The sequence below is a fragment of the Protopterus annectens genome, chromosome 12.part0, assembly GCF_019279795.1.
Source record: "Protopterus annectens isolate FY-2018-M chromosome 12.part0, PAN1.0, whole genome shotgun sequence".
Classification (NCBI taxonomy): domain Eukaryota; kingdom Metazoa; phylum Chordata; order Ceratodontiformes; family Protopteridae; genus Protopterus; species Protopterus annectens.
The window spans coordinates 539,487,033-539,559,121 of NC_056746.1; positions in this window are offsets into that span (position 1 = coordinate 539,487,033).

The following is a 72,089-nucleotide window of genomic DNA, read 5'->3' on the forward strand; positions in this document are numbered from 1 at the left end:
GGATCCCTCACTTATAAGATGCTTGTTGAACAAGTTCCATTGCACCAAGCATTCTTCAGACAGGCCCAGATTCTGTTACTATTAGGAGCATTAGAGGATGTCACTCCCAGAAGGTTTAGAATATTCTTCCATCCTTTACATGCTCAAAGCAGAAAAATGGCTTTCCACGTTTTGGGTCTTCTCATCTCCTTTGTCCAGAGACTGACTCTTCTGGGTCTCATACTACTGTTCTCTTAGGGTGCCTATGTCTTGTTGTTTGTTTTATGGAAACTGCATGCACTAATAGTGTTAAGATTGCTACAGAAGCTTCTTCCTGCTTTCTCTTGGTAGGCTTTATTCCTGGCTTCTAGTGTTGTTTTCTGGGGGCTTTCCTTAGCAACCAGAGTCTTCCAAATTATTGACCACTGTAGATGAAATCACATAGGAGCAGATTCTCTGGCATCCCCTTATTTGGAGACTGGGTACTTGTAGCCCTAATCATGGACTCCTACGGGGGGGGAGGGAGCATCCTTGTTTGAGCATATTGAATATTGTAGCTCCAGAAGTTGATAAATTGACAGAAGTCTACCTTGACTCATGTTTAGAGGTTAGCTGTCATAGGTATGGAGCTGGACACTTGTCAGTATCAGTCATTCCTGCCTTTGGAGAGTCCCCAGAATATCATGGTTTGGCAGCCTAGGTGAAGGCACAGTACAGGATCCAAGCTCAGACTATGCAATGTCTTTTTGGGTAGATAGCAGTCACAGTTCCTGCCATCGGTATGACTGAGGATGTAGGTGTGGGCTATGGAGTACCTGTAGCAGGAAAATAATCTCATACATATTATTACCTCTGACTTCAGTCCCTTGTTTCTGGCTTCAGTGGTGTGAGCTCCCACCTAACAGTTTGACAGACATAGGGGCTTTCAAGTTCTGCAACTAAACCTGTTGAAGATCTTGATGAGAGATTTTTTTTCCAGTCAAGTAGGCATCCTGCCATACCTGTTACTCACTTCATGAGCTGTAGCCTCATTGAGGATGGAATTGCACTTCGGATAGATGGCTCTAACAGAAGTCAGACCTTTAAGACAAAGCTGTTTCTAGGGCCTCTTCTAATTCAGTCAAGCAAACAGTCCACTGTGTGGTACCAGTCAAGTATGAGGTGCAAGGTCTTTAGCCCCTGTACAGGTAGGTGGCAATGCCCATGTAGCAGTAGTTTCAAACCAGACTATCACCTTTACAGTAGTTTACATTCCCTGGAAAGTCAAAATGTTGCAATCTTTCACAGGTTCTCCCCAAATCTTCTGTGGGAAATGCAGTTTCAGAAGCCATGTTAGATCTGAATTTCCCAGAGTTTGGGTATTCATGAGGGGGACCTTGTCATCACTTGGGAAAAGAGGGCCTTTTCCCACTTCAATTTTATAGCAATGATGGAGGTTGTCATAAATTTGTTCTTCCTTCTGTGGTACTATAGCCTCCTAAAAACCTTCCAAGGAAACCCAGTCCTCCTTCTACTGACTCTGTATCTTTTTTGAGTTCAGGGAGGGAATAATAATATTTATTCTCTGTGTCAATTTATAGCCAAAGAGGGTGTAGTCTTACTGACTGAGATGACTGTCATTACAGAGGATAATCCAGTCCTTGCCAGAAATGTCCTCCAAGAAATGAATAACCACCAACTCAACCTTGTGATGTGGAACCTGACACTGATTTGATGATTAAGTTATGTTTTTTTGTGGTCTCAGAGTTTTTTGATGTTGTAGTAAAGCCTTCCACTCAGTCCTCTAAGACACACCAGTCTGTAATTTGGAGAGAGTAGTACTCGTTGCCCCTCTAGATGGTCCGCTGAAGGTCAGCTGGATATTTTCAGATACCTGCATGATTTAGATCTCAGTTATTTCATGGTTAAGGTACGTGTGGAAAATTCTTCTGCCCATTCAGACCTTGTGGATGGTTTGTAGGTGCAGGACTAGCTAATCAAGTCAGTCATTTCAGGAGTGCTGCTTAGCTTCATTGCTTTGAAGAACTGCTCACTCCTTTAGACTTGAATTCCATTACTGACAGCTTGTTGATATGCTGTTGAGCCTGTGTGCTCATTAGTTATACTCCTTTTTATAAATGTTCATATATTTTGCATGTAAGATGGTAGGGCTTCAGCCCAAGAGCACCCATTTTGGTCCTTCACTGGGACTGGTTGTTCTTCAGATCAAACCCAGCTTTCACTCTGGAAGTATTTTCATTGTGGTTTCTAAAACAGTCCATACATCTCCTCATTTTTGAATGAAGCAGAAAGGTCTTGCACACTCTGGAGATACTTCATCTTTCAAAGTTTTCTTGTGATGGGGTACACTACTTCTACATATACTTTTCTCCAGGGAAAGAAGGGCACACAGTTATCAAGCAAGTGATTTCCAAGTAGATTACCAGTTGCAGTTTCTTTTATTTTATTTATTGGGCAGCAATCTAGCCACTGAAAATCTTGTGGTTGAAACCCGCTGCATTATTGGACTATCTGCATCTATGGCATGATTTAAGAATAGTTCCACAGCAGATATTTGCACAAATGTCACTTTGTCTTCAGTATATACCTTTCTCAGGCATGTTTGTCTTCACCCTCACTGAAGGTGGGGAATATCGTTTAGCATTTCAGTACTTCATGTCTTACTTCTTGAAGCTTTCCTTATACAATTTTATGACTCCTTAAACCCCAGTGGTTACTGCTTAGGATTAAACCCATCCAAGCCTCATCAAGGAAGGTCCTCTAAAACATTAAAACTATACATTGCAGATATTCTGATGTTCTTGGCATTTTAATTTCTGTTGGTTTTGCAACAAGTCATATTCTTACTGGCCACTTACATTTTCTTCTTTGTTATATATTGCTCTGCTTTGCTCACCATCTCTTTTATTTTGGCTGGAATGCCTTGAGTTGTACAACCAAGCCTTTACTGAAAACTGATTTGACTGATTTTACCAGATCTGATTCATTTTTTCAGTTCCTACAACACAAGACAGGTACAAGTGCTTATTATCTGCATTGAATTAATATTTAGTATATAAGACAACTAAGATTTTGATGATTTTACTGTATACTGCTAATTTGAAAATGTCTTCTTTTGCCAATATTTGAGGGCCATTGTAGAACATTGCTTTGTGATTATTATGTTAGAAAATGCAATTCTGTCTTAATTATTTTAATTATTACTGGCTTTGCTAGAAGTTGCATTTTGATTGGCTGCATTTGTTTTCTCATTTACTATATATTGCTCTGCTTTGCATGCCATTGCTGTCTTTTTCTTGGGAATGCCCTGAGCTGCACAACCACACTTTTACTGGAATCTGATTTGACCTCCTTACCAGACATAACTCCATTCTTCAGATGTACTTATTATTTACATCCAACTGTCATTTATCATCTATAATAATTTTTTCTGATTTTATTGCACACTACTAATCTGGACATAGTTTAGTTTGCCAGTGTTTGGGGCCATTGAGAACATTAGAACATTGCTTAGTGATTATCATGTATGAGAGAATAATTTGCTGCTTTTAATAGTGTTTCAGTTACTGCTGGCCTTGTAACAGATTTTCTGATTGGCTGCCTGTGTTTTCCTGTTTACTATATATTGCTCTGCATGCACTGCACTACTCATTGGAGATTCTTTAGATACTTGGTGAGTATGATAAGCATCAGTGTGAAATTTTGAGGGCTAAATTTAATAGAATTCAAGAAACTGGCTAAGAGTGCTGTAATAGTAATTAACAAGTGACTAAAAACAAAATATCATCATTATTGGATGAACAACTGTTAAGGCGGCCATGGTGGTGCAGCGGTTAGCATTGCCACCTCACAGCAAGAGGTTCTCCAGTTCGATTCTTGGCTGGGGTGCCTTCTGTACGGAGTCTGCATGTCCTCCCTGTTGTCGCGTGGGTTTCCTCCGGGTGCTCCAGTTTCCTCCCACATCCCAAAGACATGCAGTAGATGGATTGGACACTCTAAATTGGCCCTAGGTGTGAGTGTGTGGGTGTGTGTGCCTTCTGTGGAAGGTTGGGCGCTGGGCTGGCAACTCGGCACTGTAAAACTCCACTGCCAATCATGAGCAGACAGATGATCTATTGTGGTGACCCCTAACCGGGAAAAAGCCGAAAGAAGAAGAAGAAGGTTGGATGAAGAACCGCAGTATGAATTTAAACACAAAAATGTCAAAAATTACTCAGAGACCTACAGACATTAAAGATGGGCTTCTGATTCCCATGTGAACAATGAGGAGTAGCAGAGTGCACCAGCTTTAGTGATCCAGTGCTATACATGGTGAGAAGGTAAAAGATCAGCCTCCACTGAATTCTACTTCATCAGCAATGGGACTTTAACAACTGTAATTTTACAAGAAAATCAAACAAAACACTTTTATAATTTGAGTGTCATAAGAAATCAAAATTAATAACCAAGCACTGCTTTGAGGAGCCTGTGTTCAATTAGCAGTTCAGGTAATGGAATGATTGCATGGGACGGTTGGGAGTTAGTGGCCAATGTTGGCTCTCTTATTCTGAGTGGGATAGAGACAGCCAAAAAGGCTCACTGCAATAAGCAGTATATGAGCCTAGCTGGCTCAGTGCTGTATGAGTGGTGAGCAGAAGTGTGCACGCACCTCCTCAGGGCAGCAATCACAAAGTTGCTAAGGTTGCCATGAGGTTATTGGATTTAGGGTACACTCTCTGACAAGCAGTATGATGCTGTAGCAGTGTCCTTGATTTCCTCTCCTGCCCAGGACTACTGTCATATTGAGCCTGTGGGGACTAAGGTGAGTCTGGTAGACCTGGTGAATGTAGACAGGTCCCAACAAGGCAGATGATTGAAACACAAATCTCAGTCAACAAGTGCAATAAAAGTACTTATGTACCCAAGATTCACCCTACTGTTGAAGCATTCTGTAATCTCTGTGAAACTGAGATTAGGGACTCTTTGAATGGAGAACAGAAATGTGAATATTTTAATATTAGTAGAGATGAAAAGGAGGCTTTGCTTGAATTGAAAAGAATGCATACTGTTGAGTTCTGCCCAGCAGACAAGGGAGGAGGAATTGTTTTACTAGATAAGGACAAATATGTGCAGGCGATGCTAGTTTTACTTGGTGATTGTACTACCTTCTCTGTTGTCAATGCTAGTATAGTTAAAGCGTTGGTTGACAAAGTGGCTTTTTTGGTTTTTGATTTCCTGATAACTGGCATGATTACTGAAGAAATCTTTAAGTAATTTTATGTTGAGAGTCCAGTGGTACCAGTGATTTATGGTTTACCAAAGATACATAAAAAATGGTTAACCCACCCATGCATCCTATTGTATCTGGCAGAGGGTGGGTTACAGAACCATTGTCCATCTATATTGAGAAGTCATTGAGACCTATTGTGGATAGTATACTTACTATTCTGAAGGACACCAATAATTTTTTACAAGATTTGTTCCAGAGAACTCATGGTATTGATATGAGTAAAGAGCTGTTACTTGTTACCCTTGATGTAGGGTCTCTTTTCACAGTGATACCCAATGATTGTGGTGTTGAGAACATTAGGGGGTTAGTAACTGAAGGCAACCATTTTACTGATGTGAAAGTAAGATTGATTTGTGAACTCATTGAGATTGTTTTAGAAAATAATGCGTTTATCTTTGGTAAAGAATACTATCTGCAGAGGGTTGGCGTGGCTATGGGCACGGCTTGTGCCAATAGCTGCACTAACCTTGTACTGGATAAATGGGAGTCTGATATGGTTTTCAATAGGACTCCATCACTTCTATGGTATAGACGTTTTGCTGATGATGTTTTCTTGTTGTGGTAAGGCAGTACACAGTCTTCTAGCCTTCGTAGACTATTTACATACCACCACAAATGTTTTGAAATCTTCAGTAGCATATTCCCATTCTAATATTTTATTTTTAGATGTGACAGTTAACAAGAGTGAACTGGGCAGTTTCCGCACAGGTATGTTTAGGAAGGATGTGAGGAAGAGACAGTATGCATCCTAGACATGTTTCACGAAATGTCCTGAAAGGGCAATTGTTGAGGTTGATGAGGCTACACAATGATGATGGTGAGTTAGATGTAGCATTTGCTAAACTGAAGCAAGATTTTTTAGAGGGAGGGTACAGTGAGAGAGAGGTGAATGACTGTAGTAAGCTGGTATCTCTTGACAGAGACACTAGAGGCCAACCTTTCTTCTCTGAAACATCTACACCACCTACGTCACAGGGAGAGATTGACGGTAGGAAGGTTAGGTTTTCTTTGACTTTCTCTAGTGATGTTAATACATGTTGTAACATCATAAAGAGGAATTGGAATATTCTATATGCCAATCATGATTTGAGAGGCTTTGTTGGGAATAAACCCAACTTTTCATTTAAGAATAACAGAACAGTCAAACAGCAACTTTGTTGTAGGAAGGATAGTGGTCTGTCACTAGAGTCACAGAGGTTTTGCAATTTTCCATGTAGACATTGTGTGGCATGTAAGCACATATATAGTGTATCTAGTTATTTACACCCTACAGTTCAATGTTCTGTTGAGTTTCCATTTTATGCAGATTGTAGTACTAGAAATTTTTATTATTCTGAGTGTGTTGCATGCAATGTCTCCTACATTGGCAAGACAAACTGCCTTTTCAGGGACAGGATTTTAGAACATGTACGTGATATTAGGAATTCCAAGAGTACCAGTGCCTTGGCTAAACATGTTATTGAAGCAGGTGCATCCCACTATTTTAAGTTTTTTGTCTTGGAAATAGTATTGGAACGAGGTAGAGGTGGTGATTTGAAATGCAAAACAGAAGCCTGTGAACAAAAGTGGAAATTTGTTCTTTAAGGCAGACACCTACCCTGGTATTAATGACATGGTTTCATTGAAACCATTTTTAAAGTAGAGACCTTTAAAACAATAATTGCACTTTAACACTTTAAATGTTGTAATTGCTTTTAGTAATTAAGTAGCTTTTTTCATTGGTTAATAGTACTTTTTAAACACTACTGTGGCATTATGGTGTTGTCTGATGAAGCAGTTATCAACTGTGAAAGCGCTTACTTTTTGTCATTAAATTTCTTTATTTTATTGCACTTGTTGACTGAGATTTGTGTTTCAATCATCTGCCTTGTTGGGACTGAACTTATGTTCTATTTTATTGTTTTGTTTTATTACTAGTCCCTTTTCTTGGTTGTTGTTTTTTTATTTATGACTCTAGACAGGACCTGGAGGTAAGTGATGGGGAGAAAAAAATATTTCTTCAGAATCTGAAGAGGTCTTAACAATAAAATGTGAAAGTGCTAAACGAGTTCTGTCTGCAGTGGTTCTTTGATGGAGTGTTTGGTTGTTAATGCTGACCAACAAAATTTGCCAATCAAGAGCAACTGCTTCAAGAGTACTGTAGGCACTGTGAACCCTAATATCAACAACACAAAAATAAATCATTTATTTTATTATGGAAAGTGGTACTAATGACCTCACATTAGTCACCCTGTTAGTTTATATGGTTCTTTCAATAATGGCAATTTCACTAGTCTGGTAATGCAGCTAAAGGATGTAGGTTTGTCCAAAGAAGATGCGTCTTTACTTCAAAAAGGTCTGAAATTTATTCCTACTTCAAAATTATCACTGCTGTACTATTATTGGACTCATGACTTCTACTGGGAAATTACAACTCAACCATTTTTTGTTAACAAATTAAACTGCTGATATATTACTTCATTCTGATAAAGTGAGTGAAGATATTAGAGTTAAGAATTAATGATTGATTATTCCTACTTTTTCACATAAAGATATTACAGTATTTAACAATGTTGTTAAATGGGAATTTGTTCAACAGTTTCAGAAATGTTTTTATTCACTTTAATTTTAAAAGATGCAAAGGATGAATGGTAGTCTTTGAACTTCTTGTCCTCTAATAATGGTACGGTAACGAAGCCTGCTGATAAGGGATATTGTACGACGAAAGATTTATTTACAGATGCGTTACAACTAATTAGAGAATACTAGTGAATACATTCAGATTTTGACATCTTCTTTCACAAAGGTGCAACGGGAACTTAAGGATATATTTGAAAATACAGCAGGTGAATGAATTAGATCTGAAAAAAACTGTTGAGAAATTATTGACATCTAATGAAGGTCCACTTTAATATTAATCCCATCATGAAAGTTATGAATATTTCAACAGCACCAGGAAGATTGTCTGACAGGTGAATGGCCCACTTAAACACGTGGCTAATGTTTTGGGTATATTATTAAATCTTTATGTAGTCACTCTTCCATCTTACATTAGAGATAGCGGACATTTTCTGACTGAGTTACAGAAGCTATATAGGCAGGAATATATAGTGCTTAGCACAGTATATGCAACTTCATTTGTATACATCTAGTCAACATCATTTTGGTTTAAAAGCATTAATGGATATGTTATATGATACTATTTTAGCATCTTTTGTTGCAGACGTTTACTACAACTCATGGGCATGTTTGTGAAAGCTAAATTCAGTCCCAATTATGCTAACATTTTCATGGGTTAGTTTTGTAAAGATTTATTTTTTAGAATTATAAATATTTCATTACTAGTGCAATATTTTATTTTTGCAGGCATTGTATTGATGACTTAGTTTTCATTTTGAAAAGACCAGCTAGATTTTTTAAAGCATTTTAAATGAAACCAATATAATTTCTTTGCCATTTCATTTACTTGTGACCTACTTAACCATTCTATAATTTTTGAATGTGCTAGCTTATATTTCTTGTAGTAGGAACCATTCTACAGACTTTTTGGATGTGATAATTTATACTTCCCATAGCAGTACACATACCATTCTGTTTTGCAAATCCACATATTCCAACAGTTTCCTTCTAGATGAAATTGTCCATCCTTGAAATCTGTTAGCCTCTCTTCCATTTACGCAACAGAGGATTATGTTTAGAATAAGGCAAATTTCAAAGAGAGTCGCTGAAGATATTACTTTTGTATTCAGTGAAAGGGTCTACTGTACTAATGTTTTGCAGTCTTCACTATGGAGAGCCACTGCTGGAAATCTTTTTTCATATATAATCTATTTTGTAAAAGAAAAAAATCTACATTTGATTCTGTGATAAAAGATGGACAGGATTTAATAAACCCTACATGGCTCACTAAAACCATGTGTGTATCGTGCCACAGCACCATACCTCTCAACCTCTTACAGCAAGAAATCTGGACAAAGCTATAAGCAATGGGGGGCAAAGGTCCAAAAATTAGGGACACATTTTAAATATTGCTCTTACGAACATAGAAAGTAAATCGAATCACAGATTTTGCATTGGCATGGATTTTCTTAATGGTTTGAAGTCTAAAACTCAAATGTCTGTCATTATTCTCTGAAGTCAACTCCCAGCGATCCGTCAATGATTTGCCAGAAAATCACAATCTTATGAAAAACAGATAAAAAATATGAGGCAAAAATCTGGACATTTTGCAAAAAACTGTACAGCTGAGAGGTATGCAGAGCACGCATATGATAGCGCACTGATTTGTATTCAGTAAGCGGCTCTACATGATGTATCACCACTGGTCACCTTTTTACTTTCTGAAGTGGCTCACTGCATTAGTTATGTTTGTTCTTTCTAAGAGCTAGTTTGTTATCCATCTCTCAATATAAGGATTTATGCTTATGTTTTTAAGTTTTTAATGATATCACCATGGGAAATCATATTAAAGGATTTAGCTAGATTGAGGTATGCTGTGTCCTAAGGTTTTTAGTAACCATATTTATAAAGTTTGATGTGATGCATTCCATGGCTTTGCAAATTAGACTAGTTAGGTTCAGAGATGTATCAAGAGTATGGCTAAAAGGTAGTGGCCCAGGGTGCAGGTAGATAGATTTGCTTGCTTTGCTTTGGTGCTTATTGCTCCCTAGCTGGATGTGCAAATCTTAGTAAGTATTTGAGCAGCAGCAGCAGAAATTATTTTTGGAGCTGCTTGAATGCTTAGGTGATAGTCAGCATGTGAAGACAGCAAAGAGCTATTATAGGATTATAGGATCATTGGAGAATACAAGGCTAATTATCCTAAAGAGCATTGTTAAGCCTAGCCTTCCTTATTAGAAAGGTATGAGTCACGTTGTTTTTGTGTGTGTGTGTGTGTGTGTGTGTGTGTGTGTGTGTGTGTGTGTGTGTGTGTGTGTGTGTGTGTGTGTGTGTCTGTGTGTGTGTCTGTGCATGAGCGTGTGTTTGTATGTATGTATGCATGTGTGCCTGAGTGAGATATATAAACTTAGGTGTGAGTGGTCAAGCAAATATAAGCTTCCTCTCCCTAACAGAGGCATAGGTATTTTATTTTTATTCCCCATCCATTGTTCCAAGTTTCCCTTGAATACGTTTCATAGTAGTGGTAGCCTCTGAGAAACATACCTAAGTACTAAGGAAGGGGAAACCTGAAAGCTTTGCTGTTGGAACTAATTGTTTTATTAAAACTTTAGAACATTTCCGTGGTTCGTTTTCTTTTGCTTTTTGGACTTGTTATTGAACAGAGTTTACTGCAGTGGACTCTTTTTGTGTTGTAAATTTATGATTCCCCATCCATTGTTCCAAGTTTCACTTGAATAAGTTCAGAGAAGTGGTAGTCTCTGAGACACATACCTATCCTTCCAGCATGTGATATTTATGTTGCAGGTGAGCTTTAGGTCACTGGATCAGGTATTTCTGATGGGATTTTTTTACAATTGTGCAACAGGTCCATTAAGGCTTGATCAGAGGGTTCTTTGTAAGCCAGGCATAAATCATCTCTCAGCAACCTGGAAGATAGCAAGTATAAGAAGAAGGCTTTGAGGTGGTTTGCATAGGAATTATTTTCTAAATCTTGTGTTCTTTTTGTGAGGAACCTCTATGGATGCTCCAGTTGTTGCATGTGCAGGACAGGTACATGCTGAAAGGGGCATTGCATTTACTGATTAGTTTTATGAGGACAGTGTAGAATGGAATGATGGCATCCTTGGACCTGAATGTCATACTCTTGCTTATAACTTATGCAGCATAGAATGATTTCCTTATTACTGTAGACACACACATCCATTCCCAAATCCTTGACTACTGGGTTTACTGTTATGGGAGAATTGTCAATGTACAAATTTGCAGAGGTGTTGGGCTTACTGAAAGATACTGTTATGTAGTTCTTGCCATTGAGTCTAAGACTGTGCATTTGGCATCAATTATTAGTCTGTGTCAGGCCTTTTTGGAGGGTATTTGTGTCTTGGGGGATTCAGTGACTGAACTTAATTTGCAATTGCCTATGAACTTGATCAGCCAGAGGACTTTGATTTTAGCCTTCACTTCAGGGAAGTATATACCAAACAGGAATGCCACAGCACTAAGCCCTGAGGCATTCCATTAGTGACTCAACTTTTTGTGGAAGTAAGACTTGCCTAGCCTAACTTCTTGGGCCTTGCATGTGAGCCAGTTGGCTATCCGGGCTGCGACATAGGGGTTAAGACTTAATTCATTGAGCTTGTTTATAATGACTGAGTGAGGTATCATGTCAAAATTTTTGGTCAGGTCAAGGTAGCCAGTGTGCACTTCTTGCTGTCATAGAAGCACACCAGGTTAAGTAGGTATGATATGCCCTTGATGAAAACAAACTGAGTTGGATCTAGTGCCTGTAGGCTTCCTATTTCATCATGTAAGATATTCATGATTATTCTTTTCATGGCTTTACATATTTAGACTAGTTAGGCTTATAGGTCAATAGTTCCCCAGGTCTTTGTATGGTCTGCACTTATGCAGTGGGACAACTGCTCCCCAGTTGTTTAGCACAAAACCTGTTTGGAGGCTGTGACTGAATAGTTGTTCTAGTGGGTCTGAAAGTTCATGTTTCATGCTATTAAGGATGCATCTGGAGATATTTTCTGGGACCACTGATGCAGTGTTCTTGGCCATGGAGATTGCCTTAAGGACACTTTCCCTAGCGATAGTTGGGAGAGTTATGGTTGTGGGTATCGGCGTGCCTATGGGGAGGGGGCAAAGTTGAAACTAAATTTATTGACTTGATAAGCCTCCTGAGTTTTGTTTAGAATGATGAAGGAGATTTTAGCTTGCTGGGTGTTGCACCTCTTAAGTTTTGACATGATTTTCTTATTTTAGTTGTACAACCTATTAATGTTTAGATTCCACTAGGGCTTGCTTTTTGAAATAGTCCTGCTCTTCTTACTGGTGGGTGCCGCTGTCTCTATGCAGCTGTCAATATGATTATATAGGGTTTCCATGAAAAAGTCTGCATAGGCAGCAGTGTTCTCAGAGTTTGGGGGATCATGGAATTTTGTCAAGGTATCACTTAATAGTAGGACATTTGCCATAGAATAATCCCTAAAAGAACAAGGGTTTGCTGTGGCTCTGTGTTTATTTCAAAGCAGATAGCTTTAGGGTCTGCCCTCACTAGTGAGAACAATAGACAAGAGATGGTACAACATTATCCCATATTTGTCAAGACCAGGTCAAGTATGTTAGCAGCCCTAGTGGATGTATGGACTAACTTGTCCAGGATTTTGTATTTACAAAGTTCAGTAATCTCTGGCCATGCATATTAGGGGTCTTGCATGATTACCAGAATATAGTGGGGTAGTGAAAGTTGCTCATGAATAACGTATTAGGTTGAATGGGGAGTGTCTCCAGTACATTTAAGTATGCATCATGTGCTTCCTGAGTCACTGATGGGAAACTGTAGCTTGCTATGATATGATAGGGGTCTTTGCTGCCCGTAATTTAGACAAGGAGAAACTCAAGTACATTGTACTGATTGACCAGCCTTGAAGTGTGTATGTTTTTGATGTAAGCTGAGAGACCACCAGCTTTCATCCCTTTCATACCTTCCTGTGTAGTAAGTGGTCTAAATGTGTGGAAGGTATTGTATCCCTGATCTGCCAGGGTGCTCCATTTTCCAGGGTGATGAAAGCTTTCAAATGGTGACATTTCTTGCTTAGACTCCTGACATAGAGCAGTAATCTTTTTAGATGTTCTTGAGTTTGTTTTGCTATATCAGAATGTTTATCAGATTGACAATGCCTAAAAAAGGCATTATTGGGGGTGGACAAGGTTTTAGCCAGTACAGAAGAACCTAAAGGGGACAGCAACAGCATTGTTTGTCTAACATATCCTTCCAGGCTGTCAAATATTGTACCCCCTTTAAATGACACCAAAAGCTAAGCTAATCGTTAAAGTCAATTATATTCTGTTTATATTGTTGCGTCATCCTTGGAGAAGCTCAGTGCCAGACTTATACCAGCCTGGGACACACAGTCCAAGAACTCCATCATGTCTCTCTTTTTATAATCCAGAGACTACAAGTGGACTACAACTAAGTCATACTAGTGCTTCTGATTCAACAACCTGAGTGTGTGTATGTGTTTTGTGTGTGTGTGTGTGTGTGTGTGTGTGTGAGAGTGTGTGTGTATGTATCTGTCAGATCCTGTCCTCTAACATCTGTGAATCTCACAATGAAGTCCTTTTATGACCAAAATATTGGATTGTAGGGTTATTTGCCTTATGGGCTTAGAGGTTGAGATGCTGTGAGATGTGGCTGTACGTGCTGTGGTAGGTGTTATTTTGGTAAGTGATTTTGAGGTTGCTGAGGATATGTATTGTGGGTGCAATATCTGGGAAGCCTTTGGGGTTTAGGAAGATTAAATTTAAGAGCATCATTGTGGGGGTCTGTGGGTTGTGTAACTGGTACAAAATATGTGTCACTATTATAGTGTGTGTGTGCTTCTTACAACCTGCTTGGTATTATAAATGCTTATATGTGAGAGCCTTGTCTCCAGTGGCATTGGTGTAACTACATCTTTTACATACCATATCTGTTTGTTTAGAATTAGGTGGTGGTCAGTAAACATGAGATAATTGCTACATTGCCTCATGATGCCCATTTCCACTGGGTATCTTGGGTGCTGTTTGAATATAGATTTATGTAGCATTGCTGGGAGGAGCTAACTGCCCTGGGAATAAAGAGTTTGTGGGGGGGGGGGCTGCGCTTGGCCCATTCTGATCTATCTTTAATACAATATTAGCTTTTAAAAGCTGGTATTGCATTTTCGGTCAAACCTGAGTGGTGTAGCACTCCATGTTTGGTCTAAACTGTAGCTACAGTTTAAAAGTAAAAAGAAAATATTTTTTTCTTTAACTAAAACCTGAGTGCTATAGCACTCCATGTGGGGTACAAACTAAAGCAACCATTTGCTACATTTGTAGCAAGCAGTTTGCTACAGTTTAAAACAGAAAAGATTTGTCTTTTTTTTGTTAAACTCAAACCTCAGTGCTATAGTGCTCAGTGCAGGCAGGGTATAAATTGTACCAATTGTCTGCTTCATTTATAGCAAGCAATTTTCTACAGTTTAAAGAAAAATTAAAAAACGTGGTTTGGGAGCAAGGTACAGAAATAGGTTATGAATGACTGGGGCAGGAGGTGGGGGCATGCCATGTATCTGGCCACCTGGTTGATGTACCAGTAGAAGTGTTTGACATTTTTTTCCTTTGCTTTTCACTTGAAGTGTTGAGAGGGTGGGTCTCTAGTTTGTGGGACTGACCTATGGTGCTGGCTGACCAGCTAAGTTCCTGATAGACTTCTGTCAAGACTACCTAAGATTAAACTCTTGAGCGGAGGTCCCCGATGTGCAAAGAAGTTGCTCTATGCACAACTAAGACCTAGGGAATTTTGAGAAGTAGTTTTATAAGGAAAATTTTAATTTTAAGTGCTTCCATCTATACTGGGCAGTGCCATCCTCTGCTGTGTAATGAGCAACATCACACAAATGTGATGACTTTACACAAACAAAGAAACTGACTTAACAAACAAAATGGACACCTAGTCAATCAGAAAATTACACTTAGAGCTCTCTGAAGTGATTCCCAAAATCAGAATGAAATCAAGAAACTCTCTACTGCCACCAAATGCAAAGTCTGACTCTGGACCCTTCTTAATGTAAAACCACCAGGAAAAGTAGAAAGTGCAAAACAAAACAGTATTAGCCAACTAAAGTAAACACAGGGAGTGTCCACATACTACAGAAACCAGCAAACAGATGATGCTATTACAAAGGCACTTTAAGCTGGTTTAATGTGTGAAGACACAAATAATGCAAAAATATATGTGCATAATAGCTCTTCATTAACAAGACAGGAGAGTTTTTTCCCCAAAACTTTGATTGAAGACCTTTTTTTTTTCTTTCCTGGTCATTATCAGTTGATGACCTTTTGATTGGGGTGGGCACAAGTTGGGGTAATTGACCAGGGCACCAACTGATCTAACTACAACTCTGATTAAACTAATGAGTCTGTAGTTATCATAGCTGAATGCATGGCCACCATATTTTATTGGCATTACAGTGGCCATTTTCCAGTCATCAGGAACATACCAAGTGGAGCAGTTTAGGATGAAAACGTTTAGGAGGGACTCTAATAGGCCATATTAAAATCAGTGATTAGGTATCCAGAAATATTATTAAGGCCTCTGGAAGGGGTATTTTTGCCTTTGGAAAATGTGATTACGACTTTATCCAGGATAATCCTTTGACAGAATGGGACTCAGTATTCTGTGGAATTTCCATGACTGTGGCTGGTATAAAATCAGCACAAACATTATCTACTAGTGTGTTGGTAATGTTCTTTGGGTTGGAGTGGGTATTTCCATTGTGGATTACCTCAGGGCCTTATTGGGTGTACCTTCTTTATTTTCTGATGGAGCCGGAGAAAGATTTATAACTATTCTTGTTTTATACTTCTCTTTTCAGTTTGTCTTTGGCTTTGACCTTCCGTTAGTGTTTTTTTTTTTTGTTCCTTACCAATTCTCTTGGCAGGGTCCTTTTGATGGATCACTTGCAATTAGTTGCAGGTTTTTAGTAATTTTCTTTAATTGCAGAGTTTGTTTGCATGGGTAGACCACCGAGGTAGTATATTTTTAAATTTCTCAGTCTCTTTAGTCTTATTAGGAACTGCTTGGCCAAAAGAGGTTATCAAATGTGTGCAAAACTCTCTGGTATAAGTGGTGGCTTTTGCCTAGAATGACTCCAGTTACTTAACTAATGATTAAACCCAGTGGGCATTATTCTGGGTGACGGTCGATTTCCTCATGGGTCAGGAGTCCTGCTAGCACTGGACACATGAATAGCAAGAATCCTCATGTCATTTTGTGTGTTGTTTTGGTTTGCACAGCTCATACAATTCACAGTCTCATGGGGAGCAGAGGTAACAACAGAATTTTAAAAGTCTGTCACAACATTTTATGAGGTTTGCTTTATTTAAAGTTTTTTTTTTTTTAATTCAGAAGTATTTCTTAGGGGATATTTCTAGTTTTGAAAAATAATTCCACTGCACTGTGAACAGATTTGACCAATGATGTACTGTAGGTACAACAAGTGTTGGCAGAAAAGTAGGGGGTTTATTGTTAGGATAAGATCCAGAATATTAAAATCTACAATGGTAAGTTAAGTATTTGTTCCAAGAGTTTGCATTTATTATTCCAAGGAACCATGCTTCTCATTAGTGGTGCGAGTCTTCCAACTAATAGCTAGTTAATTGAATTCCCCCATCACAAATCAATTACAATTTATAGATAATTCAGCTTGCACATTTAAAAACTTGTGGTCATCAGGAGATATATGTTATGTATAGCTAGCCATGGAGTGGTAATTTATTTTGTTTAGAGTGATTTGGACTTCAATAAGTTAATATGAGTATCACATAGAATCTGTATGGAGATAAAAGGGTCTCTAACAAACAATGTTATACCCCCACACCTACCTGTTGGTCTGAAACTGTGATAGGTGCTGAACATTTATATATTTGCACTGAATCATGTATTGATTACTATACGAATATGGATGTGCTCAGGTGGAAGGAGAGCTCCTAGATCAGGCAGCTTATTATTTAGACTGCTGGAAGTGAGTGGAGCAACCTTGCTGTGGTGAAGACTGGCATTTTGTGAGTTGTTTTTTTCTGTTAGGATGCACAGAAGATTAACTTTACATGAGAAAAAACTTTACCTGAAAAAGGCACCATTTATTCATTTATTTTGCATGTATCAGCTGGGATTGTCCAACTGGACATGAGAACCTCTTTTCAACAGTTGGCTATGGAAAAAGCTCCACATTACAGAAACAATGTACAATAGACATTTACATGAAGTAAACATGCACAGACATTGCATATACATTTTCATTAGCTAATCATTCATATTATGAGGCACACATCTTATCAAGGTTATATTACAAATTTTATCAGTTAATTAAGAAACAGGACAGCAGAAACTATGACCAGTGTGCAGAAGCCATGGCATGAAAATTGTAGGTCACCCCATGCAAAAGAAGTAGGCCTGTCAATCATATTATCCTAAGCTGACATATACTGGAGCATCTTAGAATGACACCAGCTACTTAGCCAATTATTAAAGCCAACTATCCTTACTTTAAATCTGGGCGATGGTAGAGCTCTGCTCAGGTCCACAGTTTCACTGGACACTTGCAGAGCAAGAGTAATCATGTCTTTCTGTGTGTCGCCCTAGACTGAACACCTCAAATCATTCCAGCTGTCATGGGACAGTACTAGGTCATAGTACTATTGGTTTAGTATGAGGGATTTTAGAGCTCTCATAACATCATACATCCTGGCACTAGGAAGTTAACTTATTTTCACCATATTCTTATCTAGCTTGGTAAACACAGAATCTGTGTGTCTAACAATGAAGTTACCAATTGCTAAAATATTTCCATTTGTGCGCATAGATTTAATTGAAGTAGATGGTTTAGGGCTTGCAACCATGTGGCTTCTTGTACTAAAAGATGTTATATTATGTGTTCTCAGTGAGAGTGGTAGTGTTTTGGCATTGGTTTGATGCTAGGACTTGTTTTTCCTAATTCTAAAAAGTTTAGGAATTAATTCCTTAATAACCTTAGCATATGTGGGTTGATAAAGGTGGCATATAATACCTCAGTAGCATGCACTGTTGACAGATGGCACCTTCACATAGTTACCGAACGATCCAGTCCAACAGAGGTACTATCACTGAGTTGTTGTAGTACAAGAAAACTTTAGTAGTGCATAGGCATTTTAACAAGGCCAGCTGCACACACTATCTTTTTCAGACAGGTAAATATTGTACCTTTTTAATGATGGTACTTGCTACAGTATAAACCCTTGCCACGGAAAATGTGTGGCTAAAGGGAGCTCTAATTTAGGCTACTACAGGACTACTTAACTCATTACATCTGAGTGATGTCTCCAGGTGCATCTGCAGTTACTTCCTACTGCGCCTCTAGGCGTCAAATATTGCTTGTTCATATTTGCATTAATAATTCCAAAACCATGCTACATACAAGGCATCAGAATGTTTTATCTTCAAGCATACATGATGGCAAACACAATTGTATTGATATTTGACCTATGTCAATGATTATTTGTTAGAATTGTAAGGTGATAACTTCATTTTTTAAAGGCTGACGCCATGCCCACTGGGAGTTAAAGGTACACACTCAAAAGAGCTGTACTGGAGGGAATGACCAATATACTCAACCTTCTTAGACATGGCTGCAAGTATGAGGAAAAAAAATCCCAGTCTGTGTTAGATCATTTATGTTTTCATGTGTCACACAAGTTTGTATCAGATGATTTGGAAATGTCCTAATTCAGCTGGTTTCAAGTTTTTACTAACATGCAAAGTGCTGCTCTTATTTCCTTGACTTGTTAAAACTCATCACACCTAATCAACTTCTTTCTTTGCTTAATCCAGTTATAGGGTTCAATGCTCAGTCACCCAAGCCCAAACAAGAATAAAGCTTCTTGGAAATAATACTAGAATCTTTCACTTAGCAGACATAATATATTGTTTACATAACCGAGATAAGCCGAAAGAAACAATAACAAAAATATTGTATTTAAGAGATTGATGTAATCTGTTAAATATGCAGACCAGTACAACTGGCTGCTGTGCATTACGCTGTCCAAAGTAAAGGTACTGTTAATGTTTTGGTATTTGTTACTTTACAGATTTATACCTGTGTTTAGTAATAAAGAATACTGACACAAGAATCATGCAAAAAGTCATAAAAATCTTCCAAGCTGTTTGCTTATCTGTTCTAGATATTTGATGAGAGTAAATCCCATACATAAAGATCTAAACAACATTTTTTCATGATACCAACAAAAAAGGATAACTTACTTCTTGTTAACAACAGTGTTTTGTTCTCTTTAATGTTATTATAGCAGGCATTGTCAAATACTAACTCCAGGACTTACAGAAAATATTAACATGACTTTATTAAGCTGAGGTGGTGGTGCTGCGGTAGCGTTGTCTCCTTACAGTAAGACGTTGTCCTGTTCGATTCTCAGCTAAAGCGTCTTCTGTGTGGAGACGTGCGTGAATGGGCGTACCTTCGTTGAAGGTTGCACGTCAGGGCTGGCAACTCGGTACGTAAAAATCTACTGCCAATCATTAGCGGACCGAAGTTCCGCTGTGGCGACCCCTCACTGGGAAAAGCCGAAAGATACAACAACAACAACAACATTAACATGACTTTATTAAGATAAGTAGCATGATCAAAATTGTACATTGCAGCTAGAAAGAAAATGGGTATGCATTAAATGTCAACAAGGTATGGACCTGTAGGGATAGTGTTGCATAAATAAGCTATACACTCACAAAGTCAGCAGTAACTGTGCAATGAGGGAGGCTGCAGAACAGCAGATCATATGACCATGGCCTAGTAATAGGAGTGTACAGTGTTTGTGATGGTGCACATTCACTCATGTATCCAAGCACCAATGCTATGTAAAATGGGCATGACTGAGATCCCATATAAGAGATGCATAGAAGAATGACAAGTATGTTCATATTATAACTAGAAAGGATATTAGGTGATAAGATAGTTAGAAGGAGGCAAGAGCTGGCAGAGAAATGCACAGAAGGGCAATGGGAAGGAAAATGTGGCATGGATGGGAGAGGAAGGAAATTTATTTTGGGCCAGGCACTTTTTATACTCATAGAAGAATGGTGTGGGGGGTGATATAGGCTGGAAGGACTGTAGAAGGAAAGCAGCAGGGGAAGACAAGCAAACATATACTACAGGCAAAGAATAATTGGGAGGCGCTGATACAAAAGGGTGAGCTCCAATGAGATATGCAGACAGAAAGATGATGGACAAGTGGTGTTGGGGAGGACTGGACAGCAAACAGGAAGATGGTGTGTGACACGCAAGGAAGGGAAACCATGATAGGTGAAAAGCGGGGTGTGAGACACCTGCTATCTTGTGACTGACATCACATCTGGGCCCAGATACTGGTGACCCTGTGGTTTTGGACTGTGTAGCTATGTGACTCTGCCAGTAACATGAGGATGCACTCCAGGGTGCAGTCTAGGTCTTGAGATGCTGCTCTGTCTCTGTCCTAACTAGATTCCACACCTCCCACTGACTGACCCATGGGGACCACCCCAGTTTTGCTCCCTGATGAGAAGCTTACATTCCCAACATCCCCAATAGAGAAGAAGCACAGTAGACTAATGATGAACCATTCTGGTCAAGTTCTGCAAAATGACTTTTATCACACTACAGAAATGCGGGGCAGGAGACTGCTGGGGTCCTACAAAGTGGTGGTAACACTGGTGCAAGGGATGATGGATGCTGCAAACCCCATTCTGATCCATGGCAAAAACTACAGAATACATGAAAGTAAATGGAGAGAAGCAACATAATAAAAATATTAATGAAATGAAGGAGACAATAGAGGGAAAGAGGACTGAATAAAAACAGCAGTGATTAGTACTTTTTGATACACTGCCGTATGACAGGTCCAGGAAAGAGAAAAATGCAGTCAGCAGAGTTATAGTGATATAAGTGCCATGGAAAACACTGATGTCAAGACTGGAAGATAGTGGTGGGGGAAAAGTAGATATGCCCCTCTGACTGCTGAGCAGGACAGTGACATATGGTCAGAATAGTACTGACTGTGTGTAGGGGGCATTGAAGCAAGGGAGATAACAAGTTAACTATACGCACAAATGTACAACCATGTGGAAAGTAATAGGATATATTCATGGATTACACTTAGTGTGGCAAATGCTAGGATGTGTGGCACATAATGGGACCATACCATGCATAAGCCTTAAAATACATACATAAATACTCAGTGGATTTGTACTGCCTGTATTAATAGTCCAGCTTGACAAAATAAAAAGTAAGTGCATGGATACACACACATTCATGACAGCTGGCATGCCCAAGTGATGTCAGCAGAAGTACTTATTGTAATGACAGGCAGACAAGAGCACTGAACAGTTATGGAACTGTAATCACATAGTTATGGGTCACTGAACCTGCTGTAGTGGTATAATGGAGACTAACAGCCCTTACTGCACTAGTACACTCTAGGTCAGTATATCTGGCATTAAGATGGTACTGCCAAGAAAAATTGGCAGTACTAAGTACAGTACATACATTTAAAAAATATACAGTCATAGAAGCAATACACATATATGTGCAATAGATACATTCATTAACAGCATTCTTATTTAAGGTATTCGCCTACATTCTTCTTCAACTTCAAGAGCTCTGAGTTTAAAACTTCTGCTTGACTGCATTGATTTTTGGATTTCCTACATTTAAAGTTTTGGATATTTCCATTACTTTTTAATTTTGGTATTATTTTATTACAGTTTGTTGTATTTTACTTTCTTTTTCTTTAAATCATAAACGTTGCTGGCTATGGTCAGTTAGGAAACATTCCTTTTTCATTCACTGATTGAAAAGGAATTAGATCTAGCTAATTAGTGGGAGAAGCTGAGAAGGTTTTCTTATTTAACATATTCACCTACGTTCCTCTTCAGCCACATGAGCTCTGAGTTTAAAACTGCTGTTTGACTGCATTGATTTCTGGACTTTTTCCCACCCACCCAATTCTTGGAGCACTTTTAAACATTGTGCCTTTTTAGCTGCCCACCCCTACTGTAAATTGAAGTTTCGCAAGCCTCCCCCCATGCTAATTCTACTGAACACTGATGGTTAAAACTGATAAGGCACTACCATTAGACTCAAAGTTCGAGTTAGCCTGTGTTTCATGTAATGCCAGTTCAACTACTGCAGATTGCAATATTCACATTATTAATCTGATCTCTGTATTGTTCTTTTCTGCATTTTTCCTTTTTTAACCAAAAGTCAACTGTATGCATTCTAAACTTGGTCTGGGACCTTAGTCTTGTAGCATCCCTCACAGTAGTAGAAGAATTGTGAGTTGCTGTAAGAGCTGACCTATTTTAATTTCATTTCTACTGCTTTTTCCTGTTTGCATTTTACTTGGTCTGGGGGCCTTAGTCTTGTAGTATAATTCACAATAGTGAGATAATTGTGAATTGTTGCAGGATCTGACCCTCATTTACTGCACTTCTACTGTATTTTTCTTCTGCTTGCATTTTACTTGGTCTGGGGACCTTAGTCTTGTAGCATCACTCATAATAATGAGAGAATTGTGAATTGCTGCAGGATCTGAACTATATCTATATATATATATATACACAACCTTATACTGCATTTTTACTGTTTACCTTTTGGATTCTTCCCTGAAGTTTCTCCTGTAACCTGTGCTGAGCTGTGTAGTAGTGGTTTGCAGTGCCTTGTATCAACACAGACATATAAAACTTCCTCTGCTATTTCTGAAGTATCTAGCTGAGCATAGAGCTGGTGTTGTTTTATATCAATCCCAGACCTCTTCTCCCAGTTCTTACAGCAGTCCTAGACCTCTTCTCCCAGTTCAACAGCTTTAAACCTTGATTGCACCACCCCTCATAGATCACAAAAAGAGGATCCCCAGCCATGGATGTGCACTATCCTACTGCCTTTGTAGCCGACCTAGTGGAAATGGGCATCTTAAGATAATGTAGCAATTTTCTCATGTATACTGACAACCATCTTAAACAGACTGAAGCAGTATGCAAGATATGTAATTACACTATACAGCCACTGTTATCTCCATACAGGTTGCCAGTAATATAAACACTAGACCTGCTATGGATTAAACACATAAACTTATAAATGCCGTGGCTCTTAAATGTAATCTACTCAAACCTCAAATGCCTATCATACTCTGCCCTTAGCACCTCCCAAACACTCTACAAAGACAACACTCCTGAAACACATAAAAATACACCTCACAATGTCTCAACCTCTAAGTTCTTAAGCCAGACTGCCACACAACCTACTATATTGGTCACTGGCGACTCTTTTGTGAGATGTACTGATGTCCCCCTCACCAAACTGAGTAAGGACACAGTCACATTCAATTACCAGTCAGGAGCAAGGATCCATCAGATCACACATGCGCTCTGAGCATTGAACCACAAGTACCAGTATAACTGTTATAGTCCATGTGGGTGTTAATGACCTATGATGTATTTCCTTGGACTATATGAAGAGACACACGATGGAGCTTTCAGATTATTCATAGATTAGTACTAGGCTAACTGTCCTCGGGGGCCATTTTAAGCCTAACCAATTACCCCATGTGAGAATCAAACCCTGCACCTTGTGTTTCTAAGATAAGCACCTTAACCATTATGCCTCCCACCCCTTATGTGTTTCAGGCAGGTATGAGCCTGTCATTGAGCAGAAATCTACCTTCTCCAAGGATGATACCACAATATAAACAGAAGACGATTGACTTCAGCAACTGGCTTAGTTACTGGTGTCATTCTAAGGGGGTTCAATATTTGTCAGCTTGGGAGGACATGACCAACAGACCACTCTGTTTTGCAAGGGATGGTCTGCACCTGTCCCAGCTAGGCTTCCAGATATTGGCCAAAACATTATATCTTCCTTTATTGTGCCTTTTTTAGGAAATGCCAATCTGATAAACTTTCCAACATAGTAAATTTTATGCATGATAAATAAAAGGTGTTACTGCTCATTGCTAGGAGTCTCAACAAGTAGCTCCACTCCCTGGTAGCACTCCTGTCCCTGGAGAGTGTTGACATCTGTGTAGTTACTAAGACATGGTTTAAAGCCAAGGAAGGCATCCTGGCAGTTCTAGGCTATAATTTCTTCCACGCATTTAGACCAGCTACCGCACAAGAAGGGAAAAGAGGTGGAGGTGTATCATTCTACACAAAAAGTAAGCACACTTCAAGATTGGTCTAGCAATATGATATGCTTGAGCTACTCCATGTCCTTAGGTAAAGCCAAGTATCATATCCTTGCTAGCTATAGGTCTCTATCTATGACCCCAGATAACCATACCACATACTTACATTTACTGCAGTTACTCCCAATTCAGCTCATACCATATTCATGGGGGATTTCAACTATCCCACCATAAACTGGGATACATACACAATCACTAACCTGCAGACTCAAATATGCCTGGATTTTGCCAATGCAAACACCCTGGAACAGATAGTCTGCACACCTATTAGGAGTCTAAATATCTTGGATCTGGTACTCACAAATATGAGGGAACATTTTACACTCCCTTGTGCAATGTCCTCTGTGGTCAGATAAGATCACAAAGTGGTAACCCCAGAAATAAATATGAAGGCTGAACTCCCAGAAAACCCCAGAATCTTTATGAACTTTTCTAAGCCTAACTACCTTCTATTAAGTGAAGACATAGCAAAATTCCAAGCCACCCCAAACTCAGAGTGTTTACAGAAACCCTGTATAAACACATAAATAACTGCATAGAAACAGCAGTAACAAACCAAAATAAACTTACAACAGCTCCAAAAACAAGTCACCTTGGTGGATCCCCAGTAGAAATAGGTTGTGCAACAAAATAAAGAAAATCCTCTCCAGAAAAATGAAGGGCTATGCTCAAAAGGCAAAAAACTCCCTCATCAATCTCAGCAAGCAATTCAGGGGACTAATCAAGTAAACCAAAACCAACTTCTAAGCAAAAATAGTCTCCCAGGCTAAGGAAAACAAGGCATTTTCAGTTATATAAGCATCCCTAAAGGGAACATGCAACAGTGTGCTGATCTAATGGTAGATGGAATTTCCTATACTGAACCAGGGGATATAGCAGATTTGTTGGTTGATATATTTAGCTTTAATTTCACCTCACAGTAAATACCCTCTGCCATTTCTCCACCAACTATCAGTAAAGAAAAGGTCCTCACTTCACTCTATAGACCTAAAAACATTGCATCAATGGGTCCTGATAAAATCCCAGGATGACTCCTAAATAGCTTGAAAGATGACCTGTCAGGTCCACCAGAATCCCTGTTCAATCACAGCCTCCAGACAGGCTTTATCGTTAGGGAATGAAAGACTGCAACTGTCATCCCTCTACACAAAGGCAGACCATCAACAGATTCAGGGAACTACAGACCCATAAATTTGACTAATCTTAGACGCAAGGCTATGGAAAGAATTATTGTATACCTGATAAAAAATGACATGGGAAATCTTCAAACATTGAATACATCTCAGTTCGGTTTTGTCAAGGGCAGGTCATGCCTACTAAACTTGTTGGACTTCTTTGAGAAGGTCATTAGAACCATGGATGGAAGCAAAATGGTGCACACTGCCTACCTTTACCTAGCAATGGCATTTGACACAATACCTATGCTACAGTCATTCCATGCCACAAAGGGGGAGCGACTACTGACCCTAGAAACTACTGCTCCATCAGCCTGACGAGCCTGATCTGTAAGGCCTTGGAGCGCATCATTATGGACCTCGTAAAAATTGATACAGGGAACCTTCAAACCCTGGACCCCTCACAGTTTGGGTTTGTGAAAGGCAGATCATGTCTGCTCAACCTGATAGACTTTGAATCTGTCACCAGAGCGGTCGATGAAGGCAAGGTAGTCCATACAGCCTACCTCAATCTAGCCAAGGCCTTCAACACCATCCCCCACTCAGGGATCATTGACAGACTCACTAACCTAGGTATAAACCCCTACGTCATAAGATGGGTTACCAACTGGCTCATGGACAGAACCCACACAGTGAATGTAACAGACTCCAAATCCAACTACTGGACAATTACAAGTGAAGTCCCACAGGGATGTGTCCTGGGTCCTCTCCTGTTTCTATCTACTTGTCTGAAGTTCAGGCCAACACCAAGGGACTCTGGTTAACCAAATTCGCAGATGACTGCAACTGCTATTATTGACTCTCAAGCTGATGTAGATATCCTACAAAAAGGCCTCACAGACACCAATGGGAAAAACACGGTGCCTATGAACTACCATATCGACAGTAGCCCACTCAACTCCCAAAGTGTGATAAGAGATCTAGGGACACAGGTAGATAGCAACCTCTCCTTCGACAACCATGTTGCCACTGTAGTTAGAAAGTCCTTCTATGTGGCACACCTCATTACAAAAAGTTTCTCATCCAGGAAGAAAGAAATCATAATCCCTCTCTACTCATCCCTCATTAGACCCATTATTGAGTACAATGCCTCGTTTGGCATGTACCTCACTAGACACCTACAACAACTGGAGAAGCCACAAAAATTCCTCACAAAGAGGATCCTAGGACTCAAACACATGTCCTATACAGACAGACTCAAAAACCTCCAGCTTTACTCTGTCTCATATCGCCTACTTAGAGGCGATCTCTGCTTGGCATACAAAGCCATGTCTGACCCAGTGTTGCTAGACATGCTTCATCTGAAAAAGTCTCAATCCCTCTGCACCACATGCTCCAAAGACCTCAACCTCATCACCACAATAAACAGAACCTGCTGGAGGGACAGGTTCCTAAAGCAGAGACTTCCCATACTCTGGAATAGACTCCCCATTTGTGTCAAGCAGTGCACTTCACTAGCCCTCTTCAAGAAAAATCTTGATGACTGGATGGGTAACAGGAAATTCACCCTGGGGATCACTTCAACAGGACGGCAACAGGACGACTGGGAATATTCTTGGGCTAGGCTTGTGTTGGCTCTAGGACCATTAGCCTAGTACTCACCTATGAACCTCACCTGGGTATTATAGACAAACTCACAAATTTAGACATATATCTCTATGTCACCCAATGAATAGTCAAATGGCTCACATATATGACACATGAAGTTAATGTGGGGTAATCCACCTCCACCAAGAGGCCTCTTACTATTGGTTTCCCACAGGACTCGATACTGGGACCTCTCTTTGGAATATACTTTTCTGACGTCAAGACAAATGTAGAGGGGCTTTGCCTGACCAAATTTGCTGATGATTGCAAGCTGGGAGCAGTCATTGAATCCCCTGAAGATGTAGATATCCTCCAGGAAGGTCTGACACAGACAAATAACTGGTGCCAGAACCGTGGCCTAAAGCTCAATGCAAAAAAAATGCATAATCATACCCTTTGGGAAGACAACAACCCCTGCAAACTGGAACATTTATAACACTCCCCTAAGAGTAGGGTCAGTGGTAGGGGAGTCGGAAACTCAGGATAACAGTAACCTTTACTGTGATCACCATGTGTCCATGGTAGTGAGAAAATCCAATTATGTGCACAACCTATAATTAAGGGCATGGCATCCAGATCTAAGGAGATCATAGTCCCACTATACTCAGCCCTCATTAGACTAATAACAAAGTACAATATACCCTTCTGCATTTACCTTATCAGGCATTTGCAACAGCTGGAGCAGTCACAGAGGTTTCTCACTAAAAGAATACAGAGTGTAAATAATATGTCCTATATGGACCACCTCAAAGACCTATTCCTGTATTTGGTCTCCTACAGACTACTGAAGGATGATCTATGCCTAACCTAACCTACAAGACATTCTCCAATCCAGCCCTGCTGGATCTGCTATATATTCACAAAAGAAACAGCACTATAATTACCCAATCTAAGGATCTAAACCTTGTCGGCGATATAAACAAAACATGTTGGAAGGGTACATATGTACCTTAGGGATTAACCCTTCTCTGGAACACACTCCCCATTTATGTGAAAAAAGAGCTCTTCCCAAAGCCTGTTCAAGACACAATATTGAAAATCACAAATTCACCTCTGGCTTGTCACCTGTGGCCCTTATGGACAGGGCCGTCTGCAAATGACCTAAGGCACAGGCATATACCAAAGCCATTCTAGCCAGTGGGCATTGATAATTAGGAAAATTGGGGCATGAATGACTGGGCTTAAAAAGGATTAAGGGCCATTAGCCTAGCAACCTCCTATGATCTTATAAAACTGGGCAGTGCTGTGCTAAGAAGGAAATGGATATATTATGTCAGCAATATAGCATATACACACACTAATCACACTAATGCCTGGACATTATTGCCCACCTGCTCTGGCATGTGATTCTATTCTCTTCACTTTCCTCCTGAGATGAAATTCACAAAAACAGATACAAAGAAATAATGAACATAGCATCATCATTGATAGTGTTAGCATCTTCTAGCTGTGCAATAATACCTAATGTACCTATGGATAAAAGCAGGAATTTATATTTACTCTAGTAGGCAGGCTGTCTTGCCCTAACCTCTTATTTCCTTTGGTAGAAAATGTCCAGATGGTACCTTTTAAGTTCACTGTAGTGGTGCCAGCACTACCCACCAGAATAGCTGATGCCCATGGTATCATTCACTGCTCTGGCAAGTTTGTACCAGGCACCTGCCTTGGAATGGGGCCCCACATAAGTCCCTCGGCAGGCTTTCACTGTATTGTATATGCAGCAGGAGAAGAAGAATCTTCCTTTTTGTACTGTGTTAAAAGAGACCCCTTCTACAATCAGGCCTTCCAGATGCCACAGCCATTTCCCAAATTGAAACCAGAAGTTAAAATGATAGCTGACCCGTGATGACACATATAACAAAAAAAATGTGATCTGCACCAATGGGCACTTGGCAGGGTGAGGTAGCTCAATGACAATGTGCAGTAGCGGTAGTGTGATAAGGACAGATGTGTAGACTGAGGAATGACACTTGCATGGCCTTCACATATGCTAGTGTGGCTATGCCACCAAATACAGACCACATTACTATTACATCATAGGTTCATAGGTAACTAGGCTAATGACCACTAGAGCCTTGATAAGCCTAGCCCTACACCCCAACCCAATTTGTCCATCTTAACCTTGGGTGTCTATTAGGAGGGGGAGACATGTTAGTAAGGAGGTAGCTAAGGGATTTTTTATGGGGGGTGTTAATTGGAGAACATTTTATTTACTGACAGCCTCTGTCCATCAAAGACATGGGAGCCAGATCAGGGTTGAATTTTCAATTTCCCATCCAATATTCAAGGTTTCATTTGAATAAAGTCAGGGATTAACTCTGCTTCACATGGATGGGGTGCCTATGCCATAACATGGGGATCCTTTGAGTCATACATCTGTCCCTCCATAATGCCACTATCCGCAGACTCTTAAGTGTCATCACACAACTATGAACAGGTTGCAAGATTTGTTAACACAGCATGGATTTGGGGTTGTAGTGAACTTGGCTGGATATGTGCAAATCACTGAACAGACTAACAGGCACATGTATAGGCAGGCAATAGCCCCACAGTACAATGCAGAGGTAATATCATGCTGTCTTATATGTGGGATTCAGAAATATTTCAGTAAAATTATTTCAGTAGCATAATTGCAGCACCAATATGCCAGTACAAGCACAATTAAAGCCAGTCACCCTACTGTAGTGCTAAATGCACTATAGATAGTGCAATAGCATACAAAGCATAGTCTGACTGATAAATACAAAAAATAATAACTGACTGTTGTTGTTGTGGTAAGGGGGCACAGACTATCAGCGGGTAGGAATGCATAGTGAGTACTAAATTCAGGTATCTCATGCCATTAGGACCTGTGAAGGCAGACAGAGAAACATCCATGTGTACTTATGAATATATGTGCATATGTATTAGAGTAGGCAACATAGGGGTATGGGAATGGGAATGCAGCAGAAAGGGCACAGGTATGTCTGTTACCAGCCAACACATTGGACTGTATAAATACATGAATTATTGAAGTAGCCATTGTAAGTGACACCACAGATAGGGAGGGCATGTTGGAAAAGAAAACACATTGCTATAGGTGTGCACCTGTCATACCTAGAGAAGGGGGTGAGGTGGAGGAGGCACATCCACTACATGGGTCATGATGCTGAGGTACACAAAAGAAACACACTTGGGGGTTTCCTTCAGACAACAGGACTGTATGTACACATAATATACCACATAGTACATTACAATCTGTTCCCATACTGTCCCCACTGTCTTGCAGTGGGGATATGGCCTATGAGAACATGTAAAGCAGGCATGCCACATGTTGCAGCCACTGCTGAAGCACTGATGACAGACAGTGAGAAGTGATGGCTGGCAACTTTGTGACAGGATGAATAATACTAACTTTATTCTGGACCATAAAAACAGGGATAAAAACAGCAGTAACTAAGTGCTTGATTGGTTGTTTCACCTTGTGGAGGTGTCCTTGATTGGTTGTTTTGTACTTCACTTGGTATTTAAACTGTCTTACAATTGTTTCAGCATTAACTCTGATGAAGTTCATGGATTTTGGATAAAAGCACTTAGTTACTGCTGTTTTAAATGCTGTTTTTATGTTCCAGAATAAATTTAGTATTATCATATAGCAGAGTTTTGTTTGAACTGTTTGTAGTCATTGTTATTTTGGTTCTTGGTCTTTGTAACTTTGTGATGGGCACTGATCATAGTTATATGTTTCTGTATACAGATATTACAGCAGTGCCAAAACTCTAACAGTAGCTGAAGAAATACACTTTTGCAGAGATATAGGTACTACTACAGGCCTTGCAATCCCATGGCAGACACATTTTGAACACAGACATGACCGACAAAGTATTCAGGCAGAGTGTGGCAGGACCATGTGACTGATGTGAACATCACATGCATGTTTCTGCTTGGGGTGCACCAAGATGGTATGTCTACATGCCACTTCCAATGAGTGGTGGCATACCACTGTCATGGGTTTACATTTAGTAAATATTGCTAAATTTCTCACACAGGTATTCCCTGGGTGTCACCATCATACCCTGCATCACAAAGTATATATGTGTTCATTCTGTTTGTAATATGTTAGATGTAATACCGTTGTATTAGTGAGGTGTGGGAATGTCACACATATTTGTAGGTGCACATAGGTATTTGTCTGCCTTCACAGGTACTAATGGCATGAGGACAAGCATTGCAGGACATGACATGTCTTATTTCAAAGCCTCATCAATTCCTGACAATGATGGTGGCTTGTACATAGCACAGCCAGACAGCACAGTGCCACTGTCAGCAACAGTTACATTGGAGAGCACCATATCATTTACATCCATTGACATACCTGTGGTGGCTGTCAATTCTGCCTATGTGTCTCTACTGTCTATAGAGAGAGAGAGAAGAGACATTTATGGCAGTCAAATGCAATGTACCATCATTTCCTGATTATGTGGTGGTGGTTTACAGTGTCACAACTACAGAAAATGCAGAAAGCAGAAGGGATTGGCATGCTGCTGGACATCAGTGTGATGACTCCTACTCAGTACCCAGGCTGGATGTCAGTCTGGCATAAGCCAACAGATGTGAAGGTCAGTGATCCAGATACATGTGGATGCCATGTTGGAAAAGATTAGTATGCTGCACAACATACATGATGACATCCACGAGGAAATGCAGTCTGTGTACTGCTATGATGTATAGAGACAAGGAGCACACCTGTCTGCTGAGGATATTAGAGGTCCAGTCTGTAGATATGTCATACCTCTTGACCTCTTAACACAAGAAGTCTGCACAAAGTCACAAATAACGGGGTGACAAAGGCTGAAAATCAAGAGCAGATATTAAATATCACTTTTATAAACTTAGAAACTTGATAGAATAACAGATGTTACATCAGCATGCACTTTTTGAAGGAAATGTCAGAAAGCCAAATATCTTTCATTATTTAGTGACTCCAATCCTCAATAATTTGCCAGAAAACTACAGATTTTATGAGGAACAGACCAGAAATTTGAGGCAAAATTTTTGACCTTTTGGGAATTTCTGAAGAGTTGAGAGGTATGACTGCAACCACCATGAAGTATCTTGGTACTGGCCACCACTGCCACCACTCCTCTAGTTCCACTATGGGTACAGCCCACCATCCAAGCAATTCAATATAATGGAATGCCATTTCATCACCATCACATACTAGTGGTGAGCCTACAGTTGAACAATGGGGCTAGTTTCATGGATCTCTGTGGTCATCTTGTGTATAGTTCAAAAAGATGGTCACAATTCCACAGTTACACATCATCCTTATCAGTTGATAGTGATGACAGCACCATATGAGTTGACCACATAATCGTGGTATCCCCAGTTTATGTCTTTCCCAACTGTGGCACCTGGCAACTGTCAAAGCAACACTCTGTTCCTTCAGTCTCCAGCTACGTCCCTTACTAATAATTCTGCCTCTCCTAGCATTTTCCACTTCCATTTATAAAGCTATTGCTGACCCTTATTGCAATCCTCTGCCCCACATGAGTAAATGATAACTAATGTGCTTTGCACATCCTTCAATGTTATGGGAGTTAGATAATGTCTAATGCATGGTGTGTTCAGTTAATGTACTGTACTGCATAGCCCTGGTGTAGTATTGTATGCATTACTTTTATTGTATGTTGCATATAATCTGACCTGTAGTATTGGACCAGACACTACACCTTTGCCAATGCCACAATGTATGGGATCACATAAACCATGCATGTGGTTCCCCAACAGCAGGTGCCTCCAGTGTTTGTCTGGTACACCTATGGTGAACCCCTGCTGTAGCTATTTGCATAAAACTATCTTGTGTAGCATGGCATACATGAAGGATCTTATCTGTAGGTCTCCAAAGCACATTGCAGTGTACCATAATAGGAATCTAGGCAGAAGAAATATGACTCCAATACTTTGAACGCATATTCAATTATATCATGGGTATGCACCAGTGGGGTGGTGTATGACATCTCTGCCATGCTCTGAGGCGTTTGTATCAGTATCACAAGACATGGCTACAGGACATATCTAGCATCACCTGCAACACACAACAGTTGATACCTTTATGAGTAGACTGTAGTCTGCACAGCTGCTGGCTTGTTTGTGTCGCTAGGTGGTAAAGAGTGTGCACTTATCATTTAAATTTCCTTGTGGAGAATCACTTCACACAAATCAATGGTACAGGCTGGATGTGTGTTAGATTTGTGAATCATGGCAAACTGATTGGGTAGTGCACTGATACATCATAAATATATCCTGTGCATTGTACGCTACCAGATACTGATGGAGTGGAAGCCCTTCCAGATGTTGAAAACTGTGTGGGCGATTGGGGGAATGATGACAATGTAGGTGTAGTCAATGGCACCTAGAACCAGAGGGAAATTAGCTATTTCATAGAAAGCCTGCATAGTGGTGCCTTGTTAATCTGGAGTATGTAGGAGACACATATATTCCTTCACATGCTGCATGCAGTATCATGTAAATAAGTGGTGTAGGAATTGTCAAGCAGATACCTGTGAAACCTTTGCCATGTCACTGATGGCTGCTGAAAATCCCATATTGCAAGGATGGCCAATAATATATATAACTTAGTGTCTACAGGGATATGTATTCCACACACCTCATATGATTCCATGTTAGGATGACACATGTTGTCAAGCTCCCCTGTTGTGCCTCTGAACAAATGATATAATTTGACTATGGCTCTGTCATGGACGTGATGGATCCATCTGCAACACAGAGGGCAATGACATGCACCAAGAACTGCCCTGAACATATGTTGTTCTTCATAGACAGGTGTTATATCATCTTAGCATGGTCAGTTTTTCTGTTCAGCAAGAAACGACAGTTTGCATATTTGCTGTTCAGTTTGCTCTACCACTGATTTTTATGCTTCTAAATTGCTCTGCCATGTTTTACCTCATTTGCATTCACGATTGACCTATTTTCCATACTGTTTTTAATTTGCATATTATTATACGGTCATTTGCATATAATGCTGGGCTCATTATTTTCCCAGGTAGTGCTGTCATGCTATATATGTCTCTGAATTGAACCCACCCTAAACATGACCAGTCATTGTATATTTGTCACTTAACACAGTGTGATAACTGCTGCTAAAAACCAAACTATAAGTTCTAGCCTAAGTTACAATCCTTTACTGCTTTATAATTCTACGGCCTAATTGTGTAGTTAAAATAGAATTATACTTTGGAGAGGTAGTCCACATGGTTGAAGACCACTGAAAAGTTACAGTCACAGGATCATTGTCTCATATCAGCAAGCCAACATCTGACCTCTTTATTACAGTTACTGAGAACTTTATCATTTTTTAACCGATATTTCTGGGCACAGGTGCTAAACCACTTAAGGAAAGGTAGCGTTACTAAGATGTGCTCAGCTACTCTTTTCAGTTGCTTTTACACTAAGAGATATTTAAATTCAATAGTATAAAAATACAAAGCACTTACTAAAGATTGTGTGCACATGGACTAAACTGAGGATAAAATATACGTAGACTAATCTGTCTCTTCATTGCAGGAACCATTTTAAATTTTCTTTCCAAATGCAAGCTTTTTTTCACATGGGTCAGTCTAATACTTTTTCCAGCCAACTATTAGCTGTGTCTTCCTGCGGTTCAGTACGTCTGGTACAGTGATATCTCTCATGTATGTACTTTGACGTCTAGACGTGTTTTTCAGTTGTCATTAATTTTGTGCCTCTATACTATCTCCATTTACATAAAATGAGTCATCATGAGATGAATAAATCACTGTTTTTCATGACAGGAGACCTTGTTCTCAGCCATTCCACAACCATTCACATGTGGAGCTTTTTTGAACTGTGGAGCGAATCATTATTAAAAACATAGATGGAAGCCTACTTTTCTCCAAAAAGTTAATGCCATATGATTTTATATTTAAAACAAGATTTTATTTTAACGTTTATGTGCTATATGTTAAATTACTTAATGTTATTTATTTGTTGTTAAAGTTGGCTATGATCCAGTGATGGGCTGAAACAGTCTTTAGAAAAATGTCAATGAGCAACATTATCTTAGCCTCTGCATTTTCTGTTTCTTGGGTGGTTTCATGTTATAGCCTCAGTTGCATTTCAGAGTCAAAATAGATAATGTGAAAAAATAAAGTAAATGAACAGGAAAGGGCTGGGAGTTAGCTGTGTATACCATGCAAATTATCATTTCATTATTAAACTATTTGAAAATGTCAACAATCTAATTTTGTGTGTGCGCGCGCTTGTGTGCATGGGTGTGCGTGTGTGTGCGTGTGCGCATATGTGTGTGTGTGTGTGTGTGTGTGTGTGTGTGTGTGTGTGTGTGTGTGTGTGTGTGTGCTCGTGTGTGAGACAAGTTTACTGAAATGCTTTGTAGAATAACAATAGCATTGTTGACTCTTTTGCATCTTTTTTATTTAATTATATCATAACAATATAGTTTAATCAATGAGTTACATAGTATATATAATTTATTAACACACTTCCATTATATAAATAGTTTTACTTCTACTTTAAGTTAATATAATTTCAAAAATAACTTGTTTTCAACATTAAAAATGATATAACCCTATATAAAGTGCACACCTTTTCTTTACATTGATATTTTATTTAATTTCTTCATAATTTGTATTATCCCTTATTGTTCTGTCACACATATCTTTTTATCTTTTGGAATTATTCTCTTCTCCTTCAAACTACATTTCCATACTCTTCTCTGTTTAATTTATTGATCATCTATCCTATTTATATTCCCTATATAGCCTTTTACACTGCCTTTATGTTATTTTACCATGTTCCTGCTATGGTCTGCCTTTTGGATGTTTTTCTTATGTCCTATCAGGGATATGGGTATTTTAGTTCCTTTTTTCTTTCAATCCAAACATTCCATCACTTCATACTAGTAAAATGTCCAAAGGTCCTGTACATGTTCCTGGATAGATTCCCCTATTTTTTTACTGGCAACTTTTATTGCTTAGCACTTTCAAAACATATAGATCATGTCTAGATTATCCCTCCCACACAGAAGAATTAATTATTTAGCTTAATCTTTGTCTAGCATATTAGCATAGAATATTAAGGTTATGAGCTACAAATGAGCCTTATTCTGCAGTTTGGGGTTTGAACCCCTCAGTCTATATTTGCCTACTGCATAATACTGAGGAAGTTACTAAACCAGATAGTTTTCCGAAGTTACTCCTGAAAAAAAGGGCAATTGTCCTGATCAGCCTGACCTCATTAGCAAACAAATAAAAAAAAAAACTAAGAATATTTTGTTTACATGGAACTAGGAAAAGACCTAAAACCATTTTACAAAGTTAAAGTATATCATTACTGCAGAGCTGAAGTTCTAGGACATCTAAGGAGTAGTATAAACTCATCAATATCTACTTACCCTCTGGTTAGTTGTAACCTTGAAAAGCAAGGTTTATAGAACACATATAAGACCAGTCTCTAACCAAATGGGATAGCTTAATTTCAATACAAAAAGGAAATTCAAAACAAGGAATACAGCTACAGCAACCATGCAAGTTCCGCTTAAATTCCAGGGCAGTATAATCCAAGAACTCGTATCTCATAAAATAAGTACTCCTGAATACGTAAACCAACAAGATGTATTTATTGTGCACTCAGTCGGTATGCGCTTTCACAAAGTTGCTTCATCAGACCATAACGGACTGAGTACAGAAAAAAATTTAAAAACATTGTTACCAATCACACAGAACCACAAAAACGTCATTTCCTTTAATGACGTTACATTTATAACTAAACTAAAACAATAATAATTATTTAAGCATTACATTTCAAAACAGTCATTCAATAAAACTTTCTTCTAATAAAACATATAAATATAAACATTTAAACTATTTGTTCGTAAAATCAATATCTAATGTATTAAAGTATGAAAACTTAACAATTCAATATCACCGTATTCATAATTATGCAATCTAAAATACCTCATTAATAGTCTGTCACTTGAAAAAGCACAGAACTTGTTTGACATCAAACAGAGTGAAGCTGTATGACTAACTCACCATCCTACTAAAATAGAGATCTGCAAAAACCACGCTGCAGCCCCTGAGAAATTAAACGTCCACATGTCAACCAAACAACTTAAAACAATGGTTCCTCCTCAAGCGAATAGACCATTCAGTATATTCATACAAAGCATAACATATATATATATATATATATATATATATCTAACTCATAAATCAATAAAAATTTTCTTTGCATATAAATATGTTTGAACTAGCCATATAGGTTAAATAAATACTATAACTTCTACCTACCCATCACCTGAAAGGAATTTTAGCTACAACGCTACTAAATATAAAAAAAAAAAACAATATACATAACTATAGGACAGTGTCTAAATATCAATGATTAATCATTGAGGTAGAATACTAAAGAAGTCAGAAATTAAACTATGGTTTCCGACTTCATATCGTCATCCCATATTCATCAGGCAAATCTTCCATCTCTAAATCCACTTCATCGGCCATAACAACGAAATGCCCTATAATCTAGGGACTGCACATAACAATTCCATAGCATCATAATTGCGCATTTCTATTCATCTAAAATAAAAACGGTATATCTATATATAATGAATATAAAAACTATATACTTGACTATACGACAGTGTCTAAATATCAACGACTAAAAGTGGAGATGCAATACCATAGAAGTCAGAAATCAAAATATGGTTTCCGACTTCATATCATCATTCTAAATTTATAAGGCAAACCTTCCATCTTTAAATCAACTTCATCGGCCATACAAACTCTAAAGTCTAGGAACTGCATATAACAATTACAAAACTTCATAACTACACATTTATATTCATCCAAAATGAAAACTAATATCTAATCACAGAACACATATAGGCATATCTAAGGAGACTCATATTATAACCAGCTATATATATGCATCATAAGAAATATACATATAAAAAGCATATGAAAATCCTAACCTGTGTAAACTATCTAATCCATGACATGCTTGTATACTAAGAAAGAGGCTTCTGCATGGACTTATATTTTAAGTTTAACCAACTATATATGCATCATGAAGAATATAAATGTAAAGAAAACATAAAGAAATATGAAGAAAATAAATATAAATATAAAGAAAACATATGAAAATCCTAACCTGTGCAAGCTATCTGATCCAGGCCATGCTTGTATAGTAAGATAATAGGCTTCTGCGTTGACACCTATCTAACCCTAAGGCTCTTGGTATGAAGGATTGGTTTGATGGATACTCTTTCATTTAATCCTTTCCCTACATCAGCTCGAAGGCGAATGATCCACTTCATTTCTTTTTCTTCAGTGACATTATTTACATTGCCACCTCTTGAATCAGGTGTAATAATTTCAATAACCATAAACTCAAATATATGCTTAGGACCTGTAGACATTACATGCTTAGCTAAAGCATTAGTGATGGCTCCTATTCTAATATTATATAAATGTTCCCTAATCCTATTCTTAAGTAGCCTGTCCATCTTTCCTACATAAAAGGAATGACATTCAACACAAGTGGCTAGATAAACTACATGATGTGTATCACAACTGTCTATGCACTTAAATTTAAACTCCTTACCATTGTCTGGATGTACAAAACTCCCTGATCTATTAATATACGAGCAATAATTACAGCTTCCACTTGGAATCGTTCCTATTATGTTTAAAGCCTCTCTCTCGACTGGTGGATAACATAGCATCCTTCTAATAGTGATGGCTCCTATTCTAATATTATATAAATGTTCCCTAATCCTATTCTTAAGTATCCTGTCCGTCTTTCCTACATAAAAGGAATGACATTCAACACAAGTGGCTAGATAAACTACATGATGTGTATCACAACTGGCTATGCACTTAAATTTAAACTCCTTGCGATTGTCTGGATGTACAAAACTCCCTGATCTATTAATATATGAGCAATAATTACAGCTTCCACCTGGAATCGTTCCTATTATGTTTAAAGCCTCTCTCTCGACGTGTGGATAACATAGCATCCTTCTAATATTTTTTCTGTTTTTATATCTAAATTTAGGTTTATTTCCTACTATTTCAGCTATCTGTGGGTCAGTTAACAGAACTCCCCAATGTGTCTTAAAAATATCATAGATATTATTTCTATCTTTAGTGTAATACATTGGTATTCTAATTTCAGTAGCTACATTAATTCTAGTACAAGGTTATCTGCCAATCTGACTAAAGAAATACGGTTTCGCTCTATTTTCTCTCAAAGAGTCAATATCATAAAGCCCCTCATTGAGATCATGGGAGCTATATCCTCTATGCTTAAACCTATCCTTTAGATCATTTAACTCTATATTGAAACCTGTTTCTGTGTTATTCAACCTGGATACACGCATTGCTTGACCCTTGACTACATTCTTGAAGACATAATTAGGGTGCATACTGCTTCTATAAAGCAAGGTGCTCCTATAGCACTCCTTTCTATGTACACCAGTGTCAAATGAGCCATCACTTAACCTCTTGACACATATATCAAGAAAGTTAACCTTCTTTTTGGAAGCAGCCATAGTAAACTTCAGATAACTAGTAGCTTGATTCATCTGCCCAACAAATGATTCTAACATATCTAGACTGCCATTCCACAAAAGAAAAACGTCATCAACAAAACGCTTATAAAATATAACATTCTTCTCATATAGCTCCATCTTATATAGAACATCTTCCTCCCACAAAGCGAGGAACATATTGGTGTAGCTATTGGCACAAGGTGTGCCCATAGCTACGCCATCGCGTTGTAAGAAGAATGTATTCTCAAATATAAAGACATTATTTTCAAGAACTGTTTCTAAAAATAGGCATATTAAATCCCTCAGTTCTTCATTATATACACTATGCCTTTCAAGATAACGTTTAATATAGCTCACACCGTTAAAATTAGGAATGACGGTAAATAACGACTGAACATCCAGGGTTACCAACACAAGCTCATTCTGGTCCTTACAAATATTAGTACAAAACATATATAACTCTTTCAAAAATTGCTGAGAATCTCTCAGGATATTCGAATTATCATTAATTAGAGGCCGCAAATGCCTTTCAATATATACTGAAAAAGGCTCAGTGCATCACCCCCTCCCTGACACTATAGGTCTCATGGGAGGGTTGATGCTGTCCTTATGAATTTTAGGTAGACCGTGTATAACTGGGATAATAGGATTCTCTACATAAAGAAATTTAAATAATTCTCTGGTGATATCTCCTGACTTAACCAAATCATCCAACATTAGTTTAATGTTGCAAACTTTAGACTCAACAACTGCTTTATCTACTATACCATAAAACTTATCATCATTCAGCATTTCAAACATCGAAGATCTATATGTACTAGTATTCATTAATACAACTGGTCCACCTTTATCCGCTGGACGTATCGTCACATTCATATCGGCCTGTAATCTCTTTAAAGCTTCACGTTCATTATAGTTTAAATTATTTCTCATACAAGACATAGACTCAGAATATCCATGACTAATATACTTATGCAAATCATCTTCAACCATCTTATCAAAAGCATAAACCAAAGGATGGTAATTGGGCATGTAAGTACTAGACCTCTTAAATATATTTTGGTCAGCTGAACTATCATTACCCATTTCTAATTTCAACAAAACATTCCTAGTAAAAGTTTTCAAATCAATAATCAAGTCAGTAAGTTGACTAGTAGTTGTTGGTATAAAACCCAGCCCTTTATTAAGGACTGCACATTCATACTGATCCAAAACTTTATCAGAGATATTCCAAATCAAGTTGTCCCTGCTTGATTCCCCATTTTCTTTAAGGTTCGCCCATTCACTCTTTCTGGTGACATCTTCCGTTTTTGTCTTCCTCGACTGATTGAGCGCCCTCTTTTCATGGCTTTCTCGAATGTGGGTATGGGTAAAGGGAACTGATGGAAACTCCCTGGCATGCACTGTTCCATGGAGTTACTGACTTTAGGACATCCATCCATCGACACAGTCTTATCAATGTGTCCAGAACTAATAGGTTGTATATCTTCATTACAAATCACTGAACAGTTAGTTGTGATAGGGGAAGGTTTCATTAAAGCTTTATCAGAAGTATTTACTCTGTTTTCTAATATAGATGGTACTTCCACCACTTCAGTGACTTTTTCTTGAGGAGCCAATAGTGCACCTGGAGTTCTGCTAATTCTACTCACAGCAGCAATGTTCTCATTTATAACTTCATTACGTTTATCATTATGATAAGTATTAATAGCCCTGGGCCAAGTAAAGACATGGCCTAATTGAAAGTCCTCAATATCTCTGTCAAGTTTGCCTCTCTTCTGTATTAATAGTCGCCTCTCATATACTGAGACACTGTCCATTAATGCCTCCATCAAGACATCAATATTACTTCTACTGAAACGTGCATATAATTCAATTTGTTGTAGCCTAATAGACTCTCTAAGACTATCTTCTTCAGGTCGAAAAAATTAATTTAATAAAGTCATATATTTAGCGCTCACCTCTAAGTTGATTTGTTGCCATTTGGCAAGCAACTCAGGATATTGCGTTCCATATGTTGGCATTTTCAAAACTCGTAAACCTCTGGGCACTATCTTTTTCTGTAGGCAACCCTCAAAATGTTGCCTTTGTAACTGCATTCGTTTCAATTTTAAAAAATCTGATTCCATCTGATCAATCGCCCTTTTCAGGTCATCACTCTCCGCACCTTCTACAGCTGCTGCAGAACCATCATCGCTACCTTCATAAGTTAATAACAGATTATCATGACCAGTCACTAAACATTTGAACCTGTCATTTGAACTGCTATTAACTGAATCAGTAAAGACATCATGTCTTTGCACATTATGTAAGCATGTTTCAGTTCTACTGTACATCTCCATAGTCGGTTGACCAACCTCTGGTCTATAATTTAATTCCACAACGGTCGTAATTCCCTCTGCCATGTCCTCTCGAAGTGCAGTTGCCAAACAAGCGAGTAAAACAGCAAAGAAGATTAGGGCAGCTACACTCCTATAGGCAAATGCTGCGCTGAGAAAAATGCCAAATGTGAAAAACAAAACAAGGAATACAGCTACAGCAACCATGCAAGTTCCGCTTAAATAAAAAGGAAATTGGTTAGGCTTAAAATGGCCCTCAAGGGCAGCTAGCCTATGAATCTATGAACATAAGCACATATCTTGAATGGATAGAAACATGGAAATGCAGTTCAGTGCTTATTTCACGGTTGCCTTCAAGAAAATCAAGAAAGATACACTCTGGTGCATTTTAGAAGCAATTCCTATGTCATTTTGTGGTATATGTGGATGGGTTATGTGGTGCAGTGGTTTGCACTAGGACAGTTGGTAAGGGTTATGAGGCTGATGATGATAACAGTTTCTTTACTTCAGAAAAAAATGATCTGGGATGCTTTTCTTCATGTATGGCAACAGGTTCTAACAGATTTAAGGTAGTTGTAGTTATAGACTGGATACCCAACACCGTTACTTGTAGATATGCTTTAGACAGGACTGGAAAACTGTAAGATAGGTGAATGGAAAAGGCTTTTTTCTTATATATGCTTGCAGTTTCAAGATGAAGGCTTACTTTATTTCAGGAACAGACACTTATTCTGTAGGCATATACCACTATCATTCAGATATTAATTGGCAGTGAGGAGCTTAGAACACAATATCATATGCATATGGATTAGGATTTCAGAGCAAAGAAAAGACGCTAGCAATTGCATATAAACTGCAGTTATTGCCCAAGGTGATTGATTTATTTATTTATGGAAATCAGGTGAGCAAATGAGGTACCTGCACAGGCACCTACACACACACACACACACGCACACACGCACACACATGCATGCACACGCACACACACACACACACACACACACACACACACACACACACACACACACACACACACACACACACACACACACATACACACACACACACACACACACACACACACACACACACACACACACACACACACACACACACACACACACACATACTTTGATCTCGGATACAGCTCTGCAGTATTTACCAGCTGTGTCTCCAATAGCCTCACTTTTGCCTTTTTTAATTTCTCCAAATCTTTTGGGTTTCTAATAGAATGACAGGAATGCACCCCATTCCTAAATGAAAGTACAGTTAAAGTTCATGAAATTAGTATTGTTTCACTCTTTGATGTCAGCCAAAAGTGCTCTTCGCAGCACCTGCAATGTGCTCACTTCTGCCATAGGAATGAATTGGTGTACACTGAAAAAAGGTGGCGTGCACTTGACTTCATAAATAGTGTGGTAGAGCTTTTCCTTGAATCACTCTATCTTGCTATTCTAATCTCAGTGAAGGATCTGGGAAATGGTGTATTAGCATTAGATATGGCTCTAGACTACAACGTTTAAACACAACCTTTGCTTGTGAGACCATTGCAGCATGTGTTACACTGCACAATAAAACCTTCTTATCTCTGTAACATTACATCTGCCAGTCTCTGCAGTGATTTGGCATAATGCACTTTGCAATCTTGCTGTAAGACAGATTTTGCAATGTGTTATGTGTAAAAGTATATTTTACTTTAAAAAGAATGTTTTCAAAAGGGTTATTTATGATTAGTTGTGGTCATGAATTTGGGTACGTATAGTCCTAATGCGTCTGCATAAATTATTAAACTTACTTTAATGAACATGAGGTGTCTCTCACAAATGCTGTTAGAACAAAATCAAATAAGGAGTGAATGAACATAAACAAGTAGCTTATAGACAAAGGGTGTCATGCATAAAGGAATGTTGTGCAGCTGCACAACAGGAGCAATGAAAAATGCCATTGTGTAGTATTAGAAGCAGTAATTATATATGTTTATACTGTATTGAGTACTACACAACAAGCATCCTTACTCAGCTCAGATGCACTGAACAAGCTACAGTAGCATAATTACAGTAGTAAAGTGCACGGCTCTTGCAGTAATCAGATCACATCAAGGTGGACATTGGGAATGTTGGAATTCTACAATAGTGTACCTGGTGTTGGAGGTCTCATAATAGTAAAAGTGAGTGAAGCTACAAATGTTTCAGACATACAGCATGCCAAGGCTGAGTGAAGGTCTTTTGATGGTGTAGTAGTGTGAGCAACATAACACATATAAAGCAGAGTATCTGCTCTGTAGGACAGAGTTCCACAAAGTGTAATAAACTCTGGGAGTAGTCTCTGGGGGACTAAAATCGTACAGACACAACTATCAGCAGTAAGTGAGGTAGTAAAGGGCTGCTTAGGGCAGTAGGAAAGAAGGATGCAAACAAGGAAAGGGAAATACAAAAGGAGAGCATCAGCATTATCATGTAAAGGGATAAAGCCATGAATATGATCCAAGTGACCTGAGTTCACTTAGCAGGTTGGGCATCTGAGCTGCTGGTAGGGGATGATGGCTGTGCCCAACCTAGGATGGGAAGGGTGTGCACTTGGTTGCACTTTGAGGTTGATCTCTGGTGAAGGCCAGGGAAACACAGGGGGCTCTTGTCCTTAGAGAGGCCCAGCATTGGCTAAGTTGTGCTGGAAGAAAGATGATATGCCAGCATAACCCAAACATGTCTACCTTTAGACATTATGGGTAAACAAAGGATAGGGGAATTGAATGCAAAATAGAATGTACATGTGATGAAACGGAGTACAGTAGACAGCTGTATTGCAGCAAATGGGGTAAAATCAATAGAAGATGAGAATTGAGATGGAAGGGAAATAGTGGAATAGGTTAACAGCTTCAAATATCTGGGAGGGGTGGTCATAAAGAAGGAACTTCTGAAAGAGGAGGTCAAAGATAGAATCAGAGGGTCTGCTGCCAAATGGCACAGAATAAAAGGGGTACTGTATGACAAAAGAATGCCAAAGAAGCTGAAATATAAGGTGCACAAAACAGTGGTGCAAATACCATGGCACAGAAACTTGTACAGTGAAGGCAGAGCAGTTGAGAAAGCTAGAGGTGATGGAGATGAAGTGCCTGAAATGTGTGGTAGGATGTACGATTTGGGACAAATGAAGCAATAAAGACATCACAGCAGAAGACAAAATAACTCCAAATGAAGAGAACATCAAAGAGAAAATATTATAGTGGTTATGGCACATATGGGGAAAAGCAGAGGACAATCTGGTGAAGACAATTTGGAATGGACAGGAAGAAGGCAAAAGGAAATGAGGGCATCCAACAAAGAGATGGATGGATTGTATGAGAGAAGAATTGCAGCAGTCAGGCATGAATACTGGAGAAGGTAGGTGAGTGGCAGTGAATTGAGAGAGGTGGCAACAGCAGACACAACACCCCGACCCTATGTAGATAATGGGGAGAAAGGGGATTTGATGATGATGAGGAGGAGGAGGAGGAAGAGGAGGAGGAGATGCTATGGGTGCATGCAAGAGGGTGAGAGTTTAGGGCATGTAAAAAAATCTTCCACAACAGCAATATGACACTGCCCTGGAAGGTTTGATCACCTCACTGGCCCTGAACATGGGTAAAATACATTTTGGGGAAGCTTATTGAGTTTTGCAGACCCAGGTAAATGAGGCAAGGCTCCTGCAGGTAGCCAATGGTCAGTGGTTGGTGGTGGGGGCAAAAAAATAAAAAATACATATAAGATTTATAGGTGGTGCGTGAAAAGATAGGACAAATCTCATTTTCATGTGGGGTTAGAGCCCTGTTTCATCCATGCAATGATAAAGAAAAGATGGGGGTAAGCATGTACGGGAAAACTGAGTATGGAAATAAGATGTAGGATAGTTTTCAGTGGCAAACGTACAAATAGTACAGATAAACAAGTGTAGTCATGCACACACTTGTTCCATTGACAAAGGGATAGATTCCTATATGCAGAGAATGGACAAATAATAATATATTAACCTTGGGACACATACATGGCATGGTGCATAACTCAACAGAAGTGTGGGGGATCCCACCTGGTAGGAGATTTTTTGGGTACTGACTGAAGGGGCTGCAATAGTGGTCCAGAGAGAAACCTATAGAGTAACATCATTAGCTTATGTTCCCAACACAAAAGGCAGGGGTCTGTTGAGCTTCCAGTGAACAGATGAACATGGTCCGCTTCTCTGGTAAATCTGTAGTCCATTGCAGGAAGGTTTCAGCAGGCCAAGTCAGCCCTAATCCTGTTGCCCCCCCCCCCCAGCCTCAACCAGCTGCTGCAGCTGTGGTTTGTCCGCAGGTGTCTGGAAAGGGTTGTCTACTGGATAGCTGCTTACATCCTTCTGTGATAAGACAAATAGATCCCAGCATCAAACCCAGCACATGCCTCATTAATGGGAGGCTGTGGTGAAGGTACTTTCTCTTCCTTATCAGGTGGGCCTTCATAGTGAAGGCACAGTGGATAAGTTGCCATATGAGTGAGATGTGATTGAAATACCTTGCCTCTAAATTGGATGTCAATTCTACACACTCTGCTATGCTAGCAGTCTTTCTAGCTTCCAGTGGTAGCCCACTGTTTTCAGATGTTTCTCTTTCCAAGCTGAAAAACAAAGTTGCACAAAATAAAACTGCTTGTTCCACAGTCACACATTTTCCTTGAAGAAATATATTTAAATGAATAAATACTCAAAGAAAAAAAAACTTGCAATTCATCCATATCTCTCAACTGGCCAGATTTTTGCAGAATGTCCAGATTTTTGCCTCATAGTTTTGGTCTGGTCCTCCTAAAATTTGTGTTTTTTTTGGCAAATCATTAAGGATTTAATTCACTAAATAATGACGGACATTTGAATCCGACTTCATTTCCATCAGAAAATGTATAGCAACACAACACCTTCTAGCAATTTTCTAAGTTTATAAGAGCAATATTTAAGATTTGTCCCTATTTCTGGACCTTTGTCCCTCCATTATTTTTGTTTTTGTCCAGGTTTCTTGTGCTAAGAGGTTGAAAGATATGAATCAATCCCTTGGTACCTCTGCCTCCCACTTTTTGCTGGTATTACTTCAGATCATTCTATCTATATCACTCATCAGAGTGTGGAAAAGCCAGTACCTCTAGATAGCCTAAGTCCTAGGTCATGTTAAGCATCCAACCTCTTGAAATACCCATCGTAATAATCCAGTAGCAACCTCCTGAAGCTCCTGTGAAAGAAAGGAATGAAAATAACATTTTCTTTCCTTCATGCATCATGTAGGAGTTTGTGGAAGCCATCCGCAATAGCTGAGAATAACAGTAAAGATATCAAAATGGTAGCTGTGCACAGAAGCAGACATATTCTTGAACTGCATTTCCTGCAATGACTCACTTCTTAGTGGTAAAACATTCAGCAATGTGCATCTCTCATGCACCAGCCTTGACATCATTTGGCTCTAACACACAAACTGTACAGTAAGAATTTAGTGCATAACACTGTTACTAGGAGATTGAGAGACATTTGTGCTACAAGCCCTATTTTTCCTACAGTATGTAAATTACAAAAGGGTATCAAAGTCCCTCAGGCAACATGGGCTACAGCTGGAGGGGAGAGGAAAACAGACCAGGTATTAAAGGATCAAGTGTGACCATCTATCATACAAGAAATCAGTGGTATTGGTGGTGACAACCACACATTGTGTCATTGTAGCTATTGAATGGCTAGACTACCACACATTTGCTGAATCCTAATTACACCTCTGCCCTTAGCAGTAGAGCTTTTTTTGGGGGGGGTTATAATAACTACCACAGTTCTCTCCTCACCAATCACAGCATTTCGCATTGAGTTTAGTATCACTACCATTTGTTGTATTATATACTATAATAATAATATAACAAAAATGCAGGATAGATGCTTACATTACCTGACATGTAAGTACACTGATCAACAGTCAGATACACAATGGCGTTGCACTTACTTAGATAAGGAGAAAACAGCACCAATCACAATAAAAATGAAACTACATATGTGCCACTGTTTCAGTCACTATCATTGAATGGGATCTGTTTATGTCCACTTGGATTAATGCCTTCATTGTAATTTACATGGCTTTTTATATGAAAAATAGAAAAGTATGTATTACTTGATACTTATATTATAACAGGACTGATGAAGCTCTGACAAGGGTAAAAGTGCTAACCTCTTGCTTTTACTTAATAAACCATAGTTTAAACAAGCAATACCAGCTTGAATCCTGTTATCTTATTTTTAATAAGAGTGGAAACTGGTCTTTGAAATGAATCTTACATTATAAGTCATGACAGCAGTCTGTTTCAGTAATTTATATGACAATATTGTTTCAGTACAAGTTTTCCCCTTTTTTTGCTTTGTTCTTCCTTAAGGAAAGTGTGCACTACCCTTAAAGCTGGAAAACTAGGTTATATATCTGGTGGTGGTGTGTGTGTGTGTGTGTGTGTGTGTGTGTGTGTGTGTGTGTGTGTGTGTGTGGGTGGGTGCGCGTGCGCGTGCACACGCGTGTGTAGTTAGAGAGAAATAGATATAGATATAGATAGATGTGTATAGGGCCAGTCATTGAAATGCAAAATCATCAAACACAAATTGTTAGATGCTCACTTTTCGGGATACCAATTTACCTAAAAAACAAAACAATGAAAATTAAAAAAAAAGTCACAAAAGGTAATAGAAATGTTTCATTTGTAATCCCTAAAACTACAACCTTAGTATTACATTTAACCCGAATTTATCTGAATAGAGTTATGCAAAGGGTTTTTATAAGATAAGATGTTGAGTTAGGATTAGTGGGAGGAGCAGCATGAAGTTTAGCATCAGCATGCATTAGTAAGGTGGGTTTGCTCCCCGTACCACCCTACCCAAGGCCAGCCCCTGTGCCTAACCCTAGCCTGATACCTTATTTAGCAAAACCCTTTTTTTTCTTTCTGAAAAAATGTTTATTTTATTTTAATAACAAAGAATAATCAGAGTAAAATAAAACAAAAAATAACTATTTGCATACATCCACAGCTGTGTAATATATAATTGCAATACAAATTAACAACAGTTAATATTTTTCAAGCAAATCTTTAAGTTTTAGCCATGACTTAAATGAACGAGTAATATTAGGAGTTCTCATCCTAATCATATGTAACTCACTACTACATACAATTTTTGCCATACTAAGAAATTCAGCACAAGATGAAGTAGTTCTACTCTTCCAATTCTTGGTTATTATTTTCCAAGCTATTACTAGTATAGACCAAAGAAGAGGCACTTGAGATCTTGGAATTATTTCAGGGATTGGAGGATAAAATAAAATCTATGGCTTGGAAATATTACATCTATTGGACCACAATACTTGAATAATGTTATTAATTTCCTTCCAAAAAGGGGAGATGACCTCGCATTCATATACCATACCTCAGAATCACATATCCAGCGTTTGACTCTACTTGATCTATACATAACTGTAACCTTGCTAGGTGCAAGAAACACCCTTTGCAAGAATTTCCAGATGACAATGTTCTGATATAAAGAAGATGTAGTTTTTTATATTGACTTTAATACTATTTTTTATCTTCATTTGTAACATTTCCATTATGAATTTTTGTGGAATTATTCCAAAATACTCTTAAGTGTAAGAAGCCTAATCTAAGAATGATATAAATCTGTGATATGTATGTAAGACTTATTTTCCTTTGCTTTATTATTAATATTAATTAGGAATTCCAATATTTGGGGGCAAGATTTCTTATCCAAGTTAACTGTCTTATTTATCTTTGAATTTACAACATGCCTACATATTTGCAATGTTAACCAGTCAGTAGAATAGTGATGGTAAGTTTTCAACAGAATGTATTTCAGTTCTATTTAAAAAAATCATGCCAATAAATTATTTTGTTCTTTTAGATCTATCAGTCTAGTGAAATTGTGAGTTTCTAAGCATTCATTTGTATATGCTATTGGAAAAATTGAAAAGATTAGGGGCAGGATTCACGAAACCTCCGTGTAAGAGTTAATATGTCTTACACGGAGGCTGCAGTCTAACGGTATGACGTCAGCATGCCATGCATATTCATGAGGGCATGCTGAATCACACCCTAGGCTAACACGGTCCATGTAGGAAAGTAGGGGGCGTGTCTGAATGCCGAGATCTGCAAAGGGACACGCCCCCAGAAGAGTCAGAGTCCTGAAAGTAAACTCCCACGAGCAAGTCCGTGGAAATGTCAAGGAACACAACACCACACATGCCCCCACAGACTATAAACCCAACTGTAATGTAAAATGTAAAAATAGCAGTTTAATTTTTTTTTTTATAATTTCCAAAATGTTTGCCCGTAGTTGCGCTGGTTTGCGTGGGTATACCCTCTGCTCAGCCACAGTTAGCAGTCATTGAAAAGCATATAAGATCTAAATATGCAAGTTAAGCCAAGTAGCAATAGCGAAGTGGTAGAGACGTTGGCCAAAGAGGAGGTAGTCATGGTTCGAGCCCCACAACATCATTTTCTATTTTTAGTTAAATAAGCATGAAACAATCACCTGACATATATGTATGTATATATATATATATATATATATATATATATAATTTAAGTAAAATGTAATGAAATGGGCCATGTATTTTTGAAGATATCCGACACATGAAAATATAAAAAAAATGTATAAGTGCCCATAGCTGAGCAAGGCTTTAAAAATCCGAATATGAGTGCTCATAGGTCAGCAGCGCTCTAACAAGCGTAATATGACTGCCCGCAGGTGAGCAGCAGTTTAAAAGGTGTAATATGAGTGCCCGGAGTTGAGCACTGCTTTAACACGCTTAAAATGAGTGCCCATAGCTGAGCAACACTTCACACAGAGTAATATGCGTGCTCATAGCCAAATAACTCGTTACCCAGCGTAAGCCATTTGCGCAGAGCTGTGCAGCGTGCCAACCAACTTACCGGCGGGCAACATTAAGCAAGCTGTATCAAAACTGCCTTTACACAGACACACCTCCTAGCCTGTCTAGACAGTAGTAAAAAAAAAAATCAATGCCCAGGCTCAAACCCAGGATACTGTGCACCATAGTCAAAGTACTGAACCACTAAGCCATGACAGTTGTACTGAGAAATGCAGTATTAGCATATATATAGGAATGAATGGAAATAGAAGCATAACAAAGCAGGTTTTCTTAAGCTGATAAATATCCAAAATGGCCAATCACAGATAAGTGCGGGAAAATGGGCATATATAAGCCCCATAGGCGGGAATACACAGCATAACTGATTGTGGTACCCATTTGCAGTCACGATGGCGGGTGCAGGAGAGGGAAGTCGCTTTAGAGCACAGAGGTGGGGTGTTGAGGAGTCCAAATATATGGTTTGGCTCCTAGTCCACGATCATGAGGCTCAACTCATGCAGGGCCAGGTTCACTGGGGTGCATACAAGGCAGATGCATGGAACTGGTTGGCACATGATCTCACCAGTACCACAGGCATACCAAGGACTGGTGAACAGGTCCGTCACCACCATGCGGACCTGAAGAGATGTAAGCAGGACCAACTGAACTGTTGGATCCAGGAGGCCCGGCAAATGCCCAACGCCCCACTACTGAGTAAGTATCCATGTAATTAAGTATGTAAGAAATTATCCTAGCCTATATTATGGATATGTATGTTTCAATATTACTTCATTTATATTACAGCTGCAGGTGTCCGTTCCATGAATCAGCGAGCCTATGCTGATAGGCTGATGAGGTTGCGCCACCAGGCAGGTTAGTAATTATTTTGCTGGAATTGTTATAGAATATAAGTGAGACAGCTTGTAAAAGTGTTCAGTGTTGTTAAATATTAATAAAGTTCAAATAAGCCTAGAAGAAAGATTCTGCTAGTACTGTAAGATTAGATAAGTGATGCAGCCTGTAATCCAGAAATAAACATTAAACAAGTCTGAAATAGAGTTTTAACCTGTATTGTAATATCAGATAACTGCTTCACCCTGAAAATGACTGGTAATCAATCTACAAAGGATAGACATGTGTCAAATACATCCCCTTTTAAAATCGGCCATATGAAATAAGTGAGTCTGTTGGAAAGGATTGTTGTAATCAAGTAAGAAATGTTAATAACGCCTAGAATTAAGTACCATCTTGAATTGTAAAAATAAAATAAGTGAGAGTGTGAGAAAGAGGGTATGAATCGACCAAGAAAGCTGTAATAAGTCTGGAATAAAGTTATACTGCAGTCAGTACATAATGAAATGAATGAGACAGCCACAACCAAAGAGTGAAATGGGTATAATAAAGTACTGAACCTGGAATGTGTCTGTCCCACAATTTGGATATGTTGCTGTACCCTTGCAATATGGAGATAGTATGGTTGTATGAAATACTGAACATCCACAGTTGTCTAGAGCCATATAAATCAAATGTAGCAGGATGCTGTACCTGAACACAGCCAGATATGAACATGTATGAATAAAAATGGAATGTATATTAATGTAGCAGTAACATTCCCATCACCAACATTCCTAAGGTTACATATAGGAAACTGTACAAAGACATGTAGGGGATATATATCTGCAGCTACTAGGAATGTACAGCATATGTATAGGTAGTTTAAGTTGTTAATGTAATATTTCTTCACCCTACCCCATTTTCACAACTGATGCCATTCCACACCAAACTGGGTATGTGTATACACAATTAATTCCCATGGACATTTGTCCTGTTGGTTCATACATATCTGCATGTACGTTGATGCATGTGCCCTGTTCACATATCCAAACCTGATGGCCTGTTGCCATCAATCAACCACGCATGCTGTTGGATTGTGTACTGTTGTTCTAAATCTGCATGTGTTATGTTTGCTGTTCAATGTTTGGAATTCATGGGTGTTTGGTTAATGGGAATACTGATGCATGCTGTTACAACTAATTTTGAATAGTGTTGTTTGTTACTAACCCAAAATATCATAAAATACTGATAAACATAGGACAACAGGGATGGCGGGTTCCAGCGGACCCACCTCTCCCACCTCAGCTGGCGAGTGCACCTGGCACCAGTGCCCAGGCCGGAACCTCCTCCGGTGGCTCTGTGCCACTTTTGGGTGGAAGTGCTGCAGGGGATGGGGCTCGCCCCCCCCTCTGCAAGCGTGGCCGTAGGAGAACGTCCACTCACCCTCCATAGTGTCCGGTCTGTGGTGCGTAGCGAGATCAGGCATGCTGTGCTTGATCCCCTACGCCAGCTTGAGGCGAGGGTGGCGCAACTCACGGGTGTGCCTGCCCATCCTATACAGCCCTCAGCACAGCCCCGTCCTGGGCAATGAAAGCACAGTGGTAACTGCCCATGGGTGGGGATCTCAGTTCCACTGTTGCCATCTGTGGGCTCATGGGCTCGCGATATCCAAACATCCGTCCCCGTCAATTGTGTTTACCCCCCACATGTGTCATACTCCGCCCCTGTATGCATCTTGTTTGTCTTGTCTGTTAACCTCCCCAACCTACCTCCCCAAATATACCTACTTCCTGTACCTCACATTCTACTCTCACCTGAAAAAAAAAATAAAAAAGGGCACTCTGTTCCCACAAAAAAATTACGCCCCATACATAGCTGCCCATTTTGCAGACAGGTCTGCTGGACATGTCAACTGATAATTAACATTGGCTGTACAACATATTTTGTTGTCCTCACCCCTCTCTCAGGGGTGGAAGGTTTCAAAATTCACACCAAATTTCACACATATGCACAGCTGTTGCTGGTAAAGAAATGGGCAGCTATGGGCCTTCCCTACATCCTTCCTGCACATCCCAAGCTTGTTTTTCTACTGTCCTACCCTCTTTGTGCCCCCTTTTTCACCACTTTCCTATCTCCCCATTTTTTTTTCTTTAAAAGAAATTAGCGCGGGTGTTAGCGGGAGTAAGCACTTTTAAGCAGTTGTAAGTGCGTATGCGCTTGTGTGCGCTAAGCTAAGTGAGGGTGCACTTAGCTAGGCGAGTGTGCGCATGTGTAAGCATCATGCAAACCAGCGCAAACCCGCTTACAACTGCTTAAAAGTGCCTTAGTCACTCTGTATGACAAGGCCTGTAGTCTGCTCATCAGCAAAATAAAATTCCCCTGTCAGTCTCGAACACAGGACGTTGGAAACACTAGTCTGCATGACTTGCCATAACTGATATACAAGAACTTGGTGCTGAAAGCAATATATCATGACATAGAAGGACTGAATGTAAAGGGAATATAGGAAGGCCATTACACAAAGCTTGTTTCCTGTATCTTTACTGGCAATTCTTGTGGAATTGCATTACATTAGTGTGATAAGAGAAACAGCCATGCTAGGAGTTAATAATGTTAGAGTAGCACCTTACAAACCATACACGGTATCAGAGCAGGATAAACACTACCATATTTTAATAGGTCCACACATACAATAATATCATTGCAGCAACTGGAGGGAGAGAGAGAGACAGAGAGAGAGAGAGAGACCAAAAAAAAAAAAAACAAGCCAGCAAGCCAGCCATCCAAAAAAGCTGTCAAAAACAAAGGTAATGTAAACTACATAATCTAATAATCTACATACTGTGAACCCTCCATATGTGTTAGCAGTCTGTATCTATATGTATATGAAGATGTGCATAGGGCAAGGGACATACTGCAACTGTTAGTGAAGGCTGGACATACATATGTAGTTGAAGGTTGCTATGTGCACATATCAATGTAGGTTGTAGTACAATGTACAATGTACAATGTAGGTTGTACAGCAATGGATGTCTAGAAGTATGTTAGTGTGTGTATGTGTATGTATATAAATATATATATATATATATATATATATATATATATATACATAGATAGAGAGGTATGTATAAATAGATAGACATATATAGATAGATAGATAGAATATGTTTATACATATAGATGTAATAGACACATACATATATAGATATATATAGATACATACACATATACAGACAGATATGAATGTCTATAGATATGTATGTATATAAATATATATATATATATATATATATATATATATATATATATAGAGTGAGAGAGGCACATGGGGGCAGATGTATTGCAACAGGTGCCTGGTGACGAAGGCATGGATTGAACACCAGTGTGGATACTGGAGTACCATACCCCATTCCAAAACACTTTAACCACTAACTACCACATAGGTGGTTGCCTGCCTACTACTGGAGGTGTCAGAAGGGAACATGGGAAACAAGTGTACAATAGCCTCCCCTTTGATATTCACAGTGGCACACTAGACTTGTAATCCCTGTACATGGTATGTGTCATCACAAATGGTGTGTCAGCTAGGGAAATGTAGGTCAGTATACCCCTCTACACCTCACAATGTCCTGCATGGTATGTACCTCCCATGACAACTACAGCAAGGGAAAAGGCCACAAACATACCTAACAAAAAGTGATAATGCCCTCAAACACATTCCCTATGCAGAGTGACTGACAAAACCACAGATAGAGTGCCTTTCATACTACCTACACAGAGGTTACCACTGCTGGATATACAGAGTTATGTCACACCCATACCAGCTGTCCAACTGCCATGGTAACACCTCACAATCTGTCCAGCCTAAATGACCTATGGCCCTCATCCTTGTCACCGCAGTAAAGAGTACATGCTGGAGGTACAGGTTCCTATCCACAAATAAGCCATACCCTGGACTAAACCACCCAGCATTAACAAGCAAGGCTCCTTATTAGTAGATGTCAGACATACCCCTGATGAATGTTATGGAGATAGGTAATATGCCGTATGAGTCACCTCTGTGTAACTGTTTGACAGGAGCAAGTACAATCACATTACATGTGTCCCAAGGGGCAGGGTAGCATAAGGCTATGCTGCCGTAGGCCCAGGGCCAATAGCATAGTACCTACCTATGACACAATGCACACACACATGTACTCATTGCAATACCAACTATGTGAGGTGGAATGAGTGTGACACTGACTGTGTGCAAGGTCTGTAATGGTGTGATTGCTCAGCATGACTTTGTGTCTGTCATGGTAGTGTGTGTCCTCGGTGTGAGGCCAGAGAAGGATGTGTCAGTTATTGGGATACAAACATGCTACATTGCCATATGTTGTGCTGTAGTTCCCTGTGTATGACTGCGGTGTAGGTAGGGGTATGGCAGGAAAGACTAGGGTGGATTACCAGTGAAACTGTAGATGTGCATTGCATGCATTGCATGGGATGACAATATTCTCCATCCATTAGCTTGATACATACCCCCAGTGTGAGGTTGTGCATTGTACCTCAAACAGTGTGTCGAGTGCTGGTGTATACTAGTTTGTTGTATGGAGTATGACAGGCACTGTCACACAGCTGTTGGCTGAGCACTGATATGTGTTAATTTACATGTGTATCCCCTGATAGAAAGACAGATGCTATATATGGCAGTTCAGTGATATCAGTACAGTAGAATATTACGTGTGCCATATTACTTTTTCACATATTTTTCTTTTCCTTCCAGGGTGATGGTGCATCAGCGCAACCCCTGTTATTCAGCTGCAGAGGATGAGGAGATACACCAGAGCCTGGTGCAGGATTTTTCCACACTGTTTTCCAGGACCAGCCAGAACCAGCAGGAGAGGGCTGCACTGTGGAAAGACCTTGTCCGTTGGGTAAATGACATAGGCATGCATAACCAGACATATGAGCAGGTACGCCATCACTGCAGTGATTTAATTAGAAATGTCCATCAGCGTGCGTCTGATATCCACAGACAACAGCTTGCCACAGGTGGTGGGGTACCTATCCACCCCCCCCCCCTCACCAGAGTGGAGGAGCTCCTCCTAAGTGTTGTGGCTCCAGGCCAACAACAACAACATCCACAGACATGTGTCATGATGGAGGCTGGAGCCACCCAGCATGTGGACATGGAGTGTGCAGGTAACATGCCATATCTGTAGTTGACTGTTCTCTGCACTGGTAGTTCATGCATGTGTGAGATGTGTACTGCGTGTGTAGCTGTTATCCTGCCTATTCTTGTGCAAGATTGATATTCTGAATATCATCAGTACACCTGTGAAAGCCAACTGTTGTACTACTGTACTGTATCATACTCACAGTATTAATGGCACGGTTGTGGCCACTGACAATAACTCTCTTATTTGTGCAGGTCCCTCTGGAGTAACAGCAAGGCAGCCAATCCATGCTAGTGAGTGTGTAATAACAATACTATTAATACTAATAATAATATTAATACTAATAATACCCTCAAACAGTATTGTGTATGTGTTGGATTGCAGGTGTGTGTGTGTTTGTATCTGCTGTACTGAGGAGTGTGCATGTGTGCCCGTGTGCATGTGTGCATGTGCCCGTGTGCATGTGTGCATGTGTGCATGTGCCCATGTGCATGTGCCCATGTGCATGTGTGCATGTGCCCGTGTGCATGTGTGCATGTGCCCGTGTGCATGTGTGCATGTGCCAGTGTGCATGTGTGCATGTGCCCGTGTGCATGTGTGCATGTGCCTGTGTGCCTGTGTGCATGTGTGCATGTGCCCGTGTGCATGTGTGCATGTGTGCATGTGCCCGTGTGCATGTGTGCATGTGTGTATGTGTGCATGTGCCCATGTGCATGTGTGCATGTGCCCGTGTGCATGTGTGCATGTGTGCATGTGCCCGTGTGCATGTGTGCATGTGTGCATGTGCCCGTGTGCATCTGTGGTAACATTGTGTACACATTGTAAACTGTGTTTCCTGTCTTCCTCTCACAGGTTCTGGTGTTGCTCTGTTGGCATGCAGCAAGGAACCCGAAGCCACTGCTGGGGATAGTGATAATGATGATACATGTGTAATGGCACAGGGAGGTGTGACAGGGTCTGTTGTTGGTCAGCCAATCGACAGTACACAGCAGTCAACCCCATCAATGCGCACAGTCATCCTGCCGATACATCCATTGTCACCAATGTCCTTAGCTGAGGGACAGCATACAGTGGGCATTGACCAGGGTAATGTGGTATCAGTGGCACATGCATCCCCTCACAGCAGCCATGGCCAGAGTCCTGACATGGTACCACACAGGCAGATGTCCAGGGGTTCTCGTGGGAGCATCTGTGGTCGTACTGCCCCTGTCAGATGTGCCCACAGAGGTCTTTCAACCTCAGCTATGTTCCGGGCTGTAATGCAGGCACAGGCACGTATGGAACGGTACACCAGACAGGGTCTGAGGGAGCTTAGAGCACATTGCACTGCTATGAATGACACTATGTGTGACGTTGTGGCTGCCATCCGTACTGTCGGTGAGGTCATTGACAGATGTTGGGTGGACACATTAGATCTGTTCCACAACTACATGTCCATGAGCCAGGGCAATGCAGGACGGTTGAGGCGTTGACATGGACGTATGCCAGCAACATCATCAGCTGGCAGTTGTCGCGGACGACAACAAACCTGCAACCGCTCCCATAGTGCCAGTACCGGCCCCAGCAATGCTGGGTCTGTGCTGTCATCAGACCGTCCTAGAAGACCACGTGCACGTGGCTCTGGACAGTCCCAGCAGGGACAAGTGTCCAGTTATCAACCAACTGCTTCTGATGACAGTACCCAGTCTGGCTTAGTACCTGATACTGTCCGTAGTACCCCTGCCAGGCACAGGTACCGTGTCCATGGCCAGAGACAGTGATCTGTATGACCTGGCAGGTACAGTCTGTGGCTGTCCACAAACACCCGTATATGGCAGCCATGTGGTGGAACTGTGTGCATGCATACACACATGCATAATGCTAACACCTAGGGCTAACACATACACACACACACACTGCATCAACATTGCCCCATTTTGTACTGTTGTCCCTCACTAACACACACACACACATACATGTTGATTGGATGTGTCAATGGCAGACTCTGGCATACCAAGTACACACCCTGTGCATATGATGAAACTGTGCCACCTCCTGCAATCTGTAACATTGATGCAGGAACAGGATAGCATGGTGCTGATGCACAGGGTGACTACATAGCACTGTAGTAATATTTTAACCAAAAAGATGATCCGCTAGGCAAACGCTTTTCAACTCACTTTATTAAAATAAAGTAAAACGTTAACAATTTAAATAACGCTTTTCATCCAAATCGATGATCGGACTTCTTCACACAAACTGACAAACATCTGAATAGTAGTAAACAGTTGTTTAAATAGCCCATTTTCGTGCCATGATTGTAAATCATGACGTAATTTCTTAAAGTGAGACTTCTACTATTGCTACTATAATGATAATGTTATAGATGTCGCTGTTAAAAAGCAAATGCATTTATTTATTAAAAATAAGGAATTAAAAATTTTTTTACTTATATTATGAATTTGATGTGATAAAATAATGTTGAAAAAATAATAATAAATAAATAAAACATTAATAATTTTAAAAATCTCATCAAATTAATTTTAATACGTTATTTATACCTAGAGAGTGTTAATATGAATAAATAAATAAATAAGTAAATGGTGGTGTGCAGGAGTTTAAAATGAAAAACTGTTATAATAAATATTAATAATTAAAACTTGAAAATGATTCTTCCGATAGACTTTAAATTGATTTTCTATTATTACTAGCATATTTTATTATAGGGGTAGTGGTAAGAAATAATCAAGAAAAAATTAAATTATAAGATGAATATAATACTAATTAATTATTCTATTATTATGTTTATTTTAATTTCTATTTTTATTTTTATCTTATTTTATTTTATTTTAATATGAATTATCTCTCTAAACTTCGTAATTTTAGAAGACACATTAATGAACATTTCTCATTTAAACCAGGGTACATAAAGGCATTGAGCCTAATCTGCCATAATAATTCGCTTTTTTCCAGCAAGAGGTTAAAAGGTCCCCCTCGAATAGAAGAAGGGGGTGGCAATGGGCTCCCCATGTGGATCTAGCTATGCGAACTTAGTAATGTCTTATTGGGAAAGAAATGATATATTTAATAATGATTTGCTTAAAGGCATCATAACTTTCTATGCTAGATTCATAGATGATATTATAATTATATTTCAAGGGGATGAAAAACAGGCAGCTGAAATTGTAGAAATGTTTAATAACAATACTGAATTTTTATGCTTCACTTATACATTCAACAAAGAAGTTATATCATATTTGGATGTAAAATTAATCAAGAATAGATCACAACAGGCTTATGAAGCAGATATATTCATAAAATCGACCTACTCTAATAAATTTTTGCATTTTCATAGTGCACATCCTTTACATCAGAAAAAAATCTGTGGTCAAAGGGCAGCTCATTCGAGCTGCACGAATGATCACTAGAGATGAGAATTTTGACTTGGAATGCCTGAAGCTGAAACATATGTTTCTCAATAGACAATACCCTATTCAATTTTAGACCCCATAATAGAAGTCAATATAAAAAGGTTAAATGGCTACTTCAAACCTATATTAAGGAAACAATATCATAATTGTTTGTCACCAGAGGTGACCCATTTCGAGCTCACAACAATGGAGCAATCACATACTGTCAAATAGAATTTAACCTGTATAATACGATTCTCTTTGGATTTTGCTAACATTAAAGAAATCATTTTGAAGAACTGGAATATATTTAATGAAGATCAACCATTAACATCTAAATTAGGTTTACAACCCAAAATTATATGGAAAAAAGGTTCCAATTTTAAAGACATCTTCCAAAGAAACAATCAAGCTAATTTAACAACTTTTTTGAGAGGAATGGGACAATGTGGCAATTGTTCGTACTGCCATTATATGATCGCAGGAACAACAGTATGCATAAATGGAATCAAAATTCAAACTAAAGGGAAATACAACTGCAATTCAAAAGGGGTTGTTTATGTAGCTATTTGTCAGGCCTGCCCGTCGTTTTATATAGGTAAGATGGAGCATAGGCTGAGAGACAGAGTTTATGAACACCTAAGAAGCATCAATTTGCATAAGGAAGACAACGCTCTAGCAAGGCATATTATGGATTTTCCCTAACATAACTTTTGTTTCAAAGTTATCTATCAAGTAAAGCAAGATATTCGAGGGGGACCTTTTAACCTCTTGCTGGAAAAAAGCGAATTATTATGGCAGATTCGGCTCAACGCCTTTATGTACCCGGGTTTAAATGAGAAATGTTCATTAATGTGTCTCCTAAAATTATGAAGTTTAGAGAGATAATTCATATTAAAATAAAATAAAATAAGATAAAAATAGAAATTAAAATAAACATAATAATAGAATAATTAATTAGTATTATATTCATCTTATAATTTAATTTTTTCTTGATTATTTCTTACCACTACCCCTATAATGAAATATGCAAGTAATAATAGAAAATCAATTTAAAGTCTATCGGAAGAATCATTTTCAAGTTTTAATTATTAATATTTATTATAACAGTTTTTCATTTTAAACTCCTGCACACCACCATTTACTTATTTATTTATTTATTCATATTAACGCTCTCTAGGTATAAATAACGTATTAAAATTAATTTGATGAGATTTTTAAAATTATTAATGTTTTATTTATTTATTATTTTTTTTTCAAAATTATTTTATCACATCAAATTCATAATATAAGTAAAACATTTTTTAATTCCTTATTTTTAATAAATAAATGTATTTGCTTTTTGACAGCGACATCTATAACATTATCATTATAGTAGCAATAGTAGAAGTCTCACTTTAAAAAATTACGTCATGATTTACAATCATGTCGCGAAAATGGGCTATTTAAACAACTGTTTACTACTATTCAGATGTTTGTCAGTTTGTGTGAAGAAGTTCGATCATCGATTTGGATGAAAAGCGTTATTTAAATTGTTAACGTTTTACTTTATTTTAATAAAGCGAGTTGAAAAGCGTTTGCCTAGTGGATCATCTTTTTGGTTAAAGTCTGTGGTTTTGTAACTGTAGTAATATTATCATGTTGTTTACAGTACAGTGTAATGATATCAATGTGGGTATATCCCAGCATGCCTGACGCATTAACAGTATGATTGTCATTGTAGTTTTTATACACCAGTGTTAATTCCAAAAGTGTAATGTCTGCACATGTTTGCATTCTGGTGGTAAGGCTGAAAACACAAACCCACCTACATAGGTATCACAGGGGATAAGAAACTGGAAGTAATGATACTCAATGCCAGACATCTAAACCGCAAGATGCATGCAGTCCAAACTCTACTCAGCATGGAGAATGTTGATATCTGTGCAGTAACAGAAACGTGGTTCAAGGCTCCCAAGAGCACCCTAGCACTACCAGGTTACACCTCATACCATGCTTTACAGTCCCAAAACATGGAACTAACTACGAAAGGAGGGTGAGTATCAATAAATGTCAAGGATACCCACACCCCCAGGTTGGTGCCACAGCATGAAGCATCACAGACTATCCATGTGCAACTAACAGTGGGTAAAACTGCCTTCCAGTTCATAGCCTGCTACAGACCACCCTCCTAAACCCAGGAAACCCACTTGGCCTACTTAAGAACACATGTAAATATGAAGGTGTCTCCAAACAACATTATATTGGGCAACTTCATCTACCCACACATAGACTGGGAGCATTACTGTAGCTCCAACACCCTAGGCCAAAGGTTCCTAGAATTCATAAACTCAAATGCTATGGAACAACTTGTTACCACTCCCACAAGAAGGGAAAACATACTGCACCTGATCATCACCAACATGGGGACTCTATGCTCCAGACCAGAAGTGTATCCCTCACTGGTAAGATCAGACCATAGAGTAATCTCACTGTATATTCACATACCAACGCCAGCCCCGCCCAGAAAACCACAGTGAAAAAGTTGTCTAAAGCAAATTCCACACACCTCAAAACCGAGACAGTGGTGGAATCCTTCAAAGCCCCCGGGCCTGTGGAAAATACGGCCCACACTGCTGAATCCTTTATAAACGCATTCTATGAACACCTTCAGGAATGCACAGATCATGCAATTCCAAATATAACCATGACCCAATCCTCCAAAGACAGGCGTCCTGTCTGGTGGACCCCAGCCACATAACAGAAAACAATAGAAGGAGGAAGCTACTACATGATCGAGCAATATCCCACAAAGGGAAGGCATCTCTGATCAGTATTTTGAAAACATTACAGGCACTCATAAAATCGTCTAAGGCCAGCTTCAAGAGAAATATTGCACAAGACACTAAGGATAATCACAAGGCTTTCTTTACTTATGTTAGGAATCTGGGTGGGAATTCCCAGATATGCTCAGAAGTTGTCCTAAATAACAAAGAATACACCTAAGCCACATACATTGCCAACATCATTGCTGACAGGTTCAGCACAAACATCTCACCCCCCTCCCCACCACAAGGGCAAATATATATCCCAGCAGAGTGATGCCCCCCTGACATCTGAGATGCTCAGTCACCCTCTCCAAAGCAAAAACACAGCATCAATGGGAGCAGACAGTGTCCCAGGCTGCATCCTACATGAACTCCAAGAAGAACTAAACACAAACATAAAACTACTGTTCAATCCCAGCCTTACTACAGGATATGTACCCAAGGAGTGGCGTACAGCAACAGTGATCCCTCTCCACAAAGGTGGTGCCTCAACGGATCCTGGAAACTATCACCCCATACGCCTGACTAGCTTGGTCTGCAAAGCTATGGAAAGGATCATCATAGACCTCATAAATAAAGATATTGGGGACCTACAGACACTGGATCCTACCCAGTTTGGCTTTGTTGAGGGCACATCCTGCCTCTAAAACCTGGTCGATGTCTTTGAAACAGTCACCAAGGCCAGTGACGAGGGGAAGGTGTTCAACACAGCCTACCTGGACCTCACAAAAGCCTTCGATACAATACCCCACTCAGGCATTATAGAGACGCTCACCAGCATAACTATAAACCCCTATGTCACTAGATGGATTGCAAACTGGCTCATGGACAGAACACACATGGTCAGAATTTCTGGAGCCATGTCACACTCCAAACCGGTTACAAGTGGCATCCCACAGAGTTCAGTCCTGGGATCTCTCTTGTTTGGTATATATTTCTCAGAGGTACAGGCCAACACAGATGGACTGTGGCTGAGCAGGTTCGCAGATGACTGCAAACTGGGCGCCATAATCAACTCACCAGCCAACAGAAGCATCCTACAAAAAGGCCTCATAGAAACAGACAGCTGGTGCCAGAGGCATGGCCTCAAGCTAAACGCCAAAACGTGTATAGTCATCCCCTTTGGCAAGAACAAAGTGCCCACAAATTAACACATAGGTGGTAAGCCATTAAGTACTGTACACATGATTAGGGACCTGGGGACCCGAGTTGATAGCAAACTCTCATTTGACAACCACATGGTTGTAGTGGTTACACAGACAGTTCATATAGGCCACCTAATCATGAAGGGATTCACAGCTAGATCACGGGAGGTCATCGTGCCTCTTTAGTCATCCCTCATCAGGCCCATAATTGAGTACAATTCCCCTTTTGTGGTGTACCTTACCAGACACCTGACCTGCAGCAACTGGAAAGTCCACAAAAGTACCTCACCAAGGGGATCAAAGGGCTCCAACAGATGCCTGACATATAGAACCATGTCCAACCTGGAATTAATGGACATGCTGCACCTCAGAAAATCCAAATTCCATGGAGCTATGCGCTCATGACACTTGCACCTCAGCACTTACATAAATAGGACATGCTGGAGGGACAGATTCATAACCCAGAGGCTCCCTTCACTCTGGAATAAAATCACAGTCCAGGTTAGGCAGAGTCCCTTAATGACTCTCAGCAAGAGGACTGTTGCTGAGTGGATGGGAGATTGTAGGTTTACCCAGGGTTTCACTTCTGTGTCACTGTTACACAGAGGCTGAGTATACTAACCTGGAAAAAGGCCATATCAAAATACATTTAAAATGGGTGGCGAAAGACAAACACAGTCTGGCTAGGCTTATAACTGCCCTAGGGCAGATAGCCTAGTATGAACCTATGAACCTATTACATGATGTATCCTCAACTGATACACAGATGTAGGAAACCCAGTGTCAGTGATATCCCTGCAGTGCTACACTATACCAGTAGCCATTCTTACTGAGCCCCACACATCCCTGGGAAGAATACTGTTTGGCATATAGCAGTCTCACGTACATGCCAACACACTAGCTATATGTTCATCCATGACTGGAAATGTGTACAGTGGCCTACAATGCATTCTGCACATGACACACATGACCACCACAAGGGTATCCTACAGATGGATACCTGTTGTCCAAGCCATGCTCTATTACTGTAATGCAACTGTAACTTTGTCATCAGTATGTACTTAACATAGTATTCCAGTAGTACCATGTAGGCGGCAGCCCCCATCATGTAGAACGGGTAATGGTGTGTACATATGGACAAGTGTTTTCTTGTCTATCCTGTGATATTCACATTTCCAAAGGTATTGTGCAGTTCCTTGGTGCATCGCTTAAGCAAGGTGTCTTTATGCATATCAGCAACAGTTGCCATACACCTACACTGGATGTCCATTACTCACAGACTTTGCTGTGTTATAACATGTGTGACATATACTCCAGACATGAACCCTCACCCACATTAATATATCGCAGCTTTCATGAGTGTGTGTCACCCAGTTGGCCTAGGACACAGATCACTGCAGTAGCCTGCATTGTCAACAACATACATGTATGGCGTACAGTCTGGGAATCTGCAGGACATGCTGGCACAGGTAACAACTGTATTCATATGAGGCGGGCTTCACACATAGGAACTATTGAAGGTCACAGGTACATATCTGTATGTGGCACACACAAACCTGATGTGTGCATTGTAATTACTGTTATAATTATATGTCATACAATAATAAAAGCAAAACCCACCACACATTGACAAACACACACATGGCTTTTGTATGATTCAAACCCCTACCTAACTAAGTTATGACACTTGAGAGAGACGCATTCACGCAGCGCGCTATTCGCATTACTGGGTGGTTTTCTTTCTCCTGCTGCACTTATAGGGTGCTGACATCATCAGTCTTTACAAAGAGGAATGTACATCATGTAGTGTGTTATTCCAGTTGTCAAAAGGGACATTTCTTTCAAAGAGAATTGCACACATCCTGCCCCCCAAACACGCACTGAGCATTTGCAGGATTCAAACCCCTACCTAACTATGTTCTGACACTTGCGAGAAATGCATTAGCACAGCACGCTACTCGCATTACTGGGTGGTTTCCCTTCTCCTGCTTTACTTATAGGGTGCTGACATCATCAGTCTTTACAAAGAGGAATGTACATCATGTAGTGTGTTATTCCAGTTGTCAAAAGGGACATTTCTTTCAAAGAGAATTGCACACATGCACACCCCCTTCACATTAATGGGTGGTTTCCCTTCTAAAGGCGCATTAGCACAGCGCGCAATTCACATTACTGGGTGGTTTCTATTCTCCTGCTGTACTTATAGGGTGCTGACATCATCAGTCTTTACAAAGAGGAATGTACATCATGTAGTGTGTTATTCCAGTTGTCAAAAGGGACATTTCTTTCAAAGAGAATTGCATATGTGCACACCCCCAGCCCCCCCACACCACAGACACACACTGAACATTTGCAGGATTCAAACCCCTACCTAACTATGTTATGACACTTGAGAGAGACGCATTACCACAGCGCGCTAGTCGCATTACTGGGTGGCTTTTCTTCTCCTGCAGTATTTATAGGGTGCGGACATCAGTTTTTACAAAGAGGTATGTACATCTATTACTATCCCTCAGTATGGGGGATAACAATGTATATGCATTAACAGACGCCTAGTTCATGGTCACATATGCACATCAGCACTGCCTGGTTATGTTTTATACCATGCTTCATGAACACAGGACTTGTAACACACAACACAACCAGGGAGTTTATCCATATACATCACAGATACACACACCTCTGGGTTGTTACCACTGCACTAAGCATGACAAGCCATACATATACAACTACCATTGTGCAAAACTGCCTTTTGGCTTGGTGTGTAGTTCAGACCACCCCCTCCCATATCCAGGAACCACACTTGGCTTCCCTGGGAACAGTGTGGGATATGAAGGTGTTCACATACGCCATTACAGTGGTTAACTTCAGGTACAGGAATATTGACTGGGGTAACTACTCAGGCCTCAACAACATCACCCTACAGCCACTACAATTTCTGAATCCATGTGCTATGGCAGAACCAGTCACCACAGCCACAAGGGGGAATACATATTGGACCTGATCATCACCAACATGAGGACTCTATGTTCCACACCAGAGGTAGACCACCATTGTTAAGATATGACCATAACCAACTTTCCCTGGACGTCCATATCCCATCCCCACCCCCAGGCAAGGAAATCACTGCTAACAAAGTATTTCTCAAAAGCAGACTTTGCACTTGTGAAGACTGGGGTGGAATACTTCAAAGGCCCTGTGCTGGAGGATTATACAGCCCAATCTGCAGAATCCTTTACTAATGCATTCTATGAGCACCTGCAGGTTTTCATTGATCATGCTATCCCAAATAAAACCAAGACTCCTCCACAACAGGAGACCTGTCTGGTTGACACCAGCAATATATAAGCTGTACAACAGAGGGAGTGAGCTAATACATAACAGAGCAATATCCCACAGAGGGAGGACATCTCTGAACAGTATTGGCAGGACACTTCAATCCCTCAAAATCATCACTTGCAAGTTTTGACAGTGAAATTGCCCAGACACTACAGATAAGGCTCCCCTCAGTATGGAATTGAATCCCAATTAATGTTAGACATAGCCCCTTGCCAACCCTCTTCCAGCAAACTCCAGCCACATGGATGTAACATTGCAAATTCAACCCCTGGGATCTCCACTGTGTCCTTGCTTGACGGAGGCACAGCAAACTAGCCTTAAATGGTGCCTTCTGTGACCTACTTTACAGAGGCACAGTAGGCTACTGTACTGGGGAGGCAGATGCCAAATACACTCTGGCTAGGCTTATGTATTCCCTAGGGCAAACAGCCTAGTATCGACCTCTGCACCCATATGTTTATGTTTGGGATGCACAATATTTGTTGCTGATAAACTGTTTGCAGGTCTTTATTGCCATAACTTTCCCTGTTTCTATGAACAACTTGTGTATCTGTGGAAGATGTTTGATCATGGCAGGGTTCCAGTACATTACTTATGTCTCTGTTGTCATTTAACTGTGTGCACTGGGCAGATTGCTGTATTGTGGGAGGTTCCTGGCTTAACACATACAAATGCCAGATATGTGTGTCCGACTGCTATACTGAGACATGGCCTAAGTGTGTGAGCTTGCCCAGTTCAGGCTTTCCATGGTTTGTTGCCTGACATATGTCTCATTTATCAAAGTGTGTGAGCATGCCCAGTGTGACCTTTCCATATGTTGAGATCTGAGGTCCACTACATTTGTGGTTGTGTGTGAACCTGAACAATATTTGACATTTATAGTGTGTGTGTTGGAAGTCATGTTGTGTTCTTACTGCCCAACTGCTTTGTGTCTGAACCCAACAGGGATTATGCTGTGCCTGCAGGGTTTCCATGGGACAGTTTGTATACACTTGTCAACAATCTTTCATAGTGACCAAACACTGTAATATTGCCATAGTGTAGTGGTTCACGCCTTTCACTCTGGCGCGCAGTATCCTGGGTTTGAGTCCCATCACTGCTTTAAATATTCATACTGAGCACACCAGACTAAAGTATGACCATGCTGCATTTTGTTCAGCTATGGCCTACTTAAACCAGGCTTTTCCAACATTACTAGTGTATTCTGCAACTTGTGTGGACATTGACAAACACTAGGCTATGTGCCCTAGGGCATTTCTAATCATAGTCAGAGTGTGTTTGTCCTTTAACACACATTTTAACTGGAGTTTGCCATGACATTTTTCAAGGTTAGTATACTGTGCCTCTGTCTAACTGTGACATAAAAGTGATACCCAGGGTAAACCTACAATCTGCCATCCACTCATCAAGATTCCTCTTGAAGAGAGTCAATGAGGGACTCTCTGGCTAACCTGGACTGTGAATTTACTCAAGAGTGGAGGGAGCTTCTGGGTTATGGATCAATCACTACAGCATGTCCTAATTATTTCAGTGCTGAGGTTCAGGTCTCTCTTGTGCATAGCTCAATGGGATTCAGATTTTACAAGGTGCAGCATGTGCATTGATTCCATGTTGGACATGGCTATATACATCAGACACAGATCGCCTATGGGCAGGCAGTATGCCACTGTGTGGAGCTGCAGTTTGTTTAATCAGGCAGATTTGGGGTCTTTCCAGTTGCTGGAGGTGTCTGCTAAGGTACATCCCACAAGGGGCATTGTACTCAATTGTGAGCCTGATGAAGGATGACTGCAGAGGCACGATGACCTCCCCTGATCTAGATGTGATTACCTTCATGATTAGGTGGTATATGAAATGTTTTTATAACCACTACAGCCACATGGTTGTCAAATGCGAGATTTCGATCAACTTGTGCCCCAGGTCTCTTATTACTTCTTCTGTACGTAATGGGTTACCACCTATGTGGTAATTGGTGGCCACTTACTGTTTTTCCAAAGGGGATGACTATACACTTTTTTGTGTTTAGCTTGATGACATGGCTGTGGCACCAGTTGTCTGTTTCTATGAGGCCCTTTTATAGGATGCTTGTGTCAGCATCTGCAAACTTGTTCAGACACAGTCCTTCCATGTTGGCCTGTACCTCCGAGAATTATATACCAAACAGGGGGGTCCCAGGACCAAGGCTTGTGGGATGCCAGTTGTAGCTGGTTTGGACTCTGACATGGCTCCAGCATTTCTGACCATGTCAGTTCTGTCCTTGAGCCGGTTTGCAACCCATCTAGTGACATAGTTGTTTATATTTAAGCTGGTGAGCTTATCTATAATGACCACGTGGGGTATTGTATGGAAAGCTTTTGCAAGGTCCAGGTAGGCTGTGTGGACCACCTTCCCCTCATCAATGGCCTTGGTGAATGTTTCAAATGACTCAACCAGGTTTAAGGGGCAGGATCTGCCCTTAAGAAAGCCACACTGGGTAGGGTCCAGTGTCTGTATGTCCCCAATATCTTTATTTCTGAGATCCATGATGATCCTTTCCATAGCTTTGCAGACCATGCTAGTCAGGATTCTGGGGTGATAGTTTGCATGATCCATTCAGGCACCACCTTTGTAGAGAGGGACCACTGTTGCTGTACACTGCTGTTTGGGTACATATCCTGTGGTAAGGCTGAGATTGAGCAGTGGTTTTATTTGGTATTCGATTCTTCTTGGACTTCATGTTGAATGCAGCCTGGGACACCATCTGGTCCCATTGATGCTGTGTGTTTTACTTTCGGGATGCTGGCTGTTACCTGAGCATCTGCAATGTCAGGGGGCTAGCACTCTGCTGGGATAGATATTTGGCCTTTTGGTGTGGGAGGGGAGTTTGCACTGAACCTGTCAGGTCGGATGTTGGCAATGTCTGTGGGTTTGGTGCATTGTTTGTTATTTTGGACTAATTCTGAGGATATCTGGGAATTCCCACCCAGGTTCCTACCATCAGTAAAGAAAGCCTTGTGATTATCCTTAGTGTGCTGTACAATTTTTATCTCGTAGCTGGCCTTAGAGGATTTTATGTGTGGCCATAGTTTTTTGTCATAAAACTGATCAGTGATGCCTTCCCTTTTTGGGTTTTGCTCTATCATGTAGTAGCTTCCTCCTTCTCTTGCATGGTTTGTTAATGGCTGGGGTCCATCAGACAGGATGCCTGCCTTTAGAGGATTGGGTCTTGGTTTTATTTGGGATTGCATAATCCATGCATTCCTGAAGGTGTTCATAGAATGCATTCATAAAGGGTTCTGAGGTCTGGGCCATATTTTCCACAGGCACAAGGGCTTTAATGGATTCCACCTCAGTTTGGAGGAGTGCATAATTTGCTTTACACATGTTTTTCACTGTGGTTTTCTGGCCAGGGACATGGGGTCAGGATGTGAATATCCAGTGAGATTACTCTATGGTCTGATCTTACCAGTGAGGGGTACACTTCTCGTCTTGGCCATAGAGTCCCCATGTTGGTGATTATCAGGTCCAGTATGTTTACCCCTCTTGTGGGAGTGGTGACAAGTTGTTCCATAGCATTTCGGTTTATGAAGTCTAGGAACCTTTGGCCTTGGGTGTTGGAGCTAGAATAATGCTCCCAGTCTATGTTTGGGTAGTTGCAGTCACCCAATATAATGTTCTTTGGAGAGACCGTTATATTTTCATGTGTTCTCAAGTAGGCCAAGTGGGGTTCCTGGATTTAGGAGGGTGGTCTGTAGCAGGCTACAAACTGGGAGGCAGTTTTAGCCACTGTTACTTGCACGTGGATGGTCTGTGCTGCTTCATGCTGTAGCACCAACCTGGGGGTGTGGGTATCCTTGACAATTATTGATACTCACCCTCCTTTTGTAGTTTGTTCCATGTTTTGGGGCTGTAAAGCATGGTATGAGATGTAACCTAGTAGTGCTAGGGTGCTCTTGGGAGCCTTGAACCAGGTTTCTGTTACTGCACAGATATCAACATTCTCCATGCTGAGGAGAGTTTGGACTGCATGCATCTTGCAGTTTAGACTTCTGGCATTGGTTAGCATTACTTCTAGTTTCGTATCCCTTGTGATACCTATGGAGGTGGGTTTGTGTTTTGAGCCTTACCTATTCAAGGCACTATGGGGGTGACAACAGCCTTTGCCAGTATCCAAAAGACCAGGGGTGATAAGTGCAAGCCATCCCTAGCGGAGCATCGTGTCTTGCTCAGCATGTCATCCCAGGCTGACAGGCATTGGATCCCCTTTGACTAGCAACAATACTTACGCCAATTGTTGTAATTGATCATCTTGTCTTCATATCGTGGCATCATGCTTGGTGAGGGTAGGATGTTACTCATGGGTCATCAAGTTTGCATATACTACATGGTGTTACATTGCTTAACACATGGCAATCATGCCTCAGGTGGTGCTGCAGGGCTGCCTATGTTGGATGCACATACTACACTCCCTGTACATGTTTGAAAGCAGGTTGTGTCAACTTAGGCATCCCGTTTACTATATGTGTGAGTCAGGGAGAGGTATCATTTCCAGTGTTCCTACTGAGCCAGTGTATGTGCTATGCGTTGCCTCTTTGCCAAGGCCAAGGCATACTGGGCACGCCTCCTTCTGCCTACTGGGGCAGGCTCAGGTTGTTCCTCCTCCGAGTCACGCTCTGCCTGTGATGGCCTTGGCAATGGTGGGC